At 39.0% G+C, this 72,089-nt stretch overlaps 2 protein-coding genes across 2 annotated transcripts in view; both read right to left on the minus strand.

Annotated features, from left to right (window-relative positions):
• Positions 1–46,255: 46,255 nt before the first annotated feature.
• Positions 46,256–51,718, minus strand: LOC136205330 (protein DETOXIFICATION 25-like). The gene is made up of 9 exons (XM_065995875.1): positions 51,589–51,718; positions 51,222–51,442; positions 49,685–50,226; positions 48,536–48,622; positions 48,397–48,453; positions 48,071–48,309; positions 47,855–47,973; positions 46,693–46,779; positions 46,256–46,568 (listed from the first exon to the last, which is right to left on the minus strand). Exons 2-9 carry the CDS (start codon positions 51,432–51,434, stop codon positions 46,482–46,484), a joined length of 1,431 nt encoding a protein of 476 aa, XP_065851947.1. The 5' UTR covers positions 51,435–51,442; positions 51,589–51,718; the 3' UTR covers positions 46,256–46,481.
• Positions 51,719–70,271: 18,553 nt separating this feature from the next.
• The window catches only part of LOC136207074 (protein DETOXIFICATION 24-like), a 6,099-nt gene continuing 4,281 nt past the window's right edge, over positions 70,272–72,089 (minus strand). The window contains exons 5-9 of the mRNA XM_065998345.1: positions 71,630–71,686; positions 71,309–71,547; positions 71,096–71,214; positions 70,923–71,009; positions 70,272–70,509 (exon numbers count right to left, since the gene is read on the minus strand). Coding sequence (XP_065854417.1) covers positions 70,420–70,509; positions 70,923–71,009; positions 71,096–71,214; positions 71,309–71,547; positions 71,630–71,686 — 592 coding nt within the window. The 3' untranslated portion in view covers positions 70,272–70,419. The remainder of the gene's footprint in view (positions 70,510–70,922; positions 71,010–71,095; positions 71,215–71,308; positions 71,548–71,629; positions 71,687–72,089) is intronic.

Below are 72,089 nucleotides of genomic sequence, written 5' to 3' on the forward strand. Positions count from 1 at the left end.
ATATTCATGTTAGAAACAGTTGCAGGAAAGCTTTACCAGTTCTGTGGTTACTTTTCGGCTCGAATACAAATTCAATTGGATGGTGAAAAGTAAATCAAAAGAATCCCCATGATCCTAGAGTAAATTTTAAGAAAAATTAGGCTAAAATGGTGTGGCGTCTATTTGACAAAGTAAGCTAAAACGCACCTCTGTCCCAGCAATATTCCTATGCCAATATCAGCCAACTTTAAGGCAGGTTCATCATTCTTTAGAGAGAGATCATTCTGCATCTGATCTCAATTCAACTACCCCGTGGGTTCCTAGTCTGCAAACAAGACTTCAAATACTCAAAAACCCTAGAAACAAAGTAATGAAATGCAAAATTGCCAATAACATCACATAACAGAAGAACAAAAATATTGTAATCAGTCACCAGAATACGTGAGCCAAACACAGAATCGTCATCGAGAAATGAACAACAATTCATTTACAATGCGAAGCATGAGAATCAAACAATATTCAAAACCAAGCAAACAACGAAGTAAATTGATGAAAATCGAAGCAAAGTCAGTGAGTGAAGGCAATAAATAAAAATGCAGAACAAAATCAAAGCACCATTTAAATGGTTTAGCTTATTTACAAATAGAAGTCTATGTTTTAAAAGTTTACAAATAGAGATATGTGGTCTGTTTTTTTTACAAAACAAAGTATTTAAAATTAAACTTTTAATAATTGATGACAAAAAAAAAGCAATTTTTTAATTTTTTTCAGTTATATTTATATAGTGACAAAATATAAATCCCAAAATCAAATTGCAACTGTGTAAAATGAACTTAAATATCAATTTAGTTCATAAACTGTCAGATTAGTAAAAAACGTAAAATTCCACCATATTATTTATTGTTTCGATTTAGGAAATTGTTTTTTCAGAGGTTGTTGTAGGTGCCGCGGCCTCGCCCGGGCGAACCGGGGGTGGATACCGTTGACGACAGATGTTGTGATTGGCGCCGAAAGCAACCAATCGCGGAATCAAGCTGCTTGGCAGGGCCGGAGCTCGGAGTATGGAAGAGTCGCCACCCACGAATGGGAAATGAACACCGATCCCTTGCGGGAGACCGGTGAGGGTTCGGGAAACTTAGGTACGAGCCGAGAAGGCTAGCTCCTTTCCGGAGAAAGGCTACTAGGCACCTTGACATCGCCCGGTTATGAACCACCGGCCTCCTACTTAGCATGTTAGGCACTAACGGACTAATCGCATATTTCTTTAAGTTTAAAATTCATTTGAAACCTTTTCTTTCTCGTTTTGAAAACCGTTTTGAGCATATATTATTGAAAGCCATATTAGTAAAGAATCACCCATTTACATGAATTTAGAGTATATGGAAGAAAGAGGGAGATAGAAGGAAGAATTAATTTACTTACAACGTGAGTTGTGTCTTAAGTCATACATTCAATCTAAACTAATCTCATTCCCCGAAAAGAAAGTTTATTTACATGGTTCGTGCCTTAATCGCCGTTGGAACGATTTAGGCACGTTTCAAAACCCCGTGGATTTACCTGATGTTCACTCGAATCGTCGTTGGAATGATTTGAGCGTTTGAAAACGTGAAATAAGGAGTTTTAACCAAAAACGTGATTAAGCATACAAGTCCATTTATTTTTGTGCAAAATCGTTTAGTTAGGAAAACGATTCAAAACTCTATTATTTACAAGGAAAACGATTTTAATTACAAGGTTCGCTTAATCCGTCGTTGGAACGGATCAAGGTTTTAAAACGTGGAATTTTAGAAAGTCGTTTGAAATGGCAAAGAACTAAAAACCTTTTATTTACATTAAGCACCTCTAGAAACCTTTAGTTTAAATAAACAAATTGAACTCTTTTTTATGGTTTATTTTCCCCTTTTCACTCAGTTAACTCCATTTGAACATAATTACAACAACTAACAAATTAGACCCAAATTCACCCAACCAAAATACTTTTAAAACATATATATATAGGAAATTCAAAAGGAGAATAAATATACATATTTATATAAATATACATTATAGTAAAAATAATAATAATACTTATAGATCGAAGATTAAGATAAGAAAAATAATAATAATATATATACAAGAGTTATTAATAAGTAAAAATTGTAATAAATATACTACTAGATATAATATACTTGTATTCTAATTTGAAACCATGTAAAGATAATGGCTAAAGCCCATAAATAAGAAAACTATATTTAACCCCAAAATAGTTTTTATACATAATAAATATTTAGGAAATAACCCCCCGTACACAATAATTAATCTAGTTTAAATGATTTTTAAAGGAAGCATATATATATACAAATATCTTTACAAAACCAAATTAATGTAAATTATGCCAAAATGTACAAAATAAGTAAATATTAGTTAGATACCCTCAAAAATAATTTTAATAAATATACTACATAACTATACATATATATATAAAGGACCAAATGTCAAAAAAGTTAAGAAAAAGGCTTAAAAGGGGATTTTTAAAATTCCAGCAGCTTTACCGACGGCAAATCCGTCGGTAAACTGCCTTTAGTGACAGAAACAATAAAGTTACAGAAACAGTCCCTATATTTTCCAGATTTATTAAAATACTTTATATCTAACCTATTCTACCATTTTGGTCCCTGAACTACCCAAATCGGGTCATAGTCTATAACGGAGTATCCCAAAACGATGTTTTATTTCAAAAACGTTAATTTAAAAAGCTTTTCTAAATTCTATATTTACAATGTTTTAATCCCGAACTCCCCTTTAATCGGGTCACGGTTCGTGTTGGGACTTTAAAACGAGGTTTTTTATTTAAAACAAAAACGTTTACTTAATACGAGACGGGAATTAAATAAATACGAAAAAATAAATAAATATGATAAATAAATAACTAAATAAATAAATGAAACTAAAAATAAAATAAATAGACGAAATAAATAGAACGAGTCTAGTCATCGGATAATACCTCAAGATTGGTATTGACGTCTTGATGTCGGTTGATTTATGATTTTTGGTGTTTTTTCGTGTTTTGGTAAAATATTCAACTTTTAGGAATTTTCAATTTTTTAGGAAAAAAACGTTTTTCCCCAAAAAAATTCACTTTCTCTCTCTAAAAAATGATTTAGAGTGAGAAGCTCTAGAAAAATTCTCCCTCTCACAAATGCATGGGGATCCGTGCCTTTATAGGCACGGATCCCAAAGTTGGGCGACGCCCAACATCAAGTTGGGCGACGCCCAACGGGCGTTCGACGGACGCCCAGCGCACGTTGGGCGCGCGTCTCGGGCTGTTGGGCGTGCGCCTGACGCGGCTGGGCGCTCTCCCCACGCTGTTGGATGCTCGCGAGCCGCCAATTTATCGGCACGCAATTCCTCAGGATCTCTTCGTGTTTTTTTTATATATATATTTATTTTTATTTTTTTATTATTGGAATCAACCGCTTTAACCGTCTGCTATGGGTTTTCGTCACAGGTCCTCCGGCTCGGTGTTTACAGTTGCCCCTACTTTCCTATTTTAACAGTGACGTGTGTGCTTTTTCGAAAAAACTTTTTCGCGAATGCGACACATGCAATGGAAAACATATTAAAGTAAAAGACACATATAGAGTGGGAGGGGAAATACCTGATCTCCGTGTCGCAAGTTCCTTCCTTGTCTTCAGTCTCTTCATCGACCGTCTTCCCCTAGCTTTTTCTAGCGGCCCTAGTTTCTAAACCAACCGCAGGTAAGTGGCTCTTTCTAGCGACCCTGGTCTCTACATTGACTGCAGGTAAATGGCTCTTTCTAGCGACCCTAGTCTCTAAATCGACCGCAGGTAATGTGGCTCTTTTTAGCGACCCTAGTCTCTACATCGATCGCAGGTAAAGTTGCTCTTTCTAGCGACCCTAGTCTCTACATCGACCGCAGGTAAAGTTGCTCTTTCTAGCAACCCTAGTCTCTAAATCGACCGCATGTAATATGGCTCTTTCTAGCAACCCTAGTCTCTAAATCGACCGCATGTAAAGTTGCTCTCTCTAGCGACCCTAGTCTCTACATCGACCGCAGGTAATATGGCTCTTTCTAGCGACCCTAGTCTCTAAATCGACCGCAGGTAATATGACTCTTTCTAGCGACCCTAGTCTCTAAATCGATCGCAGGTAATATGGCTCTTTCTAGCGACCCTAGTCTCTAAATCGACCGCAGGTATGTAGCTCTTTCTAGAGACCCTAGTCTCTAAATCAACCGCAGGTATGTAGCTCTTTCTAGCGACCATAGTCTCTAAATCGACCGCAGGTATGTAGTGATGCATATAGATGGGTGGATGTAGCCTAATCTATGGATGCGTGTAAACACCTATGTGTGTGTATGCAGGTGACTGTGCGTGTGTTTGAATGTGCATATGTGTGGCCTATGTGTTTTGCTTTATGCGGATGTATGGACATGTGTGTATGCAAACTATGTATGCGTGGATGAGATGGTTGAATGGATTCCCTTTTTCATAGGCTGGAGGATTTTGGTAGCTTCAGATCGAGAAATGATGTTTCAGGCCATCCCCAAGGTGTGCAAGGATGAGGGCGAGGATAAGTTTGAAACCAAGGGTTGTAAGGATGGGGATTTGGTTTTGATGAGCTTGTGTCAAGGGGCTTTCGCCTTTAACCAGAGATTGATGTATTCATTTTTTCCCTAATTTTTGCTTGGCCGCCCTTTTCGGGTTTTCAACTCAACAGGATCTCTCTGATATTCTCTATCTCTCCTTTTGCATGAACCGCCCCTAGGGGTTTTCAATTCATCTTTATATCTCACAGATTTTCTCTATCTCTCCTTTTTCTTGGATCGCCTCTTTTGAGGTTTTCAATCCAACTCTTTTTTGTTCGGTATTTCTTCTTTTTTCCTTGATTGTAAATGATACCGGATGGCACAGGGGTTCATATCTACGGGCCACTTCTATGCTGAGCATTTGACGATGAGTTCATGCTTGATGCCTTCGTTAATGGAGAAGCTTCCGGAGTGAGATGGATGGTGATCCGATTGCATGGTCGTGCCCCCGATTGAAGTTACCGTCTTGGTGTGGATGAGAAGTTGATGCGAACGCATGCCCCTGCAAACTTGAGGTGAGACTTCATGTGCGTTCAAGCTAGGGATACCGCCGTTGGGAGTAGTCACGGAGGAGAGACGCTTCGGTCGAAGTTTGACTCTTGAGAGGACAACAGAGGAGCAGAGGAACCAGACTTCATGGAGCATGAGAGAGAAGAATAGTCTTCTTTTTTTTTTAGTTTTTTTTTCTAAATTTTGGATCGGTTTATGGGTGTTGAGGTGATTTCAGTTGAGATGGGGTGTCTATTAATGCGGGTGTTTTCATTGCAAATGCAACCGTCTAGCTTAAATAAAGCACTTGGCAAACATACATTGAATTGTTTACTGCTCAGTATATTAACCACTGTCACCAAAGTATGCCCTTTCGGGTTTTCACATTTCAGTTATTTTAACTCTCTCCTTTTACCCTCGGAATTTTCAAATAAGCGCCCTGTGGGGTTTTCACTTATTGGGGTGTCCCTTATTGTTGCATAGGCCATCCTTTGCGGATTTTCAACCTATCGGGATTTTTTTTAGTTTTCATGGGAAAGATTCCTTGGTTCCTTTGAGATTGATCGTAGCTCTAAACTTCATCGCCGTCTTTGTCTTCATTCGACTACGTATTTGAACTTTCTTTGCTAAAGTAAGCTTTTCTCGTACATTTGATCACCCATTTGTTGGGCAATGTCAACCGCTCTTGTCACCTTGACGCTCCTTGGCTAGTCACGTCTGCTTTTTTGAATAATTTTCTTTTACTTCTGATTGGCTTGACTTTGCCCCTGAGCCTTTTTAGCATCATCTTTTTTCCTCTTTTTTTTTTTTTTTTTTTTTGCTTTGAGTCATCATAGATCTTAACCTTTTCATTGATCCTGGAACAGGGTCCTTTATCGTTGATAGGTTAGTTGCCCCCATCTTGTTCTGAATGGTGCCCTCATGTACTTGTGTCCCCTTTGGGGGGAGAAATTTTTGTCGGTGCCTCAGTGCTAGCATGGTTCTGAGGGCTTGTTGCTTGCTCCTTCTTTTCTTTTTTTTTTGCTTTTTGGACTTTGTTGATGGTCGCTCAGTCTTCTTTTTGGCACAAGCCGGTGAGAACCATTCGTTTGATGGGTCTACGCTCGACTTATCATCATAGAGCCATGGCACCGTTTCTCATGATTTGTTTTTTTTTTTTTTGTTGTTTTTTTTTTGTTTGTTGTTTTTTTTAGGGATAATTACTAATCTAACCCAATGAAGGACCCCACTTTACATATCTAACCCACCTTCCTTTCATTTTACCAAATTAGACAAATAAACCCATTTTGGACAAAACTACCCTTATTTTAGTTTGAAGGTTCATCTCCTACCTCCCGTTGCTTCCACTTCGACTTCCTCACCTGACCTTTCCCATTCAACTTCATTGTGGTTCATCTTCTTCAGTTTCAGTTCGTTTCAACTGCATTTTACGTTTTGAACTCATCACTATATATAATCCGGGTTGTTCTTCTCTACATTTTCATTTTTATTTTCATCTCCTACCTCGACACCAGTTCCCGTTTCATTCTTCTGCGCGCGGAAGTTATGGCGAGAAAACGGAAGGCGACGGCGGCGGCGGCAAGCGAAGAGGAAGGACGGACGAAGCATAAGGTAAGCATGCATCATCTTCTTCCCTGTTGTTACCGCCATTAATGAAGATTAAATGCGCTCGAATGCGCTCGTATGTTAACTGTATGTAAATATGGTCGCATTTGTTACCTAAATGCGTTCAAATGCGACAAGGAATTATACGTGAACATAGTGTCGCATTTGTTACCTAAATGCGACAAATGCGACGAGCCATTCCATTAAACTGTCGCATTTATTACCTAAATGCGCTCAAATGCGACAAGCTACACCCTGAAACATTGTCGCATTTGAGCGCATTCACAAACGAATGCGACATGATTGTAAGACTTATACATAGAATATGTCAGTTTTGTTAGAGAATTTAATGTGTGTATGTTTAAAATTGTTACAGCATGATCCCAGTGAATCTAAAAAGAGAAAACATAGTTCCATTTTCAAATATCCCAAGGCGGTTAATTTGGATGCTCAGGTAACAGTGAGGTTTAACGTGGATTTTGGGGTCATGATAAAGAAGTATTTGAGTGAAAAGCAGTTAGAAATGTATAGGAAAACATGTTTTGGTCAATATTTGGATATGAAGGTTGCTAGTTTCTCTTCTAGAATAGTGCATCATGTCCTATCACGGGAGATTAAACATAAAGAAAGGAAACACAGGGAGATGTGGTTCAGGGTGAGGGGAGTTGATATGCGGTTTGGAGATTGGGAGTTTGGCTTGATAAGTGGTTTAAGGTGTGGGGTAAACATTGGGGAATTCATGGAAAGAATGTATGAATTAGAGATGCCACATAGGTTGCGAAATAAGTACTTCAAGCAATACCAGACAATAACGACAATTAACTTCTTGGAAGTTTTGCAAAGTGTACAATGGAAGAAGAAGGATGCGACTGACAGATTTAACTAAGATGCTGTGATGATTGCCATGTTGTACTTTGTGCATGGCAATGTATTGGATAATGCTAACGAGAGGCATGCAAAGGATTGGGTTTTGGATCTTGCAGATTATCCAAGACTGTTTAATGAGTTTCCATGGGGGACATTGGCTTGGGAGGAGACATATAGGTTCTTGGACTGGGCCATTAGCAAAAGACTGAAGCAATTAGAGGCAAGTGCAGTGGGAAATAGGAATCGTGTTCCATATCAACTTATCGGATTTGCACATGTATTCCAGGTATGATTTGTGTATATATGTTTGGTGTATGAATGCGCCCGAATGCGATTACCAAATTTGCATCTGTGTCGCATTTAGTGTTGAATGCTCTCAAATGCGACAAGGTTGGGTTGTTAACCTTGTCGCATTGGAGCGCATTCAAATATAATGCGACATGATTGGGTTGTAAACCTTGTCGCATTCGAGTGCATTCAAATGGAATGCGACAAGATTGGGTTCTAACCTTGTCGCATTCGAGCGTATTCAAATGGAATGCGACAATGTTATAATTCTTATCAAGGGATACCTCTTATTTGCAGACTTGGATTCTTGAGTTGTGGAATGTGACTCATGCATATTACACGATGAGAAGTGGCAACCCACTTCCACACTTGCTGAGATGGACCCAGAGAATAGTCCCCTCAAACAAAGCAGTCAGAGAAACGTTTTCTGTAAGTGGAATGAGATTTGTATGTTTCTCTTTATTTTGTATTTGTTTACCAGTACATTGCTATTTTTATTTTTTGCAATGTAAGGTTGCTGATCCTCCAGACGCGCGTCTTGTGGTTGAGGATGATGAGAAAGAGTTCGATTGGTACACGTATTTGGTGGACCATGTTGAAGGACGGGAAGCTGATATAAATGCAATATTTGCCCCAATAATGAAAGGTAAGGAGAAGGTTGAAGCTGAGGAAGAGGAAGGTGATGGGGAGGAGGAAGGTGATGAGGAGGAGGGGGATGATGAGGAGGGTGATGATGAAGAGGGAGGTGATGGAGGTGATGGAGGTGATGATGAAGAGGGTGGTGAGGAAGGGGATGATGAAGTTGATAGATATATCATTGCATCACGGTCACAAACGACCGAGATAAAACAACTTCAAAAAGTTCTAACGGATGTGCTTGATAGGCATCATAGGTGGTGCAAGGGACAATTTAGCAAGGTCGACAGTAGGTTGGGCAACCTAGATGAACGAGTATCATTGATTGAGGGGGATATAAAAGAATTAAAGGCGATGGGTCGACCCAATGCTAATGTGGAGAATGAGGAGGCTGAGACCAGTAAAGTTTGGGAGGAGCCGATGGTCCAAGAGGAGCCGATGAAAGATGGAAAGGAACAAGAGGCAGCTATGGTTCAAAAGGAGCCGATGAAAGATGGAAAGGAACAAGAGGCAGCCATGGTTCAAGATGATTTGACCAAGGGCAATGAGGAGGTTGAGAATGTTATTGTCGTACTAGACGATTCTGTGCCCGAGGAAGTTGCGCAAGTAGATGAGGTTGTCCATCTTGATGATTCTGTGCCTGAGAAAGTGGCACCAAAGTTGCAGCAAGAGGTACAAGTTGGTTGAATTTATACATATGCGCAAGAGGTACAAGATGTTGCATTATAGCTTGTCGCATTGGAGCGCATTCCTCTCTAATGCGACAAGATGTTGCATTATAGCTTGTCGCATTGGAGCGCATTCCTCTCTAATGCGACAAGATGTTGCATTATAGCTTATCGCATTGGAGCGCATTCCTCTCTAATGCGACAAGATGTTTCACTATAGCTTGTCGCATTGGAGCGCATTTCTCTTCAATGCGACAAGATGTTGAATTACAGCTTCAAGGATGAATTATTCATTACCATGTTTTTCCTTTGTATGTGGTTGCTCCAAAAGAAGATAAAGGTAGAGGGACCGGGAAAGATGAAGATAAGGAAAATACTCGAGGAGGTATAGTTCCAACCCGAGGTGGAGGCACAGTTAGAGGAAAAGGAGCAGCACGTGGAAAAGGAGCAGCACGTGGAAAAGGTAAACGGGTTGCTAAGGTTAGCAAGTATTTGAATTCGCCGTGGACCGATCCATTAAAGTACACCGATCCAGTAGCATTATATGGTGGCCAAATCAAGTCCGGATTTGAGGAAAGACCAGCTATTTGTAATGTTGATGATCAGCGCCACCGAATAGATGCATGTTTGATAGATGAGCTAGAAACGTGGATCAACGGGCCTGAATCAACTGAGGGAATACGTTTGAAAGGTTTAGAAATGTACAGTTTAGATGCAAAATTTTTCAATACACTTCGGGATGTGGGGACGTATATCTGGAATGAGGTAACATTAATCAATCCAATATCCTATTCATTTGTAATTATGTGACTTTTACTGTATTAAATGTTTACATAATCTTGTTGTAGCATATCAATGGTTGGCTGTATTTACTGAGACGACAGTCAGTACAAACTGATGTGGCTGCAGAATGGACTACTGTTGATACTGACTTTTTTGGATGTATGTGCCAAGCCATGTTTGTGAGGGGGTTCAATGAACCGGGGTGGGATAGTGAAGACTATTTCGTACGAAGAGTAAAAGGTGATGCAGATAATTTTGTACGCCCTTGGCACACAGTGAAGAGAGTGTTTATTCCGATAAATTACAAGCAAGAGCACTGGATCATAGGAGTGTTAGAGTTGCAGTCTATGCACTTATATATCTATGACAGTCTTGTATCAAACATGTCGGAGCAACCTTTGGATGCGGTCCTCCAAACACCCTTGCAAGTCATTGTTAGAGTAATGGAATTGAGTGGCTATTTCGTAGATGGACGGGAAAATGTGCGACGGATGATCACTTGGAGTAGAGTTCCAGGGGTGCCACAACAAATGTCCGGCTCAAATGACTATGGCGTTTGGACTTGCATAAACGCACAATTCTTAAGTGGATTACATGATCTCCCGCATGACGACTCTTATGTATATCCATACAATTCTACGGATGGCACTTTCTTTCGTTTACGACTTACGGCTGAGTTGTTTCATGGACGTTTGTTAGACTTCAAATGATATTGTAATCTGATTCATGATCTTGTTATATATGTAATATTTATGTAATATTTGTTATAAACCTTATCGCATTTGAATGGAATGCGCTCAAATGCGACACGAAGTATTCACACAAGGAATTTGCTGAACCGCATTTGAGCGCATTCAACACTCAAATGCGACTAGGATTGTTATAAACCTTGTCGCATTTGAATGGAATGCGCTCAAATGCGACACGAAGTATTCACACAAGGAATTTGCTGAACCGCATTTGAGCGCATTCAACACACAAATGCGACTATGATTGTTGTAAACCTTGTCGCATTTGAATGGAATGCGCTCAAATGCGACACGAAGTATTCACACAAGCTAAAGTATTGTCGCGTCAAATACAAGATAAATTTGTTTGTCCCCAATAGAATCATACAGTATTAAAACAAGCACATGCTAAAGACAAATGATATTAATGAACTCGATCATAAATGCTTCGAGGTAGTAGTGTTAGAACAACTTGCTGAACTTGAGATTACACTAGGAAGCCGAGTAGTGTTTGGAAGCATGGATGGACAATTCAAACGATTATGACCGATGCTTCCGCATCTGCTACACCTTGTGCGAATTACATCTTCACCCACGGATGGCCTTCTTTTTTGACCTTTTGGTCGACCAGCAGACCGCCCCTCCTTCTTGGGAGGAAGCACTTTCATAGGATTCTCGTTCACTTTCCATTCTGATTGATGACCAAGTGGATATATCGACTCACCCCATGCCAACTTAAGTGACTCGTTGGTGTAGTAGCGATGCACCCACCTATAGGCGTTATCCATCCTATGTTTGGAAGCAACTTTGCATACGTGTTCACATGGAAATTGGGCTAGTTGCCATTTCCTGCACGTACATGTTCCTGCATTTAAATCAACAAGTCCACCCTTAACCCGATCACCGATTTGAAAGGTGTGATTATCCACAGGGAAATATGAACAACGTATCGCTGCCCCTACACGCTTTATCATCTTTTCTTCCGGCTTCCTTGCCAAATAGGCCACACGTTCTTCTACAGAAACATATTAATCTCGTAAATAATTACGTATGTATAAATAAAATAAAATAAAATAGAATACACGTTTATAACCTGCTTCTGTATGTCTCTCGTAAAACCATTTTTGTAGTGTCATGCGTATGAACTCAACCAACATTGTGATTGGTAGACATCTAGCCTCCACCATTAACGCGTTGAATGATTCTGCGACATTCGTCGTGATAATGTTATACCGACAACCACAGAAGAATGCACGGGACCATTTCTCTTTTCCAGCTTGCAGTAAATATTCGGCAGCACCGGAATGTAGTGAACGAAGTGTTGCAAAGGATTCCTCAAAATCAGATACCCGATAGGATTTTGCACATTTCCAAAACGCCTTATCTATCTTACGAATTCCACAAAATTTGGCCTTAACATTTTGTTGCAGATGACGAGCGCACGCCCCGTGAACAGCATTAGGAAAAACCAAACTAACTGCATGTATAATGCTTTGGTTCCGATCTGATATAATGGCTAGATCTTCAACATCATTCAGACACTCTTTCAATTTATTGAAAAACCAGAGCCATGATTCATTACTTTCTTTCGGTCCAACTCCAAATGCAACAGGAAAGATCATTTTGTTCGCATCAATACCAACTGCAATGTATAATATGCCGGGATATTTACCTTTTAAAAAAGTTCCATCAACGGCAATGACAGATCGAATATGTAGTTTAAAACCTCTCAATGATGCACCCATAGCCATAAAGAAAAATCTAAATTGATCATCATCATCTGTCTCGATATGTGTCACGGTACCCGAATTTGTACTTTTCAACATCTCACAGTAGTCCGGCAACAACATGAACGATTCCTCCGACGAACCACTTTGTGCTTCCAATGCCCAGTGTCTTGCTCTCCAAGCTTGCATATAAGAGAGATTAACGGAAAAATCTCGTTCAAAATCGAAAACAATATCCTTTGATCGATGCACCCGATTTTCCAAATCAAACCTGCTTCGGAGTAGTATCCCTACAACACGTTTCCCCGCTTGCCTATGGTGCGGACATATCTGATCTCTCCCACAAGCGTGCATGTCCATACCATCTATTCTTGAAAGCCTGAACAAATTAGAACCTAGAATGACGATCCCTCTAGCCCTCCATTTACATTTGCCCACATCCTTACATTTCACATCAAACAAAGACTTGTTTGATTTGTAAACCTTCCATTCAAACGAATTTTCAATTGCATATTTTCCAAGTGAATCTTGCAATTCAACTTTGTTTGAAAATATATCATTGACCCTCAAAGTAGTACCTCCGTTTGATTGTTTAGGTGCAATCATATTCACGGGCGCATCGCATGGCTTTGGACACCATCGAAACGGATCAGTCATCCTTTTCATTCTATCTTCATCGCCATCCTCATATGGGATACGTTGGACGCATTCAGATTGCTTAACTGTTTCATGAACACTTTTAAAAGGAATTTCATTCTGAGTGGTATCTTCATTCTCCACATTGTCACCATTATCGCAACAATAATCATTATCATAATGCTCATCATAATGATCATGATTATCATTATTCATATAATCATCGATACCATTTCCACAATCGTTGTCATCCTTACCATGTATAGGAGCATCCAGTTCGATGGTGGGATCATTACTTACTACTTCCGTTGGTTTACTTTGACCAACATGTCCATCCTTGTTAGGTCACAATGCTGAAGCTTGTATTGTTCGCATGTTTAGAGTAACATACAATGGAATCAAATCAGTCGGATTCATTCGGTAATACTCTATGAATCCCATGACATCTTCATCGTCATCAATATCTGCTATCCCACCATGCAGTTTATTTGGACCATATGTCGCCTGCATGGCCATTTGGAGATCATACGAGGTTGAGTCAACGCGAAGTGCACCATAAACTTTCTCTTTCAACTTTTGCAAGTCAATATCTGTTGGCAAAACCAACAACTTCGCTTTACCACCCACGTATGTCATAACAGTTCCTTCTGTGGTCCACAGTCTGTTCCAAGATAAAAAAAACACGTACACCTCTCTTTGGTTGACATACTTCTACATTTAGTAAAATGGACACGTGATCAAAACATAATAAAGCCAATTCATATGTAAATGATGCTCAAATGCGACATGATACACCAAAATGCGACTCAAATGCGACATGATACACCAAAATGCGACTCAAATGCGACAAGCTATACCAAAATGCGACGGCCAAATGCGACATGCTACATCAAATGCGACCGCCAAATGCGACCGCAAATACGACATGGATATGAATGCGACAAGCTATATGTTAGTCCTTGTCACATTTGATTCTCTGTGTCGCATTTGAGCATCAGAATGCGACACATCGGGAGACAATGGCGGAATCGGAAAATGTCAAGATTCAAGCAAATGTATTCGCATACCAACTGTGTATTTCTAGTAATGTGAATGAAAAATGAAGGAATGATACTTACATGAATTTGAATGGGGTATGGATGTCTTTAGATCTTGGGTTGAGTTGATGAATTTTGCTGTGAGAATGTGAAAGTAAATGAAAGGGAAAGAGGAGATGGTTGTTATATGAGAACAAGGGTAGTTTTGTCCAAAATGGGTTTATTTGTCTAATTTGGTAAAATGAAAGGAAGGTGGGTTAGATATGTAAAGTGGGGTCCTTCATTGGGTTAGATTAGTAATTATCCCTTTTTTTACTCTCTTAATTTTCTCTCTTCAGTGGTTAAGTACTGAGCAATAAGTATATTCTAGAGCTTACGTCCGTGCCATGATAGAAGCGGGAATATCTCAATTGAGTGGATATCGAATGTAAGTACGTATGTTTGGGATAAAATTTGCGGAAACGAAATTTCATTGAATTCAAAAGGAGGTTAATAACATCTTATGGAATAGAAGATAAAATAAAAGACAAGGATAAAGACTACAAGTGCAATCCTCTCTCTCATGCTACTTCAGGAAGCTTCAGGTTCTTCCACTTCATAAGTGTCCTCAATCTTGAGAACTTCTTCTTTAGCTCATCCTGATCCGTTGTAGACTTCACCGTTCAAGGAACAAGTCGAAGGCTTCATCTGATGAGAAGGATCTGGATCACTTATCTTTCCAGCTTCGATGAGATCTTGAATTTCATGCTTCAACCTCATGCAAGTACTTGTTTCGTGACCATATCTCTGGTGGAAGTGGAAGCAGCCCCTGCGTTTGGCTAACTCAGTGGTTTGACCTCCCGTGGCTGGTAGAGGATGAAGTATGTCATGCATTCGTAGACCCTCCAACACTTCAAATAAGGGTTGAGTGAAAGTGGAGAACTCCCTTCCCTCCCCTCTATACTGAGCGGGTGATGGAGGGCGAACAACCCTGGCAATCTCATGTCCCCGATGGTGTGGATCTTGTTGTGTTCGTGAAAAATAGTGTGAGGCTACCCTTAGTGGAGTGAATGTTTGTGGGGTAGATTGTGACGCGAACTGGAACATAGGTTTCTCTACAGCAGCTTTCGGGATTTCCGCAACCAGCGACTCACTCAGGACCTCCCGGACCAACCTTTTCAGCTCTATCTTGAATTCATCTGAAGCAAGGATATCGGGAAGAACTCGCTCGATTTCTGCTCTGAGATTGAAATCTCCTATCATCCCCTGGGAACTTTCAACCCCATTATTTTTAGCAGCCTCCGGATCATTAAGAGCGCGTTTGAACTCATCAGAAAAGATGTATTTGGCTAAAGCCCCTTGCACACGGCTCTCAAGATTGTGGTTTGAATTGCTGGACTGGGCCATGAGTTGTGTTTCTAATAAGGAAAGAGAAAGGATCGGTGAGTGGAGCTTTTTAGGCATTATGAATTTTGATGATGCGATGCACGTGTGATGCGAATGCCAGAGCTATTTACTTGTGCCTCCTATCGATGGATGTATGATTTATGCATGATTTGTGGTGTGCACTTTATTTCTTACAACATAAAAATGATTTTGAATAGAGCTAAACTCCCTTTTTACCAGAGCTGTCGGCAGCGCTTCGGTCGTCTGTGCTGACTTACCTGTTTGGAAGTGCGGATGCCCGAAACCATTTCAACTGTTATACACACATTAGTATGAACCCTACGAGTCTACTATGCAATGCTTTATAAGATGTACAATGTTGAATGATGCTCGACACGACTGACGCTTGTGAGATTGAGACGACCCTTATTGGTGTGTAAAATTCACTAGGACGCTAGGTAAATGAGAGTGTGCCCCGGTGATATTCATGACGGGTAAATATATTCGAGGGGTAGCGACATGAGTGGGGGGAATGACATACTTGGTACCTCGACACGACTCATGATCTAAAAAAAAAAAGACAACATAAGCGACTATACATGAGATGTATGTAAGGGATTGTCATCATCGGTGGTAATGACGTACTTCAAAGATACGGGGCGTTACACAGGCTGATGTGACGCTCATGGTACATCTGAGACTTAAAAAACCCATGATGAAGACGTGTGGGGCATGTGTCCATAGTTTACTTGGTGTCAATACCGACAGCAGGGAACCGCATTTCTGGGAAACACCAGCTTTCTGAAACAGGCCGACATACAGGGTGTGTCCTAAACTAGAAGTAAGTGGGATGTGACCACCCCACATGGGGCGTGGATCCATGGTTAGTAGACGTACCGACGGAACCTTAGTGTGCTATGCAGAAATTGGTAACACACGGGATGTGCCCTAAACAGGTTAAGGCATAAGGGAGACGCGAGTGACATATGTGATGTGCGCCAATTGTCAGCTTCTCTCGGAAAGCAACTATTACCATGATGGGTATCATTTGACGGGACAATGAACATGGAATACCCGATACTCGAGGTCCGAATAGGATGCATATGTCAACATACGAGGTATGTGCCAATTATCAACTCCTACGGTATGCCTTAGAGGTAGCCAAAAGGCATGATGGGAGTCACGCTTGATGTGCCCCCACGATTGACTTATACACAACTCACGAACGACGTGATGGCTTGATTTGGGGATTTCGACCGTTGCGGGGGAAATCCGACATGCTGGGTACGAGACACGAATAGGATACACATACGGCACACGTATTATCTAACCAACTTTGGACATAGATGAAGCACATAGATGACTCAAGAGGTACCTCCTAACCATATTGGAGGTGTCAGCTAGACACGACACCGACACGCAGGGTGCAGTTTAAGGATTAACTCAAGCTAGAGACACAAATACCTCGATGTATTCACGGATATTGGTGCGTCTGGTAGAATGAGAGGTGTCCCGATCCGATCGAGGTACCAATGAGATGCAAACGACGACTTACCTGGTATGTGTCAAAGGTTAATTTGTTTCATAGCGCAAACCAGACGACGATATGTTTTATGAGAATCCCTAAAGATCTTACGTGGATATTTATGACGTATGTGGTCCATTACTGATATTTGAGATACCAGCGATGACACACGGGGTAGGCGTCGATAGTTCGACTGGAATCTATCACTATGAACAAACTCAATGCTTGAGGAGCAACGAAGGCATAAACCAAGACCTTTGAGGTGAGTGCCAAATGTTGGACGCAGACGCGGTACGAACATCTCGATACTACTGATACGAACGAGACCCAAATAGCGATATATGGGGTAAATGTCTCGGACTCGTAAATAAGACAATTCAAAGTTTGGAGCATAGGGACAATGGTAGCATGATATAGGGGGAGTGTGTCGAGGAGTTGACAACATAAACAAACCGTTGTTTGAGGCGCACTCAAGACACGAGTGACGACCCATGGGGCATACGCCAAAAGTTCGACATGAGTTTCACGACATGAACAACTCAGTGTGTTGAGGTGTGAGCAGGACGCTCGAGACAGCCTATAAGGTATGTGCCAAATGGTACGACTTGGGCTTGGTGACATGAATCACTTTATATAAGAGGTACGCGCCAAAAGTTCGACTCGAACTTGTCGATACGAATGAGTCAACATTGGAGATGTAAGCGAGATGCCCGCGATGACATATATGATACTTGCCCCAGGTTCAACTTGAACTCGATGACACGAGAGACTCGACATTCGACATGCGAATAGGACATACCCAACAGCGCATGGGGTATGTGCCAAAAGCTTAACCCCGACTGGATGGTATAAATGACTCGGCCTTTGATACGTAAGCAATGTGTGAGGGATGACATACGGAACGCGTGTCAAAAGGTTGGTCTGGAACTTGATAGCCTAATGACATATTTGCGAACTACAAATATTGCCTACGACACGGTGACACGTCGGGTATGTTTTGACAAGGCTCAATGTATGACTAAAGCGCAAGCGTTGACATACAAGGTATGCACCAAAAGCTGATACGTGCTCGAACACTAGCATCACATGTCTGGAATACTGACGCATTACGATATATAGTGACATACCTGGTATGTCTCATATTGGTTTGGCCGTTTTGAAGATGCGACGGGGTGTCTCAAGAAGGTCAAGGACGTGCGGTTACCTTAGTATAATGATGCATCGATATACAAGGTACGACTGAGGGTGCCAATGGGGCGTGACGATGACCTACTAGCTAAGAGGTTAGTACAATGACGCATGGATTTATTAGATGTGACGAGGCGACATATAAGGCGCCAGTTGAAGTATGAATATGACGCGATGACTTCGTATGGAACGTGCGTCAGAGGGTCAATGTGAACATGGGGTCCGGACAGCGGGACGATGTAAATACAAGGGGGCACCATGACAACCCACGTGGCACCACTAAAGGTACAAATGGGAGGTGTGGACAACACACGAGTTAAGGGTTCGCTTCGGAGCTCAAGGTATTGCCCACGACTCTGAAATACGGAGGTGCTATGTATGGACTACCTCCCCAGATGCGGATGACGACAGGTAAGCGAGATTCGTGTGAAATAGTTGACTCGACCCTAAGGTACCGATCGTATAACAACGTAACTTTGGAGTATAGGTGCACGGTGCGCCGACATACGTGGCATGTCTTAGCGTACGAAGGTCATGATGACAACTTACGAGATAAGGGGCACGGATAATATAACGACGTAATTTGGAATCACATGGGCATTGTGTATAGCGTGGGGACATACGTGGGTATGTCTTGAGATACGAAAGGGAGGTGACGACGACCCGTGAGATTATGGTTCTATTTGAGTTCAAGGTGTTGAAACACCTTTCCACATAATTTTGATTTGACAAAATTGTTTAAGTATAATTAAAATATATTCTAAACACACTAAGTTTAAATACGTTGATTTATTCTACTAATGTGTTTGTTCAATGTTGAGTTAAATTGTTTATAAGACACAAGATTAAAAGGCTCAAGCCCAATACGGAAGTCAAAGCCCAAGTCAAACAGTTTAAGGCAACTCGGCCCGCGTATGTCAAAACGCTGTCGTTATGTACAAAACACAGCTTAGCAAGAGAAGGATCTAGAAGACCTTCAAGGAACAACTTCGGAACGAAGCTGCTGAGTTGATTCGACAAACAGTACAAGACAGCAGCTGGCTAAGAACAACTTCCAGACAAAGTATTTCTACTTTGGGTAAAGTTCAGAAGACACAGTATGCTGTCTAGTTGACATTACCATAAATGGAGAGACACTTTGCCGAGCTGACCAAAAGCTGACCAAGGACAGAAGATACTCAAATCTGATTGGCCGAGAGCTCTGAGCAAGTCAGGATGACAACGATAGGAAGTCATTTCCCTCCAACGGTTATTTCGAAATTCGAAATGACCGATGCCTCAGACGTCTCTATAAATAGTGCCATCAGTTGCTTCATTCTATAGAGAACTTGATCAAGCCATTACGCTGACCAAATTTCTACGCAAAGTTCTCTAAGCAAAAGCAAAGCAATCTTACACTATATTTCATATCTTTTGTGTAAAAGTCTAGAGTGATTATTCAATCATCTAAGGTGTCTTAGCAATCATTGTATAGGACAAACACTTATCATTTCTAGAGATTAGAAAGGAGAGGCTGAGTACTCGGTTATAGTACTCAGCGAGAGATTATGATTGAGTAGAGGTATAGAGGAAGGTACTCTTGTTATACTCAGTTGCTAAGATTGTAAAAGGTTTGATGCTCTACCGTTAAAGAGCTCAGTAGAGAATTCGAAATCTCAGAACGTGTTCCGGGGACAGGACGCAGGCTTGGAGGCCGAACCTGGATAAATCTGCTGAGTAACATATTTCTAACCTTTAACTCCTTTATATATTTATTGCTTGCTTAAACAAAAACTGACCAAGTAAAGAGGTCAAGCTGAGTTGTGCGCGTTGAATATCCGAGCTCAGGAATAGACTTTAAGTGTTATCTCCTGACTCAAGTAAAGAAACTGACCTAGTCACTAGTTGACTAAGCCAGTATCTTGTTATTCACTCAGCGCCACTGTCCAAACCTTTTTCTCACGAAAAAGAAGTCTGCCCTAGCTTAAAATTTTTGAATAGTTCCTAACACCCCCCCCCCTTGGAACTATACTTGTAATGTTATAAGGGACCAACAAGTGGTATCAGAGCTTAAAATCTCACTGTAAAAGGTTTAACCACCTTGAGCTGATCCCCACTATGGGCGAAAACAGCACTCGGTTTCTCCCAGGAAACCAAACAACTCAGATCTTACCTGAGGGGCTGTCCATTACTCGGCCTCCCCTATTCTTCGGGTCTAACTACACCTTCTGGAAGAATAGGATGAAAAATTTCATTCAGGCTACAAATATGAGTGCCTGGCTATCCATAGTCCAAGGTCCATTTATACCTGTCGAAGTTGTGGCTGGCCAAACAGTTGTTAAAGCTGAGGCCAAATGGACAGAGGATGATCTCAAGAAGCTACAAAATCATGCTTCGGCTATAAATATGCTTCACTGTGCGCTCGATGCTATAGAATATAATAAAATCTCAGGTTGTGAGTCGGCGCAAGAGATCTGGAAGAAGCTGGAGGTCACCTACGAAGGAACCAATAAAGTAAAGGAGTCTAAGGTGAACCAGCAGATGAGAATGTACGAGCTGTTCGAAATGAACAATGATGAGGGTATATCTGACATGAATGCAAGGTTTACCAACATCATCAATGAGCTTAAGAGACTTGGGAAGATCTTCACTGAGGAAGAACAAGTCAAAAAGATACTCAGGAGTCTTCCTAAAGACTGGCAAGCAAAGAAGACCGCTGTTGAGGAAGCTCAGGACTTAACCACCTACAAATATGACGAACTCATCGGCTCGTTGCTGACCCATGAGATATCAATGAAAAACTTCGAGGTGAAGGAAAAGTCTGAAGACAAGAAGCAGAAATCTCTTGTCATGAAAGCTGACCCCACTGATGGGAGGTCAACAGATGATGAGGAGATGGCTATGTTCACAAGGAAGATGAAAAGGCTGTTCAGGAAGAATGACAAATATTCTAAGAAGCCTTACAGAAAGTTTGATAAGTATAAAGCTGAGTCCATCGACAGCAAATACAAGAAAGACAACTCAAAGCCCATTACATGCTTTGAATGTCATCAAACTGGCCATATCAAGTCAAGCTGCCCCACGGTGAGGAAAGATAAGAACGGCAAAAAGGCAATGGTGGCTACATGGAGCGACAGTGATGAGTCTTCATCAACAGAAGCTGAGGCCACTGAGTCAGCGAAGATATGCTTCATGGCTGACGAACTTGCTAAGCCATGCGTCTCTGAGCATGCTGACCCCTCCATTGCATCTGATGATGAGGAGCAATCAAATGAGGTAATATCACTTTCCCAGCTCAGAAACGAAATGGGTAATGCCCTGAGTCACCTCTATACACTTGTCAAAAGGTGTAATAAGAAAATTAGAGCACTCAGCAGGCGCTGTGACGAGGTTGAAGAGGTCAAGCTAAGTGACCTCAGATTCCTTCTTCAGGACAACTCAACTTTGCATGATAATATGGAGATCATACATAAGTCTGTCTCTGAAGTCCAATCAGATTCAAAGAAACTGAGAAAGGACGTCACAAATATCCATAACCAACTAAAGGTTCAAAACAAAAGAAATATTCCTCTGAATGCTCAGTACTGAAGTACTGGTCAGCAGAGATGGAATCCCCAGCGGAATGTCCAGTGTGACTTCTATGGGAAGAAAGGACACACCACAAAGGTGTGCTGGCACGCTCAGCACTGGGGTGCTGACCAGTCAGTGAGAAATCCTAAACGGAAGGTCAGCTGTGACTTCTGTGGAAAGAATGGCCATACTGTCCAAGTATGCCGCCATAAAATAAAATATGATGCTTTACCTGTTGAACCTAACAAGCAAGGACCCAAAAAGAATTGGGTACCTAAAAGTAACTAGTTACAATGCAGGTAAGCCCGAGGTGTGCTGAGAAGTCAAAGATGTGGTATATTGACAGCGCATGCTCGAGGCATATGACTGGTGATGAAACTCAGTTCATCACATTTGAGCGTAAACGAGGAGGAAGCGTAAGTTTTGGAGACAACAAAAAGGGTAAGACAGTAGGGTCAGGAACCATCGGAGGTAATCCTACTATTGAGTCAGTCTCCCTAGTCAGCGGACTCAAATATAACTTACTTAGCGTAGCTCAGCTATGTGACAATGGGAGAAAAGTTATATTTGATGCTACTTGATGTAAAATATACGAGGGAAAAACAAATGAGTTAATTTTAACTGCCCCTCGGATTGATAATGTCTTTATGATAGACTTAGAGAAAAAGTTTTCAAAAACTGTATGCTTAGTTTCAAAGGAAGAAAATTCCTGGCTATGGCACAGGAGACTTGGTCATGTAAGCATGGACCTCCTGGCCAAATTAGCAAGAAAGCAATTGGTTGAGGGACTACCTGAACTTAGATTTGAAAAAGATCAATTATGCCACGCTTGCCAAGCTGGAAAACAAACCAAACAATCTTTTCATAGCAAAAACATTGTCTCAACTAAGCGTCCGTTAGAATTACTACACTTGGATCTCTTCGGTCCAGTCCAGCCGCTGAGTCTGGGTGGAAGAAGATTTTCCTTGGTCATTGTAGATGACTTCTCTCGGTACACTTGGGTCATCTTGCTGAGTAGCAAGGATGAGACCTTTGAGACATTTTCAAATTTGGTTAGAAAACTTGAAAATGATAAAGACCTAAAACTAGCTCACATCCGAAGTGATAATGGTGGAGAATTAAAAAACCAACAGTTTGTTTAATTCTGTGAAGCCAGCGGCATTGACCATAACTTTTCTGCTCCTAGAATGCCTCAACAAAATGGGGTTGTTGAAAGGAAGAATAGAACACTGGTTGAAATAGCCAGGACAATGCTAAGTGAGCATAGGCTTCCAAAGTATTTTTGGGGAGAAGCTGTTAACACAGCATGCTATATTCTTAATAGGGCTCTTGTTAGACCTATACTAAAGAAAAACCCCTACGAGCTTTGGAAAGGACGAAAGCCCAACATTGGATACTTTCGTGCCTTTGGCTGTAAATGTTTTATTTTAAACACTAAAGATAGCCTAGCTAAGTTTGACTCAAAAGCTGATGAAGCTATCTTTTTAGGCTACTCAACAAACAGCAAAGCATACAGAGTTTTCAATAAACGAACTTAAGTTTTAGAAGAGTCGGTACATGTTGAGTTCGACGAAACTAACCCTGCAGGAAGATATCTGCCGCTGACCGAGGATGATCCACACTCAGCACCCGCTGATCAAGATACAGCCGCTGAGTCATTCCTTCAAGGGCTGACCAAAGGTAAAAGTGAACCAAATATTGTTTTCACTGACCAGTCTTCACCTGCAGAGATTGTTGAAACACAGACAACACAAGACATCAATCTACCCAAAGAGATAAGGATTCTAAGAGGGCACTCAGAGAGTGCAATCCTTGATGCCGCTGAGAATACCCTGATGACAAGAAACCAACTTAGGAGGTACCTCAGCAATGTAGCCTTCGTCTCAGTTCAGGAACCGAAGAACTTCGCTGATGCTGAGGAAGATGAATTCTGGATGAGCGCAATGCAAGAGGAACTTGACCAATTCAGAAGAAATGATGTATGGGAGCTAGTGCCACATCCAAGGAGTCAGAAGACCATTGGAACAAGATGGGTCTTCCGCAATAAGCTGGATGAGCAAGGAAACGTAGTCAGGAACAAAGCAAGGCTTGTAGCTCAGGGCTACAGTCAGCAAGAAGGTATTGACTACGGTGAGACCTTTGCCCCAGTGGCAAGGCTAGAGGCTATTAGGATTTTATGTGCATATGCATCTTACATGAACTTTAAACTGTTTCAAATGGATGTTAAGAGTGCATTCCTTAATGGAGTTATAAACGAGGAAGTTTATGTTAATCAACCTCTAGGGTTTGAGGATCCTAAATTCCCAAACCACGTTTATAAACTCAAAAAGGCTCTGTACGGCCTCAAGCAAGCACCACGTGCTTGGTATGAGAGGCTGACCAGTTTCCTGCTGACTAGAAATTATGTCAGAGGCAAAGCTGATACAACCTTATTCATTAAGAGAAAGGGTAAAGATACCCTGCTGGCTCAAATATATGTTGATGATATTATTTTCGGTGCTACTAATGAGTCAATGTGCAAGGAATTTAGCAAGCAAATGCAGACTGAGTTTGAAATGTCTATGATGGGAGAACTCAACTTCTTCCTTGGACTTCAAATCAAACAAGGAAAGAATGGCATCTTCATCAGTCAAGCTAAATATGCCAAGGAGATATTGAAGAAATATGATCTTGAAAATTGCAAGCCAATATCCACTCTTATGGGCACTGACACTGTCCTCTGCGCTGACGAGAATGGTAAGTCAGTAGACAACAAGTTATATCGAGGTATGATAGGCTCTCTACTTTACTTAACAGCCAGTAGACCGGACATTCAGTTCTCAGTATGCTACTGTGCTAGATATCTATCTAACCCTAAGGAATCTCATTACATAGCTGTAAAAAGAATCCTTAGATATTTGCAAAGCTCAGTGAACGCAGGTTTATGGTATCCCAACACTCATGGTTTTACACTCGTTGGATACCCTGACGCTGACTATGTTCGAGACAAGATAGAACGGAAAAGCACCTCTGGAGGATGTCATTTCTTAGGAAGCTGTCTTGTATCTTGGTTCAGCAAGAAGCAGGCGTCAGTAGCCTTGTCTACCACTGAAGCTGAGTACATTGCTGCTGGTCACTGTGTTGCTCAAGTCCTATGGATTAAGCAACAGCTTGAAGACTATGGTGTTCATACAAAGACAATAGAGGTCAAATGCGACAACAAAAGTGCAATTGATCTATCAAAGAACCCAATTCAACACAGCAGGATGAAGCATGTCAGCATAAGACATCACTTCATTAGAGACCATGTACTCAAGGGTGAGATAAAGCTGACCTATGTCCCAACGGATGAGCAGCTTGCAGATATCTTCACAAAGCCACTAGCTCGTGAATAGTTCAGCATACTGAGAGAAGCCATTGGTATGTTTAATCCTCTTCAGTAAATTCCTGTTCTAAAATGTAAATTTATGCTGAGTGAATTACTATGCTGAATGAGTTATACAAATGCATGCTGAGTGATTGTTATGCTGAGTACTTAACATATCAATACTGAGTAAATATGCACACCGAGTAGTAAACTCAAACTGAGAAATCATCCTTTCATATACTACTGACCACTCAGAATATAAAACGCTTAGTGTTCTAAACGCTGAGTGTTAGATCCGTTGCATTAAATGCAAAAGCACGCGAATAGCCACCTAGGATGACGTATGCGCCGAATGTGTCATAAAAGCCAGGATCTTTGTTGGTTGACAATCCCAAGGCAAAACTGACACATGGATTCGATAAGATCCACACTTCATCGCTATAAATAATGGGTAAATCCCCATTCTTTATTTTCTTTACACTTACCGAATTCTTTGGCAAAGCATGCTCTCTCTCTCTAAGACTCTCAAAGCTTCCAAATCCTCTTTCTGATATAATGACTAGTGTTTCCGTCAACATCTCCGGTGCCGATCACCCTAAGACCAGCTCCGATGAACCCTCCAGGCAAACTTCTGTGCCTGAAACCACCAAGGTCACTACGCCGAGCAAAGGCAAAACTGGGCAAGCTACCTCCTCCAAAGGAAAACCGACCAAAATCAGAACCTATACCAAGGTATTTGATAACATTAGCGAATGGAAAGTAGACTTCTCGCGATGGGTTTCTGAGGCCTTCGTGACATCCGAACAACCCTTCTACGAATGGATATCGCAAAATGGATGGACCGAGCTGTTCTCCATTAGGGATCACACCTATCCTGACCTGGTAAGGGAGTTCTACCACAATCTCTTAGTCGCTGACGATAACCAGGACTACTTAACAACAGTGGTAAAGGGGAAAACGATTTTCATCAATCCCACCTATTTGGCGAATTTGCTAAAGTTGAAAAATGAGGGAGCAAAACTGAGAAGAACTGGAGATCAAGATGACACTAACTACGAAGTCAACTTTTGCAAGCCCCTTCGTCATCCTGGAGAAGTCTCAAGTTCATCCATGGGTCAGCACCAAAAGATGGCTCATTACCTGCTGACCTACTTTATTTACCCAAAGATAAACTGCACCAGCTCAGCGACAAATTTCGAGCAATGCTTTATATGGCATATGCTGACATATACGCCTATCAACATGCCAGTATTATTGATTGCTGGGTTCATAAGGAGCAATGGAACTCTCAGGCTGGGATCGCTCATTACCAGGATCCTCATTGATCATAAAATAGACCTAACTGATGAAGTTAAAGCTAGAGGATCTGAAATAACAGCTGCTTCGCTGAGGGCTTTGAAGTTCAATCAGCCACTAAAGAAAGGAAAAGCTGCTGCTGAACAACAAGCTGAGGAAACAGCTCCAAAGCAAAGCCAAAGGACAAAGGCTCCAACTGCCTGCAAGAGGAAAGCTGTTGTGACCTCTTCTAAGAAGGCTGAGCCTCAGACCAAGAAGTCAAAGTCAGCTGCTGAACCAGGTCAGGAAAGACCTAAGTCAGCTGAGAAAAGGAGCAGGCAAGAAGAGCCTGAAATTGAGGAAAGAACAAATGCTGATGAGCAACCTCAAAAGAAGCAGAAGTCTTCTACACTGACTCCCATTGATGCTATTCCTACTGACGTAATTGTTCCTAGTGATTCTCACTACACATAGTGTCTAGGAACTATAGTTGAGCATCAAGAAGATGAGGTGCATCTGGACGATCAGTTCATTGCACAAGTTGAGGAAGAGTTAGATGGTGATAGTGAAGAAGATGAAGAACAAGAAGTAGAAGGCAGTCAGGATGACGCTGAGGACACTGAGGAAACAGCTAGTGAGGTTGATGCTGAGCCAACCAATACTGGGTTGGCTGCTGAATAAGAACCTGACCAACACAATATTGATCAAGGATAAGAACCAGCTGACCAGCTTAATGCTGATCAAGAGGAAACTTCTCCCTCTCACTCAGGAGAATCTATACAAGCTGACGCTCCTCCTCCAAGAAGAAGATTAATCAAGGCAAGTCAGAAGTCTGTCATTGACACTCCTCCTCCAACTGTCCCTGACTTTGTTATCCAGAAACTGACCCAAGACCCTTCTAAACTCAAGCTGAAATTTTTCAGAAAGCAACCAACTTCTACTCCATCGGCTTCCCTTGAAAAGCAAGCCTCTGTTTCTTCACCAAAGGAACACGCCGACTTAAATGCTTATGCAAACTCAACAAGTCAAGTTGAGTCAATTCCTATAAATGCTGTCAATCCAAGCATTGTGCTGACTCAAAACATTCCTGCCCCAGTCAGCACAGACAGCATCAGAATTACCTCTTCTCCAATCAACACATCTGCCGATCAATCAACTCTACCAGAAACTCAAGTGCAGATTGGAACCACACTTCCAGTCACTGACCATGTGATTCCAATGACTCCTCTTCCAACCGGTCATACTGAGGCAACAAGGCAAGTTAATGAAGGCCCTCTTAGCTACTTGCATGCTACCGAGTCTGGAAAAAGAATCATCGACTCGGTGCAAACACTGATCAAAGACCTTCATCAAACCACTCAACCTGCTGCTGGATCTTCTACTGCTGAGACAACTCAGCTCTCCCATGTAACCCAGCTTCTCAACGAAGTTAAGGGATTCAAGGACTTGCTGAGTGTCATCGTTACCTTTCAAGCACAGCAAGCTAAGCAGGATTCCATCGCAAAGCTGGCTGAGATCCAGCTGACAATAGTTCAACATCTCAACGCTCTTCAGGAACAAGTTCAGACTTTGTCAGCTGCGAACACGCGCTATGCAACTTCTGATGAAGTAAAAATGCTCTTTGCTCAGCTTCACACTGAGCAAATCAAAACCAACGAGTAAATGGTCTCCTATTCTCAGTGCTCAGTGGAGCAAATTGGTGAGGCCGTTCGATTACTGAACTTGAACAAGCAAGAGATGGATACTGACGCTATGAAGCAAAGTGAAATGCTGTCTATCACCAGACAAACCTTCAATCATATACGTCACACCAATATTCAGCGTCAATACTACGACACATCCTTACTGAAGACTTTTCATCAAGTCATTGCTGGTCTAACCGATGCACTTACCTGGGTAGGAAAATCTCAAGCTTTCATAGTAAGCATGATCAGCGCTGCTGAACTTAATATACCTTCCGAGGTCTCAGATAATGGAGTTGCTATTTTTGATGGTGTCAATGAAAGCGCCGATAGACTTAAGGAGCTATCCACAGAACTGACCAGAGCCATCTTAACCGACGCCTTTAGGATTCCTCCTCCCGATGCTGACAAAACGGGGGAGAAAGAACAAGCTAGAACACAGCATGAGCATAGTCAGTCCAAGCAAAAGAGAAAGAAATAAAATTTAGGCTAGCTTAGTAATGCTATGTTTGTAGTCTCTATGTGTTATGTTTTTCCTTCTTTTGCTGTATACACTGACTACTTCTAGTAATATCAATACTTGCATCTTTTTATCCAAAAACTGAGTTATGAGTTATTATCTATGATGCTAAGTATTAAGTTATTATGTATCTTTAATTACATCAACCATGTTTAAATGCTTATAAAACTTGTTGATCGTACCTAATGCTGATAACATGTTTGACATTATATGTTTATATAACATTGTCTTATAAAACTCATTGAACAACAAATTACTCAGCGCTCTCTGAATGCTATAACTTCCGCTTAAACACTGAGTAAAATAGAATATGTTCCATGAGCTGACCTATATCTATAAACTGACCTCAGACATACTCGATTAAACCTTCAAATGTTTAGAGTAAAACTAAGTCAGTAGCTCAACCCTTACGGGGGAGTTTGCTAAGATATATTAGGTCAACTATCATGGGGGAGCTCAATGCTGAGTTCTTCGCTGAATAGTTTTGCCAACATCAAAATGGGGGAGTTTGTTGAAACACCTTTCCACATAATTTTGATTTGACAAAATTGTTTAAGTATAATTAAAATATATTCTAAACACACTAAGTTTAAATACGTTGATTTATTCTACTAATGTGTTTGTTCAATGTTGAGTTAAATTGTTTATAAGACACAAGATTAAAAGGCCCAAGCCCAATACGGAAGTCAAATCCCAAGTCAAACAGTTTAAGGTAACTCGGCCCGCGTATGTCAAAACGCTGTCGTTATGTACAAAACGCAGCTCAGCAAGAGAAGGATCTAGAAGACCTTCAAGGAACAACTTCGGAACGAAGCTGCTGAGTTGATTCGACAAATAGTACAAGACAGCAGCTGGCTAAGAACAACTTCCAGACAAAGTATTTCTACTTTGGGTAAAGTTCAGAAGACACAGTATGCTGTCTAGTTGACATTACCATAAATGGAGAGACACTCTGCCGAGCTGACCAAGGACAGAAGATACTCAAATTTGATTGGCCGAGAGCTCTGAGCAAGTCAGGATGACAACGACAGGAAGCCGTTTCCCTCCAACGGTTATTTCGAAATTCGAAATGACCGATGCCTCAGACGTCTCTATAAATAGTGCCATCAGTTGCTTCGTTCTATAGAGAACTTGATCAAGCCATTACGCTGACCAAATTTCTACGCAAAGTTCTCCAAGCAAAAGCAAAGCAATCTTACACTATATTTCATATCTTTTGTGTAAAAGTCTAGAGTGATTATTCAATCATCTAAGGTGTCTTAGAAATCATTGTTTAGGACAAACACTTATCATTTCTAGAGATTAGAAAGGAGAGGCTGAGTACTCGGTTATAGTACTCAGCGAGAGATTAGGATTGAGTAGAGGTATAGAGGAAGGTACTCTTGTTATACTTAGTTGCTAAGATTGTAAAAGGTTTGATGCTCTACCGTTAAAGAGCTCAGTAGAGAATTCGAAATCTCGGAACGTGTTCCGGGGACAGGACGTAGGCTTGGAGGCCGAACCTGGATAAATCTGCTGAGTAACATATTTCTAACCTTTAACTCCTTTATATATTTATTGCTTGCTTAAACAAAAACTGACCAAGTAAAGAGGTCAAGCTGAGTTGTGCGCGTTGAATATCCGAGCTCAGGAATAGACTTTAAGTGTTATCTCCTGACTCAAGTAAAGAAACTGACCTAGTCACTAGTTGACTAAGCCAGTATCTTGTTATTCACTCAGCGCCACTGTCCAAACCTTTTTCTCACGAAAAAGAAGTCTGCCCTAGCTTAAAATTTTTGAATAGTTCCTAACACCCCCCCCCTTGGAACTATACTTGTAATGTTATAAGGGACCAACACAAGGTACCAGTCATAATCTTGAGATGTGTTGGCTAAGGCGTAGCGAGATATATGGTATGGCTTGAGGCATAAGTAAGACGTGTATGAGACATGTGACGAATGGTTAATTCGAGTCTCGAGGGAACTAATACCGTGATAATGTTTCTATCGATATGTTGTCGGCGACGTGGCGACACACATGGTGTGTCTCGAGTCGACCATGCAGAAAGTGAACGAAATCTTCCCCACGATGCGACTGTTATGACAAACGAGGTATGACCACCAAGAAGTTTGGATCCGGCAAGGATGCATATCTAACGAACAGTATTCCTAACTATGATAGAGGGAGGCGGAGTACGTCGTGACACATGGGACATGTCTCCGGATGACTTAAACACGGTGGCAAAGACGCATGTGATATGTCACGATGCACAGGGTATACCCCCTAATGGTATAAACAGGACGATAAAGATGTGTGCGGCGTATCCCACACAAAATATAACACGATGATGATATAAGGAATACCTCAAGGTCTAAAGGTGCTCCTCTAGACTAATATATGAGACGCATCATAACATGCATGGTAGACCTTTTGACGGGCATGCGAGACATGGTAAAGACGTGCGAGATACATTGTGATATACGGGGTATGTCTTCTGTTAGGCATCTAGCAAGGCGAGAGCTCAGGTTTTGATATACGGGGTATGGCTCTAGACTAGTGTATCTGATACGGAAGACGCATCTGTGACCTATCGCGATGTAAGACCTTGACAATACCCGGATGTACGCGATGCATGGCGGCGCATCGAGTACACGTCCTGACTAGCGTATAGCTGATGTGATGGAGACGCACGAGACATTTCACGATATGGAAGGTGGGACGAGGCAAGGACATATGGGATACATCACGGCCCAAATGGTATGCCTCTCGTCTAACATATATAACATGGTGAAAAAGCACATGATACGCCATGACATATGGGGCGTGAAGCTCATACCCCTTGTTTGGTGTAAATGATGAGGCGAAGATGTACATGATGCGTTATAACACACCTAGTACGCCTTCTAACCGGTGTATAATGACACGGTAGAGACACAAGGAATGGGTCACCATATACAATGCATGACGGGAAAAGACCTATGGGATACGTCACGACATAACAGGTACGCCTCTTGATCGGTGTTTGAATGATTAATGGAAGATGCATGGGGTGCGTTACGTCCTATGGGGTTCGACCAAGTAAAGACGCAAGGAATACATCACCACATGACAGGTGGGACTCCTAACGGGTGGAAACGCGATGACATGACGCAACAAGGACATAGGGGATACGTCACGAGAGAACAGTACGCCTCTTGACAGGGTAAGGACATATTGGAAGTGCCGTGACATACGGGGTATGCCAAAATAAAGGCGGGGGGGATATGACATAAGGGTTGTACCTTTTGCCTAGTGCGTATGAGGTACACTACCATACGTACAGTATGTTAAGGCGAAGACACATAGGATACGTCACGACATAATGGACATGCCTCCTAGCTAGCATACAAACGACACTGTAAAGGTGCACGAGCCATGCCAGGGACATATAGGATACGTCCCAAAACATAGGTACGACAAGGGAAATACGTATGGGATACGTCACGACATAACTGGTATGCCTCCTGATGAACACGCGACGCTGGGGTCGACTCTTTCTCACATTCCTAATAAACACGTCCTAAGTCTACAAAACCTAGAATGGCCGCACGCAATTCGGTTAGCACGCGACACTCTATATGGTATGACTGCAATGATTCGTTAAGCATAGGATGCATTATGACTTAAATCTGACTCGACTGATGTATAACCAGATATAAATCCATACGAACCAACTAGTTAGCGAAAATCGTACATAATGCATAATTAGATCGCAATAAGAGAAAGAAAACGTTAGATAACAATCACAATTCTCACATCATCTCTCTTCCATCCTTATTCCTCCACACACTTGTTGGTCCAAGTCTCTTTCCTAGGATTTTGGTATGGGCTCACATTGCGGTCCAGAGGACGTGTGATGTCGTCGATTATTGCAGAATAATAAATCATTCATCAAACAATACAATTCGCTCTGACGTATCGGCGTTTAGTGACTAAGATATCGACCAAATTGGATTGTCCTTTCGAATAACTCGTCTTTTGTTATTTCACGAGATGCATTAGTTCGGGTTTTGACTCCCTTTGAGCGTATCTCAGATTTAGACGTGATACGAGTTATTCTTTTGGTTCAATCGTTCGTTATTGACAATGATTCGTTCCCTTTTATTCGCGTGGGTTCGTGTCTTGATTTTTGGATTACGACGGGATCTTTTGGATCTGTCGAGAGACGCAACCACGTGTTTGTTTAGTGATGATATCACTTTTGGATTTTATTTTAGGGAACGGACTCATCGCGTAACGTGTATGTTTCTAGCGTAAAAAATCCGCTTGCTCGTTTTGGCTACGTGCAAAGACGGTGAGTCTTATTCGAACGCACGACAATCTTTTGGCTAGCAACAACTCTTTATTTCTTCCAATTTACGGGATATAACATCCTAGCGTGGTTATAGAAAATCAACGTTTCGTTTAATCGCATGTTTATTCGAAGCAGGGATATTACCGCTCTTTTCACCTAGGCACGAACTAAGCAAACACGCAGGCCGGGCCATATTTCTTGTAGTTTTGGTAATGGTCGAAATGATCGAGCCATTAGTCAAACCGACAGTCTCGTCCATATGGTGCAATCATGCGGTTTCTTAGCTTAATTCTGCTTTGTGATTTTAAACGGCGTATATACCAGTTCGAGGCACATATTTAACGACATTGGTTCATTTTCTTTAACTACTCTCGGGATTGACATATATCGTAGATACGGAATGATTTTGGTCGTTTTTATTTTCTTTTATTTTTTAGTCACTTTTGCTGATACGTCCATTTCTCCTTAGAACAATGCAAGGTGTAACGTAAGAGCTCGTTTTTTATTCAGAAGGGACGGGCCACGTTTATGAAACTCTTTACATTACAACATGGTCGTTCAAAACAGAAATGTTCTTCGTTTTCGTTTTGTCATAATCTCGCTTTATCCAAACGTATTTAAAGTATGTGAATAACGACTATCGTTAATATAGTCTTTTGAATCGAGACAAAACTATCCTTAATACCAAACCGACTTGTACTAATACGTGCTTACGTTATAACGTATTTCCTGAACATGTGCCTTCTTCGGGACACGAAAAGGGACCAGGCGGGTCACACAAGTTCATTCATATGAGATGACTAAGTCGTCTTTAGTTCGAATCGTTTTGATGTTTTGGTGTAGTTTATATATCGGTTTAAGAGTATATATTAACGTATCGTTTCATTTTCTTTACATATTTTAGGATTAGACACGTATCATGGCAATTTGAAAACACGAATTGATTCATTCATCACGTCAAAAATAGTAACGGGTAATCCTATGGAAACTTCTAAGGCTACTATATGCTGACATGGCTGATCGCGGGACCTCACAGGACTGCACAAATTCGCCCCTAACGAATGGATGGGGACCCTTTGGCGCCTTACTGCAAGGGGGAACTTACACTAGCCTCTTTCGAGCGACGAATGGACTCTCAATAGAGGTTTCGCGGAAATTACCCAAAAGGTTTGCAATAATGCTTATGAATGCATACGAAAAGAAATAATACGATCCGTCCCCGTTATGGGCTTAATACACGCCTTCCGGAATCAAATTTCTCGCTTCCCCAGCAGAGTCGCCACTTGTAGGTGCCGCGGCTTCGCCCGGGCGAACCGGGGGGTGGACACCGTTGACGACAGATGCTGTGATTGGCGCCGAAAGCAACCAATCGCGGAATCAAGCTGCTCGGTAGGGCCGGAGCTCGAAGTATGGAAGAGTCGCCACCCACGAATGGGAAATGAACACCGATCCCTTGCGGGAGACCGGTGAGGGTTCGGGAAACTTAGGTACGAGCCGAGAAGGCTAGCTCATTTCCGGAGAAAGGCTACTAGGCACCTCAACATCGCCCGGTTATGAACCACCGGCCTCCTACTTAGCATGTTAGGCGCTAACGGACTAATCGCATATTTCTTTAAGTTTAAAATTCATTTGAAACCTTTTCTTTCTCGTTTTGAAAACCATTTTGAGCATATATTATTGAAAGCCATATTAGTAAAGAATCACCCATTTACATGAATTTAGAGTATATGGAAGAAAGAGGGAGATATAAGGAAGAATTAATTTACTTACAACGTGAGTTGTGTCTTAAGCCATACATTCAATCTAAACTAATCTCACTCCCCGAAAAGAAAGTTTATTTACATGGTTCGTGCCTTAATCGCCGTTGGAACGATTTAGGCACGTTTCAAAACCCCGTGGATTTACCTGATGTTCACTCGAATCGTCGTTGGAATGATTTGAGCGTTTGAAAACGTGAAATAAGGAGTTTTAACCAAAAACGTGATTAAGCATACAAGTCCATTTATTTTTGTGCAAAATCGTTTAGTTAGGAAAACGATTCAAAACTCTATTATTTACAAGGAAAACGATTTTAATTACAAGGTTCGCTTAATCCGTCGTTGGAACGGATCAAGGTTTTAAAACGTGGGATTTTAGAAAGTCGTTTGAAATGGCAAAGAACTAAAAACCTTTTATTTACATTAAGCACATCTAGAAACCTTTAGTTTAAATAAACAAATTGAACTCTTTTTTATGGTTTATTTTTCCCTTTTCACTCAATTAACTCCATTTGAACATAATTACAACAACTAACAAATTAGACCCAAATTCACCCAACCAAAATACTTTTAAAACATATATATATAGGAAATTCAAAAGGAGAATAAATATACATATTTATATAAATATACATTATAGTAAAAATAATAATAATACTTATAGATCGAAGATTAAGATAAGAAAAATAATAATAATATATATACAAGAGTTATTAATAAGTAAAAATGGTAATAAATATACTACTAGATATAATATACTTGTATTCTAATTGGAAACCATGTAAAGATAATGGCTAAAGCCCATAAATAAGAAAACTATATTTAACCCCAAAATAGTTTTTATACATAATAAATATTTAGGAAATAACCCCCCGTACACAATAATTAATCTAGTTTAAATGATTTTTAAAGGAAGCATATATATATACAAATATCTTTACAAAACCAAATTAATGTAAATTATGCCCAAATGTACAAAATAAGTAAATACATAAATAAATATTAGTTAGATACCCTCAAAAATAATTTTAATAAATATACTACATAACTATACATATATATATAAAGGACCAAATGTCAAAAAAGTTAAGAAAAAGGCTTAAAAGGGGATTTTTAAAATTCCAGGAGCTTTACCGACGGCAAATCCGTCGGTAAACTGTCTTTAGTGACAGAAATAGCAAAGTTTCAGAAACAGTCTCTATATTTTCCAGATTTATTAAAATACTTTATATCTAACCTATTCTACCATTTTGGTCCCTGAACTACCCAAATCGGGTCATAGTCTATAACGGAGTATCCCAAAACGATGTTTTATTTCAAAAACGTTAATTTAAAAAACTTTTCTAAATTCTATATTTACAACGTTTTAATCCTGATGATCCGCGAAGCCAAAACGGGCCGAATCATAAACACGGGCCCAATCTACACTTAGACCCATGGTCCAAGATCAAACGGGCTCCGAATAAAGGAAGCGGGTAAAGCGAATAACCACCCCGACATCCTAAACGGAGCATTAAAACTCCCACTCAAACACGTTTGTTGCCACGTAAGGGACGTGGCCTAGAAGGAGTAACCGCCCTCGGCGGTTACTTCAGAACACTTATAAAAAGACATGAGGCCAGAGGGGGAGGTATGTTCATATTTTTCCAGCAATACTATTATCAATTTACCAACCCTCCTACAAAAACTGACTTGATCGTCGGAGAGTTTTCCCGGAGATCCTGTCTCCGGTTCTGTTTTGCAGGTAACTACGGTGGAGATCATCTAATCGGATCCAGCAAGTTATCATTGGTGCGGTGAAGGTGGACCTTTTTTACCAACATTTGGTTAAAGGTACACAAAGAACATGTCAGAACCATCACGAACGACCGGCGTGGTGGCTGCTCCTCAACAACCTGTTGTCATCTCCACACAACCATCGACTACTGCCACCATATCTGCGCTTCCACAGCCATCTCGAGAGCCAAATCAGATAGGTCAGAGTAGTCGCATGAACCCACACAGCCACCCAGGCAACTACTCGAATTACGATCCTAGTATGACGATCCATCCGACCTGGCAAACATCCCAACCGACGTCGGGAATGCCAGGAATCCTTCCGCTACGACAAACGGAGCCCTTTGTTCACGGATATTCAGAGTTGATGACGTCTGGGGTGAATACGTCTGGACAGGAGCACACTTGGAACTTTGATCCTATAACTGGACGGCGGCTAGAACCACGGCGGGAACAACTTTCAACACCAATTGGCGGGTGGATGCCACCTAGAGTTCACCAGCAGCGGGTGGAAGTGGATCGGCGAATACCCTATATTGAATTGGAAGATCAACTGCGGAGTATGATGGAGCGAATGGGGTACACACCAAGGGCGAGAGCAGAGGTGCAGAGCCCTTCGCTCCATCGTTGCGGGAATTTATTCCAGATCACAGGATAAAAGCGCCGGCGATACCTAAATACTATGGGGACCCAAATTCTGATCCTGAAGCACATGTCAGGAACTATAGAGAATTAATGGATGTTGCAGGAGCGAGTGAAAGCATAATTTGCAGATTATTCTCGACCACTTTGGTCGGAGCGGCATCTGATTGGTTTCGGTCTTTACCTACTGAATCCATTCACAACTGGAATCAATACAGTCGTGATTTCTGTGCAAAGTTCGTGGGCTGTAAAGCAGCGGATGTGACGGATAGGCAGCTGAAGGAGATCAAACAGAGAAATTATAATTCCCTAAGGGAATTTGTTGTCGCATTTAATGATATTCTGGTGCGGTTACAGAACCCGGATATAGTGAGCATTCGCAACATCATAGCGGATGGAACCACGGATTGGAGCATGCGGGAGGAAATCATCCGAAACAAGCCACGCACCGTGGCTGAACTCATGAAGATAGCAAAAGAATTCATGGAAGTGGACGACGTTAACAGGGAGCATAGAGCTCAAACAATGTGAGAAAGGGAGGCGGCTAGATACACTTCAGATGGTCGACGGCATCAAAACCAAACACATTACAAGGATAATTTTGTTCGAAAGGGCAATCGTTCCTCTCAAGGGGGGGGATACCAAACACCATTGAACACGACTCGTCATGAGGTGCTACTTTGGATTGAGAAAAGCCCCCTGAAAAAGGATGTGCAGTTTCCTGAGGTCAAGGGACGAACCAATTTGGGGAGATATCCTAACAAATATTGCAGGTTCCACAGATTGAATGGCCATGACACAAACGATTGCTATGAATTGAAGAAGGAGATTGAAAAGCTGATCGAGAGAGGCAAACTGAGTCAATTCGTAAGAAAAGAGGCGAGTGACGAGAAAACAACGCTCCCGCATGAAGTGGATGCAAGGCCAGAAAAGAAGCAGAAAAAAGGGGTGATAAACGTGATAGCAGGCGGGATCTATGAGCCTCCAACAAAAAGGGCTCGCCGTGAACAGCGAAAAAGCAACACACATAGGGGGGATGCCCTCAATTACTCATTTGCGCGAATCACTGAGCCACATGTGGATGCTTTGGTGATTACAATGGCCGTAGAAGGATGGGACGTTAAGCGGGTCCTTATTGATACATGCAGTTCTTGTAATGTTATTACTCGGACTGCATTCAACAAGCTGTGAATTAATGACGAACGAGTGGAACATACGTTCATGGATGTAACTGGTTTTGGAGGTCAATCATCTCAAACAAGTGGACAGGTGGTGCTGGAGGCAGAAATGGGTGATAAGAATCTAAAATGGTGAGGTGATCTAGAATTCACAATTATCGACTCCCATTGGCCTACAACATAATTCTGGGGCGTCCATTCCTATCGGAAACGGAATCGCTCATATCAATGAAGCATTTGGCGTTACATTTGCCAACACACCAAGGGCGAGTCATAGTGGAAGGTGATCAACTTGTGTCTCAACAAGCCTATACATTGTCACTTGAACCAAGACCAGATGAAGAGGATAAAGTTGATGAGAAGTTGCCGGCGGAAGCATTGGGAGAAACGGAACTATTCGCCATCTCAAATGACAAGAACGTACGAATAGCGGCAGGACTCCCAGAAGAAACGAAGAAAGCCATTACCGAGGTGTTGATCCAATGCGAGTCGGCATTCGCAGCTCCAAATGAAGTGCTGAAGGGAATAAGTCTAGACATAGCAACCCATCGTTTGAATGTGGACAAAGGTGCAACCCCAGTGCGACAAAAAAAAAGAGGACACGCTCCGGAGAGGCAAAAGGCGATTGAAAAAGCTGTGGCGGATTTGCTAAAATCAGATGCAATTCGAGAAGTCACCTATCCGGAGTGGCTAGCCAATGTGGTGCTAGTCAAAAAGCCAAATGGAACGTACCGAATATGCGTCGACTTCAAAGATCTGAATAAAGCTTGTCCGAAGGATATGTATCCGCTACCTAACATTGATATATTGGTAGATGGGACGGCCGGATTTGAAGCTTTATCGTTCACCGACATGAAATCCAGTTACCATCAGATACCCATGGAGAAGGCGGATGAAATCAAGACATCATTTATAACTCATCAGGCAACTTATTGCTTCAAGGTGATGCCCTTTGGACTGAAAAACGCGGGAGCAACATATCAGCGGATGATGAACAAGATATTTTCAGACAAGTCAGGCGAGAACTTCTTGATCTACGTAGATGATATGATCATTAAAAGCAAGAAGATGCAAGACCATCCGCAGGATATTAAAGAAATCCTGGAAGTGCTGATCAAATATGGCCTCAAATTGAACCCAGAAAAATGCACGTTTGGAGCAAGAGCAGGAAAATTCCTGGGTTTCATTGTTAGCGGCAAGGGAGTTGAGGCGAATCCGGAGAAAGTAAAAGCGGTGATGGAGATGAAAACACCGAGGAGCGTAAGAGAAGTACAGAGACTGAATGGGCGATTGGTGGCATTAGGGCGATTCATATCATGCTCAGCTAGGAGATGTCTACCTTTCTACAATGCCATCAAAAAATCTAAGTCCTTTGAATGGACGCCGGATTGTCAAGAGGCATTTGAGGGTATAAAACGATTACTATGTTATCCGCCCTTAATGAGCAGGCCAGAGGATGGAGAAGATTTATTTCTTTATGTATCCGTCACCAGTATGGCGATATGCACTGTGATGGTGCGAGAAGAAGAAGGACAACAATATCCAGTGTACTATGTGAGCAAAGTCTTGAAGGATGCAGAACTCCGGTATTCGAAGTTAGACAAAATGGCCCTCGCGGTGATAACCACGGCGGCTAGATTAAAGCCATACTTTCAGGCGCATACTATCATTGTGAGAACTGGTATTCCAATGCGAAAGGTACTGCAGAAACCTGACGCATCCGGCCGATTGATGGAATGGTCAATTCGCTTAGGAGAATTCGATATTCGCTATGAAGGAAGACCAGCACTAAAGAGTCAAGTACTCGCCGATTTCGTGAATGAGTTCACGTGGGATGATGACGAATGTCCAGAGGCACAAAAAGAAGAGTGGAGCATGTTCACAGATGGGGCATTATCCACAGAGGGAGCTGGACTGGGAGTCGTCATCAAAGGCCCGGAGGTTATTCGCATGTACTATGCGGCAAAGTTAACTTTCGAAACTACCAATAACGCCGCAGAGTATGAGGCAATGATATGCGGATTGAAGTTGCTTAATGAACTTACGCCAGAAAGAGTGGTAATCTACAGCGATTCTAAACTTATGATAAATCAGATCACAAAAAATTATCTGGTGAAACAGGAGGATCTAGTAAAATACCATAAAGAGGTCGGCAGATTGACGCAGGAGTTAACACGCAAGGGAGTCGTTTGGGAAATGGTGCATGTTCCGCGGGGCCAAAACACAAAGGCTGACGAATTGGCAAAAGCAGCGGCGAGTAGAGAACCATGGAGTCAAAAAGCATGCGATTTGGAGATAAGATCGGCACCAGCGTTCGAAGTCGATCAGATTATGGTCATCGAAGAACTGGTAGATGATGAAGATTGGCGGATGCCCATTCGCCAATATTTGGAACAGGGAGATTTGCCGGTTGATAAAAGCTTAGCCAGAAAGCTAATTGGGCAGTCAGCGAGATACTCAATTCGAGATGGAACTTTGTATCGGAAATCATATACATGTCCATGGTTGAAATGCATTAGCCGCAATAAAGGAGACTACGTGCTGGGAGAACTACATGAAGGAATTTGTGGCGCACATGAAGCCTCGGCGGCGTTGGCAAGAAAGGTTAGGTTGATGGGATATTACTGGCCCAAGGTGGTGGATGATTCCCAGAAGATGGTTGCGGAATGTCGCAGCTGTCAAATCCATGCGAATGAAAAGCATGTTCCCGGAGCCGAACAAATCACTATAATGACGGCATGGCCATTCGCAACATGGGGAATCGATATAGTGGGCCCATTCCCAGAAACGACAAAGAAAAGGAAGTACTTGATAGTCGCAGTTGACCACTTCAGCAAATGGGTAGAAGCAGAGGCAGTAACCGCTCAAACACCTGAGCGAATGATCGAGTTCTTACGAGAGAACATTATCATGCGATTTGGAATCCCACAAAAGCTTATAACCGACAATGGCACCCAGTTCAACTGTGTCAAATTCAAAACATACTGCGAAAGCATGGGAATCAAGAATCATTTTTCTTCTGTAAATCATCCTCAATCGAATGGTATGACAGAGGTTACCAACAGGGCCATGATTCAGGGAATCAAGAAGCGGCTAGGTGATAAAAAAACAGGTTGGGCGGATGAGATACCCCATATGCTATGGGCATACAGAACTTCTGTAAAAGCAGCAACGGGCGAAACACCTTTCTCGCTGGTTTATGGAGCCGAAGCGGTCCTGCCTGTTGAAATCAAGTCGCCTACAGATCGGATAATTTATTATTGCGACACACAAAATCCTATCAATATTAGGGATGCATTGGATTCTGTTGAAGAACGAAGGGAAAAAGCTTACATGCAAATGGCAGTGTACCGCAATAGAATCAAGAAATATCATGACAGAAGGGTGCGAAAAGTGATAATCAATGAGAACGACTTGGTCTTGAAAAAAGCGGATAAAATACAATCCAGAGAAGGCAAAGGCAAATTAGGCGTCAACTGGATCATCAACTTTTGAAATAGAAGAAATGAGCGGCAAAAATCTCCCGCGCACCTGGAATCTAGAGAATCTACGCCTATATAAACAGGCCGAGTAGTTCAAGGAAATGACGAGTACTCTTTTTCCTTTTATGAGTTTTTCCCAATGGGTTTTCTGATAAAAGGTTTTAATGAGGCTTTGATCCCACGCAGTTTATGTACCCATGTAATAAGAAGCCTTTTTTCTTTATCAATAAAGGTATTCAATTATTACATTTATTCAATATACTACGTCCAAATGCGGATCCTTTTCAACATGATCACAAAAAACACATAAATGTGTTGCCTATTAAAGAAAGGCGGATGCACGATTACGCATCACTCGCAAAACCTTATGGTTAATCTTAAAAACACATAAATGTGTTGCCTATTAAAGAAAGGCGGATGCATGATTACGCATCACTCGCAAAACCTTATGATTAACCTTATGATTATTTTCGAAAGAAAAATCATAAGATAAGGCATAAAATTAAGCGAATAAACGAGTACTCAAAAAATTGCAAAAAGGGTCTGGCCACCCTAGCGAAAACGAAACTAACTACAAAGAATTACAAGGATGAAGTCGGCAAAAGACAAGGGTAACATATGAAAATAAGGGGCAACAAGGAATAAAACGACAATCGCACATGTAGGTAAAGTGGCAAGTAAAAGAAAATTAATATATGCGGGCAGTTTGTTACATACAACAGTTCAAAATATAAATCAAACTACGCTACGGCTTCCTCTCCTTCACCCCTATTGCCCTCCTCGCCCTCAGCGGCTCCCTCATCTCCTCCAGTGGGCGGATTTGCTTCAAGCGAATCCTCAACCCTCGAATCAGTAACCGCTTCAGAGAGAGGTACCTCTTGCTCAGACTGAGAAACGCCTTGTGGTACCTCTTCTTCCGCGTTCTGATTAGGGATCTCGCAGCTAATTGGAGAGGCCTGAAAACTCTGCCAATCTAAGAGGAGTACCTCATCCATATCAGCATCCTCGGCTTCCAGCTTGTCCCACTTCTCAGTTAAATCCTTTTTAGGGATGGGAACCTTGGGCCGGTTAAGTATTCGATCTGGATGTCCATGCTCATAAGCGGCATGAATTCGCTACCCATACCAATAGATGCGAGCACCATCTTCAGCTAGAATCTCCTCAGCCCTCTTCTTTTGCATCTCTAGAGCCTCATTGGATGAATTTAGATCATCAAGGACCTTTTGCAGCTCGTCGGACTTAGCCTGGAGGGATTTGAGAGCTTCCTCCTTCTCGCTCATAGCCTTCTGACAAGCGCCTTTAAGAGCCTTTACCTTCCCTTGGACATCATCATAAAGCGACTTCTGAGTCGCCAATTCAGTACCAAGGTTCTCCAACTCTTTGGCTCGTTCAGCATCCCTTCGGAGAGCGCCCTCCGCAAAATTGATAATCTGCATATAAGACGGCTCGCGAATAAAAAGGGCGAATAAAAACATGCGATTACTATGGACACAAAATCCTTGAAAGGGAATGACAAGCTTCTACCCCCAAAACAACAATATACCTCTATGGCGCACTTCTCGATCCCCTCCATAGCAGTAGGAAGCGGTACTTGTTCTCGCACGCGGGAAGTAGAGGGGAGTCGCCCAAGGACATTGCATATGGAAGAAACAATGTCCTTACAGGAGAAACTCACGGCCATGCCAAAGGTCCTAGTCCACCACCCGCTAATATCGGGAATAGGCTGCGAACGCATAAGGAAAGAGATCAGAAGAACAACAGATAGCTTATAAAGAACAATAAACATTACAATAAATCAAGATACCTCGTGGATTGGTGTACTGCTCTTTCCTTTTGATGAAGCAGATATGGGTGTACCGCCAACAGTAGGAGATACAGATGTGTTTTTCTTCCTGGGACGAGAAGACTCCGTATCTGCATTATTCTTTCGCTTCCTAGTTAAAGGAAGGTCCTCAGAAACAGAAGTGGGACCTTGTGAAACGGAAGCGATTAGAAGGGAAGCCGCCTCAACAGAAGGAGCCGCACCCCCAGGAGAATTCGCCCCGGCAACAGAAGTTGTTCCCTCCATCCGCTTCTTCCTTCTTGCTAGAGCTTTCGCCTCCCGATCTGCAGCGAGTTGAGATAAAGGATCACCCCTGCAAAGGGTTAAAAGAAATCATCAACTTGGAAATGAAAAAAAAGAAAAGTACCTTGAACAAAAACGCGATAAGGGATATAGACAACGCGATCTCCCTCGCGGTAGGCAATCGCCACTCGACTTCTTAGCATGTGGAAGGCCTGATCATACGTCCATACAAAAGGAGGCGTACTCTTCAAGAACTTTATAACAGCGGATTCTTCCTCACTGGGGTAACCGAAGTTCAAACTCTTTACATTGGGCCGGCCCCAGCAGCGAAGGAAGTTTGGATTCCCTTCATTAAACTTGATAAAGAAGTAAGATCGGTCCCACTCGCGGATCTTGTTCAGCTTCTCGTCGAAACCATAGTAACCGCTCTGACGGATGAAAGTGAAATACCCCGCCGAACTCTTGAAATGATGAAGCTTGGAGAAAATTTTGAGCGAGAAGGGAACCTCCAAACAATCCGCCAGAAATTTATCCAGAGTTAAGTCGGCCCATCCATTGGGATGCAATTGACCGGGTGCGATTCCGTAACCGCCCAGGACGGAAGCAATCTCATCCGCCAGCGGATACGTGAAACCGCAGATAATCTGGGCGACGAAAATGGTGAAATACCCCTTTGGGTAGTCGCCCGGTCCTCTATCCTCCCCGGGAATGATGGTCTCGAGACCTTGAAGCCAAGGATACTGCTCCCGCAAATCATCAATTATCTCGCGACAAACTAGGCTTCCTGACCGGTCCTTCTTCGGTAATAAACGGGGGGTTGGGACAGGTGGCGGAATCAACTTCTTAGGGTCAAAACCTAGACCCTCATCGGTTGTATTCGCTAGGTGGAGGAAGTCGGCGGGATGGGAATCAAACCCAGGAGAGCTGGTTGAAGCTTTATCAACCATCTCATCGACCTCATGAGACACCTCGCGGACGTAATTTTCGTCGAACGGTGCGAAATCGAGGTCAAGGTTCGACATATTGATGAAGAAAAATGAACAGAAGTAAAGAGCCGAACGAATTACAAGTAACGGAAAGGAAAACTTACATGTGGGAAAGAATACAGAGAAGAACGAACACTAAGGGGTTGACGCCGGAGAAGAAATGACAGGAGAAGGAAAGAACAACTTTCGAATTTTGAAAGAACAACTTTCGAATATCCAGACAAAGACGAAGAGTCCCCTATAATATGTGAAAAGACCCTAAAGGGCTCTTGTCAAACTAAAGGGGAGGCATGTGATGATCCGCGAAGCCAAAACGGGCCGAATCATAAACACGGGCCCAATCTACACTTAGACCCATGGTCCAAGATCAAACGGGCTCCGAATAAAGGAAGCGGGTAAAGCGAATAACCACCCCGACATCCTAAACGGAGCATTAAAACTCCCATTCAAACACGTTTGTTGCCACGTAAGGGACGTGGCCTAGAAGGAGTAACCGCCCTCGGCGGTTACTTCAGAACACTTATAAAAAGACATGAGGCCAGAGGGGGAGGTATGTTCATATTTTTCCAGCAATACTATTATCAATTTACCAACCCTCCTACAAAAACTGACTTGATCATCGGAGAGTTTTCCCGGAGATCCTGTCTCCGGTTCTGTTTTGCAGGTAACTACGGTGGAGATCATCTAATCGGATCCAGCAAGTTATCAAATCCCGAACTCCCCATTAATCGGGTCACGGTTCGTGTTGGAACTTTAAAACGAGGTTTTTTATTTAAAACAAAAACGTTTACTTAATACGAGACGGGAATTAAATAAATACGAAAAAATAAATAAATATGATAAATAAATAACTAAATAAATAAATGAAACTAAAAATAAAATAAATAGACGAAATAAATAGAACGAGTCTAGTCCTCGGATAATACCTCAAGATTGGTATTGACGGCTCGATGTCGGTTGATTCCACGAGTTATGATTTTTGGTGTTTTTTCGTGTTTTGGTAAAATATTCAACTTTTAGGAATTTTCAATTTTTTAGGAAAAAATGTTTTTCCCCAAAAAAATTCACTTTCTCTCTCTAAAAAATGTTTTAGAGTGAGAAGCTCTAGAAAAATTCCCCCTCTCACAAATGCATGGGGATCCGTGCCTTTTATAGGCACGGATCCCAAAGTTGGGCGACGCCCAACAGGCGCTGGGCGGACGCCCAGCGCACGTTGGGCGCGCGGCCCGGGCTGTTGGGCGTGCGCCCAACTGCCGTCGGGCGTGCGCTTGACGTGGCTGGGCGCTCGCCCAACGCCGCTGGACGCTCTCCCCACGCCGTTGGCTCGGTGTCTACAGTTGTCTTTTGTTGATATGTAAGAATAATTTTTTTTAAGATAAAAATGTCTTTGATTGTAATCAAAACTTAACTGTGTAATTGTGATACTTTGTTAGACCTTTATTTATAAACTTTAAAACCACATGTCTCTATTTGTAAATTGGGCAAACCACAAACATTTTTTTCCTACTTTTCCCTTGATTAAATTACATGAGGATGATGGATTTGATTTAATCTTCAAAAATTACTAACAGTGATGGATCCAAAACTCACTTTCTCTTATGATTTATGGTGCTTTGATATTTTTATATAAAAAAAAAATTAAAAACTCATACATAATTTCTATAGAAGTTTTTGCGTTTTCTGACAACGATCAGTGGATGGTGAAGCCCCCAATAAATCTGTAGCTGATGACTAATGTTTTCTTTTTTCCCCCAAATAATTGACGGTTCATTGGCAAAAAAAGCAAGCAGTAATGGTGATAATCAGCTAATCAACAACCTTTCTCGTTGAGAATTTTCATCATTAGAAGTTATCATGAAGCGACCAAGACGGTCGGATGCTCTCTTAACCTATATCAAAATAAAAAAAATATATATATAAATCTTACCATATGTTATATTATAAAAAGATATGCATTAATAAAGAAATAATTTTTCATCAAAAAAAGTAAAGAAATAAAGAAAGTTGGTTGACCTGTTGATCCCAATCCGTTGTAGAAGTAATGTAGCCAAGAATACTGACTTGCATTACTACTCCAACTATCATTCCTATCCATATTCCCTGCAATATCACTCAAAATATTACATTACTTATCCAAGAATAGCATTGTGAAACATATTTTTAAAGTAATATACTCAATCAATCCAAATGGGATACATAAATTTATGAGAGAGTATTAGCGTTAAAAAAATAAATAGGTACAAATAGCATCAATTGATTAGTTAAATATATGATTTTGAGAGTATTGCAAAATTTATCAAATATTGTTTATTAGAAAATGATACTAACAAACTAATAAAATTGCAATAGCCAAGTGGACCAATGACTATGTGGAATTAATATAAAAGTTATTTTGGACCTTACTAATAGTTTAAACTTTTAGTTCCAATGATTTTTTGACATGGTATGAGAGTCTTTTTAGACCAAATGATCGAGAATTTGAATCCTACCACTCTATTGGTTCATTAATTTTTTCAACACATAGTAAGATACGCATGTGTTGTACACACTTCAAATCCAAAAACATAAGCATACATCAGAGATAAATATAAAAGTTATTCTTGAACCTTAACTATCAATTTAAACTTTTAATTCAAATAGTTTCTTAATAGTCTAGATCAAAGGCAATTATGGAAGACAATCGCCTCAAACACGTGGACTAGTTGGAAAGGCACACTAACCCCAAAAGGTTGTCATCTCGAGATGCACGCTTAGAGTTGGTACATACCAAATCTGAATGGTCGATATATTACCTTCCATGTTTTACACGTCTCTGTAACATCAGCTAGGGCATAGAAACCGACATCTTCCTAAGATGCCTCCAACATCTTATAAATAGAAAAAGATAAATGTGCAACTAAGGTATCTCATCACAAAACTGTAAAATTCTATATTTCCTCGTACTTTACCTTCTCAAATTCTAAATCACCGATTCTTGACCACTCCTTTAACTCCTTTCTATCTTATTACAAGAAATTACTAATTAGCTCACTTATCAGTTCTAGTTAAACCGGCTGGTTTAGTATAGTTTTCAAAACTATAGTACTAATCAATCTTACAAATTCATTAGTAATTTTAATTCCAATAGCTCAATTAATACACTTAAAAAAGAAGCATGGTTTTGGAAATTACATACCTGAATTTGTAGATTAGCAACATATCCAAGAACAACACCAAGAGGAACTCCAACTATATAATAGCTAGTGATGTTAATGTATGCAACCATACTCTGTCTACCAGCACCAACAGCCACACCTATTTATTACATTACATTATAATTCAAACAAATCTTAGTAACTACTGTTTTTTTTAACTAAGAAAAACATAGTACTAGTAAGTAATTTATATGTACCTGTAAGGACTGTCTGAAAGCTATTGAGTAGAACTGAAAAAGCAAGTAGGACTGAGAGTTTTGAGACAGCTTGAATCACTGTTTCTACATTTGTGAATATTCTAGCAATTTGCTTATCTAATGCTAAACATAATATGAAAAACACTATTCCCACACTTATTGAGATGCTAATTATCACTTTAATTGCAAATTTTGCGGCCTTAGCGTCTCCTCGTCCTAGTTCATTCGATACTCGAACACTACACGAAAACAATAATCAATAATAATAATAAAATTGATTATAGCTTCATTGAAAATAGCTGATTAATTAAGATTAAGAAAAGTACCTAGAAGCAACAAGGAATGCAAAACAGAACATGAATTCCCATGCTGTAACGTTGAGGCTGCAATGAATTTTTTTGTTACAGATAATGTTTGTGTAATGAAGGTGAAAATGAGAATTAATTAATAGGAGTGTTGTCTTACCATATGGACATGGCAGAAACTAGAGTTGTGGCATTTTTCATGTACCCAGCCAACACAACCAATACAGCATTGTACCAAAACTCTAAGCTATTTTGAACCAATAACACACAAAAAGGATCAGATTGAATTGAAAGAAAAGGAAATTATTAAATCATGTTCAATGTGTAGAAAAGAAAATGGAAATTATGAAATCAAGTTCAAAATTTCACGGATAAAATGCATCTACAATCGCTAAAGTTTGGATTAGTGAACTTCATTTTCTTTTAACAAAATCATTGAATTTCGTATTTGATTTCAATAAAGTAGTTATTGTCAATAAGTAAAAAAACTCACTAAAATGTTGATGTAACATAAAAGGCGGTTAACTATATACATGAACTTATAAGTTTCATACCAAACATATCTGACTTTTATGGATGATGTGATAGATATTTGGTACTAATTAAACATCCTAAACAACAAACAAAGAAAAATATTTTAAAAAATATCTTTGTCCTACGCATATAGTCAAGTCTCTTCTATGCCACAATAATATTTCGATGAAATATTGTGCACTAATTGACTGAAACTGAATGATTTTATTGAAATTAAATATGAATTTCATTGATAGAAAATCAAATTTAGTTGCTCTCTGAAATAGACCATATACTTCACTATTGACCATTGAATCCAATAGTTTAAGCTCGTGAGGCAATGTCATATTTGATTTAAAACGTGTACATATAAGTACTCTACTATGTGTTGAAATTTCACCGAGTTTTCAAAATTTCTCCCTTGACTAGGAGATATTCTATGGTGGTCCTAACCAAACTGGTCCACGACGGTTAAGACACTGATATTTGATTTAAAGCGTGTACAATACAAGTACACTGTCATGTGCTAAAATTTCATTGAGTTTTCAAAATTTTACCTTTAACTATGACACATTCTATAGTGGTTCGAGACCAAATTGATCCAGGACTGTTAAGATGCTGAAGTGTCATCATCATTTTAAGGGTCTCGAACCAGATTGGTCAACTATCTCGATGACTAGCTGGTCTAGAAGACCATTTCATATCATTTCAAGAAACCATTTAATCTAAAAATTCAAATTGATAGATAAGCAAAAAAGAATAGCTTTTATATATTATCCATGACGGAAATACTTACCAAAGCATAACACCGGAGGAGATAGATAGCTTGAGAATAGGAAAAAGATCAGAAAAAGCAGCAGAAGAGAAACCAGTCCAAGAAAGAGGACACCATCCACCAAAAACATAAACTAACATTCCGACAAGGATGAACCAATTGGATATAATCATAGAAGTCATTGCTCCAGGAATACCCCAACCTAGTACACTCACTAAAATCCATGACAAAAACACATGTACAACGAAAGAAGCAGCAGACAACCATCCTACGACCAAGTTCTTCATCTGTGTTTGTAGGAATTTTTGCACTGAGAATGTGAAACAGAATGAGTATAGAACTGGAATGAACCAATACGATATATATCCTGCAATTTCTGATACTTGTGTTTCTTGTCCTAATGCTTGAAATATTTTTGATGAAAATATGAAGACAGGAAGTAGAAGTGTTGCTGTTATAAAATTAATAATCCATGATTTTTGTAGATACATTCCCATCATATGTTGCTGTTTTGCTCCAAATGCTTGCCCGCATAATGTTTCTGTCGCGCTTGACATACCGACCTACATATTTATTAGGAAAAGATAAATCAATCAATTAATCCTCGAAAGGGATAAGGTCCAAATTTGCCTCTTACTTGTTCTGGAAAGGGCAGACATAGTCTTGACGTATATATATGGTAAAATTTTGGTAGTTTTCAATCATGGGAGCAATTCTGGAATCAAACAAGAGAATATATGGAGCAGTTTTGGACTCGAATAACATAACCTATGAGACGAGACTCTTACCTAGACCCAAAGGTGGAGACAAGGGCAAAGGGACACAGGTGCACCATCGGCCGTTGGAAATCTCCCCTTATATGGGTGGCTCTGTTCCTGCCTATAGTGGCGGGTCAGGAATCTATATCTGGAGGGCTGACTTTAGCCTTGCGTCCGATATTAGAGACATCTTTAATGTTTTATAATTCCAAGGCTAATTTTTTTTAATTGATTTTGAAAAACAAATTTGTTAAAACAGTGAGAAGATAAAAAAGTGCATAGAAAAAATAATTAATAATAATAATATAGTTATTTAGAAAACAAAATTTAAATAAATAAAAAGTTTATATAGAAAAAAAAGAGTTTTATGAAATTTGAATTCATACATTAAAACATAATGGCTTAAACCAAAAAACTAGGAGGAATTGTCAGGGGCCAAAACCGCTGCCACTCTGCGGTGGAGGAGGTGCTCTAGGCTAGATCCGCCTTTGCCTTCCCACCTATCTTGTACGGATATGAACACCGGAAACTTTATTTCCAAAACACAGCCTTTGTAAAATAGCCTTCAAACAGACACATAAAGGTAACACATCAATATCCATGCAACATAGTTGCCTACTCCTCCATCTTCATATACTGGATGTTAAATGCACTCCCAGCAGATAAAGGAGAACTCGGTAAGGATTTAAAGTACAATTTATATAGATTATCTATCAATAAAGACTAAATTTTGATGGAATTAGGAATATAACATATAACCTCAAACATAACAAACAAAAATTGTTATTGTTATTTCTTACCAAAATACCGTTAGCGAAACGAACAGAGATGATTTGAATAAGAGCATAACCAGCAAGTTGATCTTCACCGAGATTTCCAATAAAAGCTTGTGTTACTACTAGCATTCCAAATTGTGTAACTCTAGCTAACATTGCTGGAAATCCAACTCTCCATATTTTCTTATTTTCCTCCCATATTCTTTCTTTCATTTTCATTTCACTCCTTTCTTCCATTCTCTCACCTTCAATCAAAATTAATTAACATCATAACCAATTCTTAATTCATCAATCAACAACTACATACATATAATACTTTGGGTATTATCTCATTAATCAAACTTAGCTTAGCTAACTCTAAATATACTAAAGAAAGAAAGAAGAAGCTTACTTGGATGTTAGAGTTGGATTTGGATGATTAATTCAATGAGTAGAGAGAGAGAGAGAGAGAGAGAGAGTGAGTGAGATATGTATGGTGTTAAGCATGCTTTTATCAGAATGATTCAGAAAGTCACAACTTATAAATCTTTTTTTAAACAACCAACTTTTATTACTAATTAACATGAGTTTTTTAAGGGCTTAATACATTAATTAGACAAGTTTCAACCTTTCAACTTTTAAAGTGTTGTCTACTTATTTCAAATGCAGTCGATTAATCACTCGGTTGTAAAAATTATGTGTTCTATGCGTTTTTGAAAAGTCAAACGAATTAACATGTAAGGAACATGTTGGACTTAGATTGAAAGCTAGGGAAAAAAAAGGTGTTAATTATTTTATTATTTTTCACACTGAAAATTTTAACTTTGTGAATTGTGTAATAACATTATTCACTTGGCAGCGTTTTAATAGCATGATACATCGGGAGAAAGAATTGTTAAAACTAAAGCAAGGAGTTACCATAAAAAATTATGCTCAAGTAACAGTAGATATTGACTTTCACAGGGAACCAAAAAAATCAACCTCCTTTCTTTCTTTCTACCTGTCACTTTAAATACAACGTGTTGCTTACGTATTAATTCATTTGATTTTTTCAAGACGCATACAATATTTTTCGAATGCAATTTAACGATCAAACATCTATATTTGAAGCAAGTTGAGAGATTAACAATATATTTTAAACAAGTTTGAGAAAGATTATGAGGAGATTTTAACTTTTATCATAAACTTTTTTCAAAATAAATTTTACATTAATTTACACGAACATGAGATAATTATTCGATGTACATTGTAGCTAATATTTTAGTTGAAAGGGGAAGATTAGTTGTGGACTTAAAGTTAGTTGAACTTTTGATTTGTCGGTTACTTTTCAGGAAATAATACAAACACCACTAAGTGGAAAAAACAAATTTGTTCCTTATCATTTGCCCCAGATGTTGACACAAGTGATCCGGCACACTTGCTGGATATTTTGCATAATAAGAGGTGGTTCCATCACATTAATATCAGAGTTTTTGGATTAAACGGTTGAGGATTCGATCCCCGTCAACCTCATCTCATTTATTAATTAAATGGTCGCATATGATAATATGTGTATGTGTTGTGTATGCTTAAAGTTCAGTTTGTTGAAACCTAATTTTGATTAAATCTTTTTTATAACAAAAATTGTAACAGTTTGTGTAGCTGAGTAATTGTTATTGATGTGTAAAACCAATATATATATATAATACAATTCACATTACGGTGAAAGTCTAATCCTATAAATTAGGCTAGAAATAGGGAATTGACTATTTTGAACCCGTAGTTGAAAGGTTCGGAGGTCGAACATTGAGACTATTTCTGAAGTCATCGAAGAGTGGTGAGGGAAGTCATTTGGTGAAGATGTCAACCGTTTGATATCGAGATGAGACGTGTAAAACACGGACTTCGCCTTTAGCAACCCTTTCCCAAACAAAGTGAATATCCATCTCTATATGTTTTGTACGGTGATGTTGAACCGGATTTCCTGTAAGATAAACGGCACTGATATTGTCACAATACATGATAGTTGATTTTTCAATTGGACATCGAAGTTCAAGCAAGAGATTGCGGATCCAACACGTTTCTGACACGACATTCGCAACTCCACGGTACTCTGCTTCAGCACTGGAGCGGGATAGAGTAGGCTGTGATTTTTCCAACCAGGAAATAAGATTATCTCTAAGAAAAACACAGTAACCGGACGTCGATCGATGGGTGTCGGGACAGCCCGCTCAGTCAGCGTCGGTGTAGGAAATTAATTGACCGGGAGAGGATGCACTTATATGAAGGCCGAGACCAAGTGTGCCGTGAATGTATATGAGAACTCGTTTTAGAGCAGCCATGTGGGAGGTATTGGGATCGTGCATAAACAAGCATACCTGCTAAACCGCATAGGATATGTCAGGCATGGTAAGAGTCAAATATTGAAGAGCACCAGCCAGTCATCTGTACTCTGTCGGATCATGATAAATAGAACCAAAAGATATGCTAAGTTTCTGTTTTGTATCAACAGGCGTTGCTGCAGCATTACATGAGCTAAGGCCAGCTTTTTCGATAATTTCAGATGCATATTTTCGTTGAAATAGAAACAGGGAACCTGGTGACTGAGTAACGGATATCCCCAAGAAATAATGTAACGGACCCAAGTCTTTCATTGCAAATTCGGAGCTCAATTTGGAGAGTATAGAAGCTTGAAGTTTGTCAGAAGATGTAACAAGAACGATGTCATCAACATATAGTAAAAGATAAGATGTGTCTGTTCCTTATTGATAAACAAACAGAGAGTGATCGGATACGCTGTTAGTGAATCCCACTGTGGTGACAAATATGGCAAATCACTGGTACCATGCCTTTGGGGCTTACTTGAGCCCATATAGGGATTTCTTAGGCAGACAGACATGATCTGGATGCTCTGGATCACGGAAACCCAATGGTTGGCGCATATAGACAGTTTCATGAAGATCTCCATGTAAAAATGCATTTTTAACATCCAGCTGGCGAAGATTCCAATTTTTAGATACTGCAATACTGAGAACAACCCTGATGGTAGCCGACTTAACTACAGGACTGAACGTTTCTCCACAATCAATACCAGGTAATTGTCCTGAACCATTGCCAACCAACCGAGATTTGTATCGTTCAAATGATCCATCTGACTTTGTTTTATGCCTGAAAATCCACCAACTACGAATAACATTAGCATTTTTTGGACGGGGTATGAGGACCCACATCTTATTTTGAATAAGAGCCTCAAATTCGTCAGTCATGGCCTGTGTCTAATTTGGATCGCGTAATGCAAGAGTTGGTGTTTTAGGGATAAGAGAGAGGACTGGTCTTGCTGAAGTGGACAGATTTAACATACGACGAGCTTTGTATATCCCGTGTTGTGCACGAGTGACTATTAGATGAGCATTGGAAGTGGAAAGTGGATCTTCCGTTTCTATTGAAGACGCAACAGCATGAGCTATGCGAGACGACGGTGATGAAGGGGGGTTACTACGAGAAGACGAACCGGGGGACGACATATATACGGACGGAGGAAGAATTAGGGATGGCAGGGATGAGCAAAATGAAGGTGAAGAAGAGGACATGATGGAATTGCGAAGTGAAAGGGACGGGCGAGTGGGAGTGACGTGAGGGGCAGACGTGATCGGACCTGAAGGGACTGAGGGAACGACCATGGTAGGAGGTGGTGTCAGCAGAAGGCCGTCGGGTGGATCGAAAATCGCAGGAACAGAATTGCGATTGGATGATGTCGAGGAGAAAGGAAAAACCGATTCGTTGAAGACGACGTGACGACAAATAATTATTTTGTGTCGAGACAGATCATAACACTTATAACCTCGATGATTGGACAGATAGCCCAAAAACACACATGGATATGAACGAGCCTCTAGCTTATGACGAGACGTAGATGGGACTATAGGAAAACACAGACAGCCGAAAACACGTAAATGAGAATAGGTGGGTTCACGTTGATATAAGATTTTAGTGGGGGAATGATAACCTAATATTTTGTGAGGATAAATGTTGAGAAGATAAGTGGAAAGTTCTAATGCATGGTGCCAAAAGTTGAACGAAATAGATGCATGATTCATGACAGTGCGAATGACATTATTTATTGTTCGAATAGTGCATTCAGATTTCCCGTTTTGGGGAGAGGTGTATGGACATGAGAACCGAAATTGCATTCCATAGTTATGACAAAACTGACGGAAGGATGCATTATTGAATTCACCCGCATTGTCACATTGAAAAGTTTTAATGTCACGCTCAAATTGTGTGCGAATGAATTGACGAAAAGTTAGAAAGACAAAATAGACTTGCGATTTTTGAGCCAATGGAAAAGTCCATAAAAAATCCGTGTAATTGTCAAGAAAAAGCACATAATAACGGTGACCACTGGAACTTAGTGTAGGTGAGGTCCAGATATCACTGTGTATTAGATCAAAAGACATGCAAGCAAAATTGTAAGAGGATTGAAATGGTAATTTAACTTGTTTTCCATTAACACATGAAGAGCAAACATAAATATTCTTAATCCCATTACAAGAAATCAAATTTTTATTCAGAAGAGTGTTCAAAATAGAAGGACATGGATGACCCAAACGATTATGCCAAATATCGGACGACAGTGCAGTAAGAGCAGAAGGAGATGAAAGAGGTGGTGGAGCTAGACACGACTGGATAAAGATCCCTCGTACTATTACATCTCATGATAGGTGTCCCCATCTGTAAATCCTTCACAGAGAAACCCAACGGATCAAATTCCACAGAAACGCGGTTATCAACAATAAATTGACGAACAGAAATAAGATTCTTAATGAGTTTAGGAGCATGCAAAACGTTATTCAATTTTAAAGGATGGTGTTTAGTGGCTAAAGATGCATTACCAGAACCGCAAATAGGTACACATTGACCATTACCGATAATAATATTTCCATTGTGGCTCATATTAAAAGAAGAAGTGAGTGTACCTTTATGAGCTGTCATGTGAGACATTGCTCCTGTGTCCATATGCCACTGTTTAGAAGGCGGTGTGATTGACATGGTGTGCATGGCTTCTGCAATGTCAGTTGGAGCATAGGAAGGATTCGCCATAGTGAGATTTGCTTGCTGTATATTGGGGCAGGGTCCAAGTATCCCGGAATGATGTGGCTGGCGACCAGAATGATTCTAATTCAGCTAGGAGTTAGTCAAAAATGGACACGGCGGGGTGGCCCATGGCTGCTGCGATGCCCAAGAGTATGGAAAGACCCAAGGCGGGATGGTGGGCTGTCGAAAGTGGGATGCTGTCGTGGACTGCGGACTGTAACATCCCCCTCTCTCATGATTGTATCGTCCGTCGTGTCTGCCACTACGTTGAAAGGAATTTGTGCGGTGAAAGGGAGTTGCGGGTCATGCAGGTGGGAAGTGCAACAGCGCTGATTCTATGGATGCCGCGGTGAGGGAGACGGAATCCTGAGAATTAATTTGTTTGTGGGCACGAGCTGTTTCCTCAAGACTAAGCATATACCTGGCTTTTTGAAAGGGAGGGAGGGGATCCCCATGTCGAATCTGAGTGCCAACAATATCATATGCATCGGTTAAACCAGATATAAGTTGCAGGACCATCTGATAATTGGTAACGGGACAGTCGACATTTGTTAATTGATCGGAGAGGGATTTGAGATGTTGACAGAAGGAAGAGATATCAGAAAAGTCATCCAGCTTGATTTTTGAGAATTCTTGTTGGAGAAAGAGAGCACGGGAGTGCTTGTTGTCTGAAAAAATATCCTGGACACGACTCCAGGCTGTAGCTACAGTAGAATCTGCTTCAATAATAGTGTGAAGTAAATCAAGGGAAATAGTGCTATATATCCATTGAAGGACAACAACATCGATACGAGACCAGAGTTCAGGGTTCTTTTGTTGCATAGAGTTGGCGGAATTGTCAGTGGTGGGATTTGGAATGAGGTGGTCGAGGACCTGAAAGGCTTTGTCATAAAGTTTGAATAAGGCAGCCCAGGTTGGGTAGTGTCCCTTTTCCATGTCGAGGGTTATTTTGATGAAGGTGGAGATGTTAGAGACAGTGAGGGATGGATGAATGGGAGGAGGTGTTTCAGTATTGGTTGCTACAGTGCCAGAGGTTTCAGTATGTGTGGATTCGGTATTGGAGGTGGCGGACATGGTAGTCATGGCGGCGATGGGGGGAAGACCGGTGGCGCAAAGATATGAGGATGAAGGGAGAAGATTTCGGTGGAGAGAGAGAGAGAGGGTAGGGATTAGGGTTTGGTTTCTGATACCATGTAACAGTTTGTGTAACTGAGTAATTGTTATTGATGTATAAAACCAATATGTACATAATACAATTCACATTACAGTGAAAGTCTAATCCTATAAATTAGGCTAGAAATAGGGAACTGACTATTTTGAATATACAGATAGGATAATCTATAGGTAAACAATATAATCTCTAATAAAAATTACAATTACGGAATTAAATCCCTCATGGTATTAAAATTCAGAATTAATTATTTGTGTTTATATGTTAACAATTTTAATTAAGTGTCTAAATTGATTAGAGGCAATATACACAAGTTAGCCAAAAAGACCTTAGAGAAAATAAAGGCCCATCCGAAATAAGCCCAGAACCCAGAAGCAGAAGCTTACACTAAAAGTCAATAGAAGACTTTCCTAATCTGGCAAAAACATAGAAGACAGAAGACTCTGTCAGAAACCCATGTCTATCTGTCATCTTAAAGGTTTTCAGAAACCCATGTCTATCTGTCATCTTAAAGGTTTAATCGCATAACCTATTAGGCTCTAAAACGTCTCAACTTCTTCATCTGCCTATAAATAGGCCTTTAGATTTTGCGATTAAACCTTTACACTCATTTTCTTCCTTAATCTTTTTCTCTTGAACTCTCTCTTAAACCTTATAAGCTATTTTTATTCATCTTCAAATGGATAATTCTCCAGATACTTCTTGAGCCCTCTTCTAGTATATCCTATTGCTAACTATCTCTCAGTCCACAAATCAAGATTCTTCGATTGGAACTTCATCTAAAGAGAAAAATCCTTCTCTAGATGGGTTTCAAGCAAGAAATGAGACACCTTCTTCTCTCTGCCTAGTGATATATATATCCAGACATTGTCACTAAATTCTATGTTGGTCTTCATGTCTCTGTCGGTAATGACAACCATCTCACTACCACTGTACAAGGCAAGACCTTTACCATTTCCCCACAATACTTGGCTGATTTTCTAGAAATGGATCTGGATGGCAAGGAACTGTAAAAATCAGGGGATGAAAAGCAGATTCAAGGCTTCAATTCCAAATATCTAACTCTAGAAGATCTTTATGGAGAGTTGATTGCTACTTTCCTTCATCAATGTCCCCGTCAAGCCCATTATATAGTGGTGAGCTATATTCTGCCTAAGAAAGGCTCTGCCAATTCCGTATCAAGGATGGAACTATGTGTCATATGGAACATGCTAGAGAACAAGCCTTTGAACATCCTCATTCTTCTTATTTTCTCCATGAAGAGAAACTCAACACAACTGATTTATGGTTCTATGATCACCAAAATTTTAGAGAATCAGGAGATTGCCATTCCTGAAAACTCCCACTATCAACAAGGCTCGATTATAAATGAACGCATTCTGAATGGACTTGAGCACAACAAACCTCAGAAATTCATCCCTGCTGTTGTTGCTGAAACTAAAACTGCCAAATCCTCTAAGTCCCAAAAGCTCAGCAAACCCTCTGAAAAGGCTTCAGAAGCCACTAAAACAAAAAAAAAGGTCAGAAGATCCTCTAAAACCAAGAACTCTAAGCCTTCCAAAATCAAAGCCTTCTGAACAAAAATTCCCAAAGCCTTTTAAGGACAAATCTTCAGATAAGAAAGATCCTTCTGAACCCAATGACTCGAAGCACACAAAGCCTCTCTCTTCTGAGAAACACGATGCTAATCCCAATCCCATCTCTGATTATGTGCCTCCTCCCAAAAATAAAAAGACTTCTGGATCCCCATGGATCAAGACCATTTTTAAAAACTTCTCTGCTTCTAGAGAAGCTCATATTCCCAAGAAGATTCGTTCTGGCTCAATGGTTATCTCCTCCCAACCTCTGGCACTAAATGTCAAACTACCCGCCATTACTGAAAATATGCCAAAAGTAGAGCAGAAAAAGAAAAAGCTTACATCTCCACTATCCTCTAACTCGGACTCCGAGTATACCATTGATGATGTGGATGCAGTAACTATGAGGGCACTAAAACTTAACAAGGCCTCTCTTCCTAACACCTTCCTCAAAAGTGGCTTTGGAAAATCACTTGTTAAGGCTCCTCCATAAACAAAGTCTGCCATCCAGCCTCTGAAGTCTAAGAAGACTAAGAAGAAAGCAAAACCCACATTCTTTTCTCCTCTAGTTGTTGAAAAATCTCTAGAAGAAAACATCTCTACTGAAAACTCTCATATTGAGGAAAATCCTATTGCTAATAACACTCCTCATCCTAGCCCTCTTATTTAATCTCATATTAAGGAAAATCCATGTACTGAGAATCCTATTGAGGATCAACCCGCTTCTGAACAACCTTCTGAAAAGAATCCTCATGAGACAACTCCTTCTTCTCAGAACCTTCCTGAGGAATAACCCATTGTTGTAGACACAAACCCTAAATCTCCTGTTAAGGAAAACCTGTCTGATAAAACACACATTAAGGAAAACACTGTTGCTAAATCTTTTACTAAGGAACATCTTTCTAGTGAGACTACTGAAAAACATGTTGCAGAATCTTCTATTAAAGATCCCTCTCTTGAAAATCCAGTTTTTCACATTCCTGCTAAAGACACATTACCCACCTCTATCTTGTCTAAATCACTATATCAAACTGTCATGGCACTTCATAAAGAAGCTGTCAAAAATCAAGACAAATTCCCTCCACCAAATGAGCAATAAATTGACTCCTCTAATGTTGAGTATATTAAGGCTCTGACCGCGCCTATTCCTCCCACTCTTCATAAGCCTTCTATCACTGCTGAAGACATCAATAAACTTGATGATTCTGTTCAGCAAATAAATGATAAAGGCAAAGATATTTGTGAAGAGATCAAGGCCAAGACAACTTTTACTTCACAAGTTTTAAGGCAAGAAGATGTTGTTAAAACACTTCAGGCTACTACTAATCGTCTGACTGAGGTAGTCAATAATGCTTCCATTCCTCAACCCACTCCAAGTCTAATTCCTCTACCTTCCCATATGATCGCCCATTCTATTAGTGAGACCACCCTTCTGCTCAATGAGCTTGCTAGCATGAGCAATTTACTTCATACAGTTGCAACAAGGAATTCATACCTAAGTTGAAAAAATGGCAACCATCCAACTAGGTATGATTTCTCACATGGCAACCCTTCAGCATATTATCAATAACATCCCTTTTGGCTCTGCAGTCGCCATTGAAGTTTCCAACAAAATCTTCACTGAACTCTACAACATTACTACTGAACTAAGTGAGATTAATGACCATCTTTAGAAGGCTGCTAACACACACACTACTGGATCTCTGGAATCAGTCCTTCAGTACCTCGAAGATAATCGATATGATATGGATGCTATGGATCATAAGATATCTCAAATTTTACAATAGCATCAGGCTTTGATTCAATAAGTTAATCATATCTCTAATCAGTATAAGGCCTTAGACCATACTCTGATCAAGGTACTTTAGAAGTACTCGCACTCACTCTCTGCAACTAATATATGGAATGCAAAAGCCATTCAACTTATCCTTACTGAAATGATTAAGAAATGGACTCTGTCTGCTGAAGGAACTAAAATGTTCAAAGATCTTAATGTTGGACTGCTTTAAAGTTCTGAACAACTTCAACAGTACACTTTCCAGCTTAACTCTCGCCAATCCACTTCTACTTTAGCTGTTGCTTCTCTTCCCATTGCTGCTGATAAAAAGGGGGAGAATGATCAAGAGAATGAATCCTCATCGAAACACCAAGAAGAAGACCAAATCCAACTCTAGAACCCAAAACCTTCGAAGCCAACTAAATAGGGTTTGGGTCTTTGTGGAATAGGATTATAAGTTGTTTAGCTTAATCTCTCGATGTACTTCTTTTGTATGCAATTATTTGAATACACTTCTGAATTTTTCATGACTTACTCTTATGCTTAAATTTTTATATCTTTTGAAGTGTTCTATTTTATGCCATGCTGCCATGCTCTGATATGTTTAAGAACTGTTTCAAAACAACCTTTAAAACTCTGACCTATATCAAGCTCTAAGATTTTTAAACTCTCTGATATTATTTTTTGGTTATGATACTATTTCATTTCTTAGCTCTGAACCATTTTTGCTATTCAACTATTTAACCCTTTTAATGTTTTCATTCTTAGCAAAATTGAGTAGCTCAACTCTTATAGGGGAGTATCCAGAAACTTAGTAAGTTCATCGATTCTAGGGGAGTAAGTAAAGTATATTCCTTTATCTGAATATTTTTATCATCATCAAAATAGGGGAGATTGTTGAAACCTAATTTTGATGAAGTTTTGATTATGACAAAAATTACAATTAAGGAATTAGATCCCTCAAGGTATTAAAATTCAGAACTAATTATTTGTGTTTATGTTCTAACAATTTTAAATAAGTGTCTAAATTGATTAGGAGCAATATACACAAGTTAGCCAAAAAGGGCCTTAGAGAAAATAAAGGCCTAGCCAAAAGTAAGCCTAACCCAGAAGCAAAAGCCCACATTGAAAGTCAACAGAAGACTTTTCCAATTTGGCAAAAGCACAAAAGACAGGAGACTCTGTCAGAAACTCATCTCTCTTTGTCATCACAAATAAGGAAATGCACAGTCTGCAAGGTTGGGAACTTAGAATTCAGAAGAAGATCAATGGGTGCGCTTCTCAATGGTCGACAATCATTTGAATTTAGAAAGGGATATTTTCTTAATTAGCAATATAGGTGCAGCAGTCAGAAGCTCTAGAGAAAAACAGAAGTTATTTCTTCATAACGTCTCTCTTCTGATTCATACGACTAGTTTGAAAGCTCCACCTATAAAAGCCAAGTCCAAGCTCCACTTTCATAACTGGTCATTAAGCTTAAAAGGGATACATTGTAAAAGTGAAAAACAATAGCAAAGAGCAAATACATAAATCATTTTTATCTGTTTCAGACCTATCTTTATACAAATCATGAACAAACAAGTGAAATCTTTCCAAAACCTATCCTAAACTAAGCTAAATGCATTAATATAGACATGAATATGCATACGAAAATATGTAAACTTAGGACTTATCATCAACCCTCGCAACTCAACAAATGTAACACTTCGTGTCCTTTTTGTGCCTACACGATATTAATTAACCCCCTCAACTTACTTGTGCATCCTATTAGCTCACTCAACTCACCAAATATAACACTTTGTGCCCTTAAGTTTTTATGTCTGTTTCAAAGCAATGATGGAAGGGTTACATCACGATGCAGAAGGTGTTTGTAATACATGCAGAAGGTGTCTTTTGAGGTATACTCAATGCAATATAGGCACAAGAGAGACCATATGTTTGACAATCATTAGTGGGAAAATGGACATGAGTGACGTGGGTTTAGGATCATTTGTGACGCAAAACGAGTCACTAAAGCTAATGTTGCAATTGAACAGTGACGCATGTAATTGACTAGTAAATTGCGACGCTTTCACAATGCGTGTTGCAATTGACCTTGTCAATTGCGATGCTTATTCGTAATGAGCGTCACAATTAACCTTGTGAGATCCATGATATTAAATTTGAGCTAAAGCAAACAATATCTATATAGTATTAAACCAGAATGTTACGTCAACTCTAATTAAAAGCAACGAGAATCAGAGGGGAGCCAAGCTCCTTTAGAAACCCCCGATCGGAGGTCACCATATAGGGTGACTTCTGATTCGGCGGTCAAACCTCTAAAATGGCGTAAATGTGCATTGTTCTTGTTTTTACTCGTTTTTTATTTCCAACGTTTGGAATAATCTAGAAGGATTGAAAGGCAAATTTCAAGAGCTAGGAATTTCCAGATGTAGTTATAATGGATTATTTATGGCTTAATATTTTCGCAATCCTTTCAATTTATTCTTTTTTTTCCACTTTACCCCTCAATTTAGGGAGATAACTTATTTGCCCTTTCAGATTAATAAATATAACACTTCGTGTCCCTTTATGTGTCTACATTATATTGATTAGTCCCCTCAAATCACCTAGTGCATCCTATTAGCTTCTCAACTCACCAAATGCAATACTTCGTATCTCTTAGGTTTAATTCGTGTTTCAAAGCAATTAATGAATAATTTACATCAAGATTAGGGATGTAAATGGGGCGGAGATTACCCGTCATTGACGGGCCCCTGCCCCATTTTATTATGGGGCGTGGACAAGGACTAATATGTGCCCCGTTACCGAGGACGAAGCGGGGATGGGAAAGGGTGTCCCCGCCCTGTGGGGATCCCCGAACCCGCCTCGTATTGTGCCCCGCGGGTTTACCGACGGATTACCCGTTTAATCCCCGATAACATATTATTAATCATAGAAAATAAAAAATACACATAGAAAAACTTGAACCTATGATTAATCCGATTCAAATGATTTACCTCTATTTCACTCTATATCTATTTGTTCATCATATTCTCTTTTTTTTTCTATTCTTTTCATTTATTTCTTTTTTCATATATTCTTTTAAACTTTAAATGGGTAAACGGGGATAGCCGCGGGATGGAGACAAGGATGAATTTTATCCCTATTTGTTTCACGGGACGAGTATGAGGATTCCCTGTTTAGTCAGGGAACAGGGATGGCAACTCCAATCCCCGCTCCATCCCGTTTACATCCCTAATCAACATGTAGATTATATATTGGATATCTCTTGAAAAAAAATTTAAGTTCTATTTTTTTTTCCCCACTCAGACCAATCTGCCCTTTGACTTATTGTAGAAATGGATGTAGAATATGTTTTGGAAAATGTATTCAATGCCATGCCATGTAGGCACATAAGGACACGGAGCGTTACATAAGTTGTGCACGTGCGAAGATATTAAAACAAAATATTAGTAAACGGTCATGCAAAAGATTCTTCATGCTGAGTTGTTTTTCCATTTCTTTGGTTTGCTTTGTATAGAAAAGTTAGAAATAAAGGCTGGGGATTTTGTTTTTTCTTTTTTTGGGTGATGATTATTGAGACTGCATCTATAATGTGATTCTGTAATAATTAGTTTGCTTTACTTTCCGGAAATTCTGTGTCAATATCGACCAAGTTTTTCTTTTACTGATTTTTGTTGTATTAAGTAAATTCAATTTAAATATTATAATTACATCATCATAAATTTATCAACACAATATCTCAAAACTGAAAATGATATTCACCTCTTTTTCTTACTCTTATTATTTAGTAAACTCCAATCTATCTATACTATATATATAATTACAGAAGCAGAGAGAAATGAGAAGAAGTGTTTTAGAGGTCTTTTTGATGAGTTGTCAACGTAGTAAAAAATCAGATTAAAAATATTTAATTAATTAAAAATAAATATTTAATTAATTAAAAATAACAAATTTATATTTATAATATATTAAATAATTACTAGTCTATTAATTAAAATAATAAAAGAAAGCAAGAGTTACGGAAGATGAAAAAACACAAAGCAAAGGAAATCCAAAAGTCACAAATAAACTTCTACATAAAGCACGATAGATAGTATTGCACCATTATATTCATTGGTCACGATAGATAGTATTATATTTCTAAAGGTAAATATTCGATTTTTTTTCATATGTTGTAGTTATTTTGTTCTCAATTATATATGTTGTTGTTTTATTTTTATTAATATAGTTTTATCTTTCAGATTCATTTCTGTTGTTACCCAGGTTCTATACCTCTCGCTATCTTATCCATATTTTCTTTTTTATTTGTGTTTTTTTTCCAAACTGATAGCTTCAATTAAAGAAATCCGACAAAAATAGAAGATGCATGAACAACTAAAACCGGAAAACACAAAAGTGTCAAAAATTGCAAGAAATTCTTATGTTTCTCAAGGTAATTATTCGATTTTTTTTCATATGTTGTAGTTATTTTTGTTCTCAATTGTGTTGTTGTTTTCTTTTTATTAAACAATATTTGTTATAGTTTCATTTTTCAGAGATGAAATTCCATTTCTGTCGTTACCCAGGTTCCATACCTCTCGCTACCTTATCCATGTTTTCTTTTTTATTTGTCTTTTTTTTCAAAATGACTAAAATAAAGATTTTGTAAATTTGTATTCTTTTTTAGTATATGTTGCTAGGTGTTATCGTTTCGATTGCTAACTCTTAACTAAAATTTAGATTTTCGGCTTTATATGAACTCAATTTTTGGCTTTCTCAATTGTGCTGTTGTTTTATTTTTATTAAACAATTGTTGTTATAGTTTCATCTTTCAGAGATGAAATTCCATTTCTGTAGTTATCCAGATTCCATACCTCTCGCTACCTTATATTTGCATTCTTTTTTAGTATATGTTCCTCGGTGTTATCGTTTTGATTGTTAACTAACTAAAATTTAGATTTTCGGTTTTTTATGAACTCAATTTTTAGTTTTAATTGAAGTTAGATTAATTTTTCTAATTCGGAACATGTTGAAATCCACTCATTTTTGTACTTTGAGTTTAACTAGTTGATATGGATTGTATTTTTTTTATTTTTATGCATTTTGGTACAAATAGATATAAAGTTTCACACGATAGTTGTTCATTGAAGTTTGAGACATATTAAATAAAATATTAAAGAGATATTGAAATATTATACTTACAATTAAGTTTATTTCAATATAAATTATGTTATATTATTATTATTATTATTATCAAGAAGTTATTTTTTCCCAATTTTCTAGACAAGGAGATGGTAAGCGTCTAATACGCTTGATAAGATGTTTATTCTTGAAAAATGTGGATTATGCTAGATACGAATTCAAAATCAAGGTAAATAAAAATAAATTTTGATTCTCAAAATCCTAAAAATGTACATTAATTATGGATATTGAGATAATTGCTTTTGCAACATTGGCTTATATAATGTTTAACTATTATATTATGGTTCATACAAAATTATTAGTATTTCAAGAGTTTTTAACAGATGAAAATGAAATATGATCATAGGACAAATTATTGAAAAATATTAATTAAGAAAATATTATTATTTGAATCTTTTCAAATTCTCAAATGTTGAGCATAATGATTCTAATTAATATAATTAATTTCACATATTAATTATAAAACGTTTTTTTTTTTGTACTAAGTGGTTACAATTGTGATTTAATTCTATTTAATTAAAATTAATTTATGGACTTAATACTTCATTAAGAAAAAATAAAATATTTAATTAATGGGCAAAAAATATTTTCACTCTCCTCTTTATACGCTTATGTCTCGACATTCTCTCTTATTTTCAAAAAAAAAAACCCGAGAGGAAGATGGTTCTCTCCTAATTATCTTTTTCGTCCCTTCATTTTTTTTCAATTCTTTTGTTTGTTTTTCTTACTTACAAAATTCAAGAATATATAATTATTAGAAAATATTAATGAAGTCAAATAAGTGATATCTGCAAGTATGGCTGATATTCTATATAGTGAAGGAATGAAGAACAAATTGATCGAATGTCTTGATGAGATATTACGAGATGAAAATAGGAGAAATCATCATCTTAAACTGATTCAATTAGATATATTGAGTTATTGTAGCAGAATGAATAATTGAATTCGAATACTTGGTGATCATGAAATTCTACCAACCAAAATAATTATCATCAAGATGAATTTGTGACTAATTCTTACGAATTTTATTTTTTTATATGTAACATATTGAATTGATAAAGTTTCTTCATATGCAACATTAGAAAAATATTGATTGTAATAGTTTATAGAATAATATATTGATGTTGCTTCCATTTTAACATAGATTGTAATTCTTTTGTATCGTAGATATAATATTTAATTTTAATTGTAGTTTAATTCAATTTTTGTTTAACCTATATTGTAATTCTTTTGTATCGTAAATATAATATTTAATTTTAATTATAGTTTAATTCAATTTTTGGTTTTTTATTATATTCTAATATATTTCTTAATTAATCTGCTATTTTATTATTATTGTTTCACAGAATATTTGGAATATGAAAATGTATTAAAATTCCTAAAAAGTACAAATCATTGAATTTTGTAAAAATAAATAAATCATTCATCTTTAGTTAAAATTCTATAAAAAAAAAGTAGTCAATTATTTTTAAAATTAATTTAATTTAAATTATCATTAAAAAATATATATTAATTTCAAATATACATAATATAAATTTTTTTCATAACATGACATAAAATTATTTAAAAGTAAATATGTCAATTTATTTATTTATCTAAATTATATAAAAGTTTCATACCCCGTGCATCGCACGGGTTTTCGACTAGTTAATATATAATTACAATAGTTGAAAAGCATTTTATTCTATATATTTGGGTAATTAATTTATTAGCCCCTATATTTTGACAAAACACACTGTTTAGTCTCTCTGTTTTCAAAAACATATGGTAAGGTCTCTAACATTTTTCTCGATGAACTGTCTAATCTTTTCGTTTGTTTGTTAGATTTTTTACTATTTATGAATTCGGAAATGACTAAATTACCCTTTACTATTTACCGTTAAAAAAGGATATAGTCAAACAAGAGGAAGACAAGCAATAACTTACAATTTGAATTCAAAATTTACCTTCAAATTTCAGAAGAGGAAGTCCAATTTAGAAGAAGAAGCTATTTGTATAGAGAACAAGAAAAAGAACACAAACCCAATGCTTACGAATCTGAACGATTAAGAAGAAAATCGAGAAGAAAAACACTCAAAGTTGATTTCAGATGCAGTAGAGTCTAAAGGAAAGGAAAATAAATGAAAAGAAGAACACAGAGATGAGAAACAATTAAGATAATGGTCTTATATATTTGATTTTGTGATAAATGGTAGTTAAGGCATTACATTTTTATTTTAAATAGATTTTGACTCAAATCCAAATTGACTAACAGAATCTTCATGAGAGTCTAACGGAAGAGACTAAATAGTTCACCGAGAAAGACGTTAGAGACTAAACAGTTCATCGAAAAAAAGGTTAGAAACCTTACCGTGTGTTTTTAAAAATACATGGATTGACAGTGTGTTTTGTCAAAATATAGGGACTAATAAATTAATTAGTCTATATATTTTTGTTATAAGGTGTAAACAAGCAAAGACAAGACGGGCCTAGGCCCCAGCCACCGAACCATCTTACTATGATGGTTTATGGGCTTCCAACTGTTGAAACTACCTTTATTATCGATAGTTTCGGTTCTCTGTTATTGACAATTTAAGGTTTGCAGTAGTTAATTAACTTATTGAGTTTGTATTTAATTATAAAATCCAACTTAACATATATATATATATATATATATATATATATACGGAAAATATTTGAGCAAGTTCGATTTAGCAAAATCTTTTTTTTACGCATGCACGTATAAAATTGGCCCCCTCAATGGACAAATTATGTATTCGCACCGGGTGTAAATATACTCTCAACAATAAAAGCAATTTTGAAATGTTATCATTTATTAGTAACAAATCAAAGATATGTGTACACAAGTTTTTTGATCTTTTATTTATGAGTGATAACATGACGTAGAAGTGTAGTGAAAAGATATTCATAACAGCGTAGAGTGGTACGTTAATAATGAATAAAAATTAATACTGCAATTTATAAATGTCAGTTAAAATTGCTCCAACATTTTCCTATGAGCATCATTCAATCCCATATGAATATTTATTTTATCATACTTTGTTTTATTGTACACATTTTTATAAAACTTCTTCAAAGTATAGGTAAATAATTGTTTTTCAACCCGTTAAGAAGGGACAACCGTAGATATTGGAGTCGGAACCCTGTGATGCAAATTTGTGAAGGATGTTTGAAAAATATGATTGAAAATTATTCACAGAGAAATCACTCTTTAGAAAGTCAAAGTCAAACCTTTTTCATTAAATTACAAAGTTTTTCACAGAACTAAATTGAATTTCAGGATATCTTAGTGAGTTGTGTCCTCGGAGAGTATCATAACTCACTTTTCCAATCTCAATTTAGAGGTCTAACGAAGAAGTTTTGACTAAGTGAAGTTTTGGGTCAAATCCGAGATGAAATTTGACAATAACCTTAAATAGGGTCATTTTTAACCATAGATTGTGAGAATATACAAATGTCCAACTCGTCGAAACGAGTCTAATGGAACAAGAATCGTCGAAATTAGAGGTTGGGAAAGGTATTTTCGAACTGTAAATCTGCTGAAAAGGGAGTTAGAGAGCATGAATTCTGCTTGGTTACCATTCACGATGGTAGAAGGTAGCGCCACATTTGCAACTAGAATTGTCAATGCCATATTTGAAGATCCGAAAATGTCTGGATGTATTTGTATTTAATTTATATTTATTTCATTGCTTTTGGGGTTGTAATGTTTTGTTATTTATTTATCTTATGTACTATACAATAGGGTTAGGCTATGCTTACTTTGTTTTTGACAAAGTAAGCTTTACTTTGCTTTTAACACCATTGGATGAACTTACTTTGTTAAAGTCCACCATCATCCAATGGCGAAGAAAACAAAGTAAGCTTTATTTTGTCAAAAACAAAGTAACCATAGAAGGCACCCTATACAATATGTCACAGAACATGATTTTTTCTAAACAAAGCAAACATTCAAAACCGATGAGTTCACCAATTTTGTAGGTGCTTAATATTTCTATTTGAGGAAATATTGACTTTCTCCAAATGTATCTAACTTCTAAATCTACTTGCTTATCGCAAGGAATCTCACTAATATCAGAAGAGATGGGCCTTCAAGACCAAGTTGAAAGGAGATGGTAGCCCATATAAAACAAGGTTTGTTGCACAAGGATGGGTATACTCAAACAGAAGAAATATACTACATGGATATCTTTTCCCTTTTGGTTAAGATGAGGTGTCAAGAAGGTCAAAACTTTCATGAGCCTTCAAAACATATTAAAATCGATTGTTATTTTTCTTGAGAGAAGGTTCAAGCTGATTTTGTAGATATCTTGACAAAAGCTCTGGCAGTTTATTATTTTCCAGAAATGGTGAAATGATTGAATAGTTTCATACTTCATGGGACCAAAAAGATAAGTATTGCAAAAATCCAATTAACTATCCTTCAAAAACTGTGACTAAACTATTTCTAAAATTCAATCAACCATTTCTTGAATTCTCACGACTCGATTCATCATTTGTTGGATCCTCAATCAGCCAACGATTCAGACGTTCCGATGCCTTCTTTACCTGCAAATCAAAAACATAAACAATTTCTTATTTATTTTTTAATACTCATGTTTACAAATACTGCAAAATGGGGCCAGATGGGATGTACACAACTTTTTTTCTATCTCCAGTTTTGTACCATGTCATGTCATGAAACCAATAAGTTCAAGCTGATAGTTAAACCCTCCGTTATAGATTTTATATTAATCTCTAACACTCTATCCCCATAAAAATTTCTAATAGGAAAACACGATTTACAGGGACAATCCGACTACATGATATGATTGACACCAAAATATTTGAAACATATATATGAGATAACATGATTTTGACACGAAACACGAAATTGTCATGGATCTTTATCCGCAACAGATAATCGGGGAACCAAACATTGCAATTATAAATGCAAATGATGGTGTAATAAAAACACAAACCTGATCATCCCAATTAGTCCTCCAAATAAGCCAGGATAGTACTACTGTTTGCGTTACTATTCCACTCAACATTCCAATCCACAAACCCTGTAAACATACACATAATACATTATTAAACCATACAAATAAATCTAAATTACTAATAAATAATGATTAATTCTCGGAATTATTACCTTAACTTGAAGACCAGCAACATAACCAAGCAAAACTCCAATAGGTATACCAATTACATAATAGCACCCTAAATTAACATATGCTACCATACTTTGTAAACCTGAACCTACTGCAACTCCTGCAAATTAAAATAAAATTATATAATACAAATTAGTATCAAATTAATGATTAGTTTGGGATTAATGAATTAATTAAATTATAGACTTAATTACCTGATAGTACTGGATAGATGCTATTTAATAACATTGAGAATGCAAGAAGTATGGAAAGGCTTGAAACTTGATCGGCAACTTCGTCGCTACTTGTAAAGAGGTATGAAAGTTGGCGATCGAAGATTAAGCACAAAATGAAGAACACTATTCCCATTATTACCGAAGTGCTTAACATTACGTAAATGGAGAACTTTGCGGCTTTTGCATCGCCTCTTCCGAGTTCATTTGATACTCGAACACTGTTCATACAATTAAATAATTAATTAGCATCACTAGGTAATCAAGATTATCATGTGTAGTTAATTATAAAATAAAGCATACCTTGCGGCTCCTAGGAATCCAAGGAAAATCATGAATTGCCATGCATTGATATTCAGGCTGTCACAAGGAATCAACTTCAAGTTAAATAAATTTGGGTTTAATTAAATTCACATATCTTTTTGTTCCTAAATTTAGAGGTGAGTTGAAGACCAAAGAAATTTAATTTTTTTGCCATCAAAATCTCAATTTTTTTTATATTAAATATCCAATAAGATGATTTATTCTTTGGGAATCTAATGTGGCGTCCATATCACTTGTTGAGATGGACAATTCACAAGCCACAACATGTACATGTGCACAACACAACCATTCATCGGTAGAACCACCTTTATAAGGGGTGGTTCCCCACGACCAAGGTTGTGCCGACACCCTCATATCCCCCGCCTTTGACTATTATATAAGAGTGTCGTTTTATGAATTTTGTTACTTAAATCCAAAAATTACTATATGTATCAGATCA

The sequence above is a fragment of the Euphorbia lathyris genome, chromosome 9 (genome assembly GCF_963576675.1).
Source record: "Euphorbia lathyris chromosome 9, ddEupLath1.1, whole genome shotgun sequence".
Taxonomy (NCBI): Eukaryota; Viridiplantae; Streptophyta; class Magnoliopsida; order Malpighiales; family Euphorbiaceae; genus Euphorbia; species Euphorbia lathyris.

Bases quoted from the DNA above. Each gene is read 5' to 3' on its own strand.
- LOC136205330 (XM_065995875.1), bottom strand. From the start codon at position 51,434: ATGGAAGAAAGGAGTGAAATGAAAATGAAAGAAAGAATATGGGAGGAA. The intron at 48,623-49,684 runs GTAAGTATTTCC...GGTTCAAAATAG, and splicing joins TCCTCCGGTGTTATGCTTTG to CTTAGAGTTTTGGTACAATG. The intron at 47,974-48,070 runs GTACATATAAAT...TGTAATAAATAG, and splicing joins CTTTCAGACAGTCCTTACAG to GTGTGGCTGTTGGTGCTGGT.